The sequence below is a fragment of the Arvicanthis niloticus genome, chromosome 22 (genome assembly GCF_011762505.2).
Source record: "Arvicanthis niloticus isolate mArvNil1 chromosome 22, mArvNil1.pat.X, whole genome shotgun sequence".
In the NCBI taxonomy this organism is placed as follows: domain Eukaryota; kingdom Metazoa; phylum Chordata; class Mammalia; order Rodentia; family Muridae; genus Arvicanthis; species Arvicanthis niloticus.
Genome location: NC_133429.1, coordinates 2,119,038 through 2,176,644, shown reverse-complemented (window position 1 = coordinate 2,176,644; position 57,607 = coordinate 2,119,038). Strand labels below are relative to the sequence as shown.

The 57,607-nt window shown below is 55.6% G+C and overlaps 4 protein-coding genes across 20 annotated transcripts in view; 1 reads left to right on the top strand and 3 right to left on the bottom strand.

The window, feature by feature from the left end:
- Nucleotides 1-1,006: 1,006 nt before the first annotated feature.
- On the bottom strand, nucleotides 1,007-9,567 carry Adamtsl5 (ADAMTS like 5). Of its 9 annotated transcripts, none has more exons than XM_076919470.1 (14): nucleotides 9,450-9,567; nucleotides 8,107-8,175; nucleotides 7,869-7,947; nucleotides 6,590-6,783; nucleotides 6,399-6,490; nucleotides 6,131-6,191; nucleotides 5,915-6,053; nucleotides 4,687-4,814; nucleotides 4,073-4,228; nucleotides 3,539-3,881; nucleotides 3,291-3,454; nucleotides 2,973-3,171; nucleotides 2,820-2,891; nucleotides 1,007-2,675 (listed from the first exon to the last, which is right to left on the bottom strand). In XM_076919470.1, the coding sequence occupies exons 4-14, from the start codon at nucleotides 6,719-6,721 to the stop codon at nucleotides 2,374-2,376; spliced, it is 1,788 nt and encodes a 595-aa protein (XP_076775585.1). In that variant the 5' UTR covers nucleotides 6,722-6,783; nucleotides 7,869-7,947; nucleotides 8,107-8,175; nucleotides 9,450-9,567; the 3' UTR covers nucleotides 1,007-2,373. The 9 variants fall into 9 exon arrangements, with proteins under 9 accessions (XP_076775585.1, XP_076775584.1, XP_076775583.1 ...); XM_076919469.1 differs by lacking the exon at nucleotides 9,450-9,567 and adding an exon at nucleotides 8,757-9,437; XM_076919468.1 differs by lacking the exon at nucleotides 9,450-9,567 and adding an exon at nucleotides 8,863-9,437 and having other exon boundaries at nucleotides 8,107-8,391.
- An 8,348-nt stretch (nucleotides 9,568-17,915) lies between these two features.
- Plk5 (polo like kinase 5 (inactive)) lies at nucleotides 17,916-25,918 on the top strand. Of its 5 annotated transcripts, XM_076919452.1 has the most exons (15): nucleotides 17,917-18,108; nucleotides 19,448-19,555; nucleotides 19,678-19,794; nucleotides 20,214-20,343; nucleotides 20,673-20,760; nucleotides 20,841-20,936; nucleotides 21,576-21,774; nucleotides 21,860-21,986; nucleotides 22,151-22,224; nucleotides 22,570-22,642; nucleotides 22,884-23,028; nucleotides 23,126-23,275; nucleotides 24,042-24,171; nucleotides 24,250-24,360; nucleotides 25,522-25,918. In XM_076919452.1, the coding sequence occupies exons 1-15, from the start codon at nucleotides 18,004-18,006 to the stop codon at nucleotides 25,711-25,713; spliced, it is 1,845 nt and encodes a 614-aa protein (XP_076775567.1). In that variant the 5' UTR covers nucleotides 17,917-18,003; the 3' UTR covers nucleotides 25,714-25,918. The 5 variants fall into 5 exon arrangements, with proteins under 5 accessions (XP_076775564.1, XP_076775566.1, XP_076775567.1 ...); XM_076919449.1 differs by lacking the exon at nucleotides 24,042-24,171 and having other exon boundaries at nucleotides 17,916-18,108; nucleotides 22,884-22,982; nucleotides 23,118-23,275; XM_076919453.1 differs by lacking the exon at nucleotides 19,678-19,794.
- Nucleotides 25,919-40,307: 14,389 nt separating this feature from the next.
- On the bottom strand, nucleotides 40,308-47,875 carry Mex3d (mex-3 RNA binding family member D). Its single transcript, XM_076919448.1, has 2 exons — nucleotides 46,847-47,875; nucleotides 40,308-42,579 (listed from the first exon to the last, which is right to left on the bottom strand). Exons 1-2 carry the CDS (start codon nucleotides 47,604-47,606, stop codon nucleotides 41,180-41,182), a joined length of 2,160 nt encoding a protein of 719 aa, XP_076775563.1. The 5' UTR covers nucleotides 47,607-47,875; the 3' UTR covers nucleotides 40,308-41,179.
- A 5,174-nt stretch (nucleotides 47,876-53,049) lies between these two features.
- Nucleotides 53,050-57,607, bottom strand: part of Mbd3 (methyl-CpG binding domain protein 3) — a 6,841-nt gene continuing 2,283 nt past the window's right edge. For 2 of the 5 annotated variants that reach the window (XM_076919445.1, XM_076919443.1), the window contains exons 2-7: nucleotides 55,813-55,972; nucleotides 55,442-55,663; nucleotides 54,978-55,068; nucleotides 54,340-54,517; nucleotides 53,633-53,815; nucleotides 53,050-53,553 (exon numbers count right to left, since the gene is read on the bottom strand). In XM_076919445.1, coding sequence (XP_076775560.1) covers nucleotides 53,638-53,815; nucleotides 54,340-54,517; nucleotides 54,978-55,068; nucleotides 55,442-55,663; nucleotides 55,813-55,972 — 829 coding nt within the window. In that variant the 3' untranslated portion in view covers nucleotides 53,050-53,553; nucleotides 53,633-53,637. Of the gene's footprint in view, nucleotides 53,554-53,632; nucleotides 53,936-54,339; nucleotides 54,518-54,977; nucleotides 55,069-55,441; nucleotides 55,664-55,812; nucleotides 55,973-57,607 lie in introns of those variants that run through there. The other 3 variants (XM_076919446.1, XM_076919442.1, XM_076919444.1) reach the window with 2 other exon arrangements.

Here is a 57,607-nt window from a genome sequence, read left to right as displayed (position 1 = left end):
TGTGCTAAGCTCTGGGACAGGATGCAACCCAGCAAGTTGGAGGGGCACTTGAGCAAGCGTTGTACCTGCAGCAGGAGTCGGGGCTGGGGGAGGGACGCCTGAGGGCAGGGTGTCTGGCCTGGCTTTTAGAAGGACCTGGGGTAGTCATGGAGGACTCCCACCCCGTCCCAGGTCACGGTCTCCTTGGGCACTAGAGATAGGGTTTGTGACTGCTGCTTTGAAAATGTGGTCTGACAGGTGTGGCCAGGGCCATGGGGGGATAGGGTGGAGGGGAGTCCTGGATTGGGGGACTCCAGAAGAAACTGACAATAGCTCCTCCCCTCAGGCCAGCCGGCGGGGAGGCCTTGGGATTCCTGGAAGCCCTCCTGTCAAAGCCCAAACCAAATGTTCGGCTCCTCACACAGGTCTGGCTCTCAAACCACAGAGCTGTCTGCTGTGGGGTAGGATACGATCTAGTCTCCAAGGCTATCAGCTACATAGTGAGTTAGGGTCCAGCCTGGGCTATTCGAGGCCTTAATGGCTTTCCATCCTAATTTTGTTGTTTGTTTGTTTGTTTTTGAGACAGGGTTTCTCTGTGTAGCCTTGGCTGTCCTATAACTCACTCTGTAGACCAGGCTGGCCTGAACTCGGAGAGATCCTCTTGCCTCTGCCTCCCAAGTGCTGGGATTAAAGTTCTGTGCCACCACCGCCTGGCTTTCATCTTGTCTCTTGCTGAACCAGGAAATGGTGAATTTGTCGAGGCTGACCGTGCCCCAGTGATCCTTCATGTGGCCTTTTACACAGGTTCTGGGAATCTGATGCTAGGCTTCGTGTTAACGTAACACTCTGCAGTGTGGCCAGGACCTCAGGCCTTCCAATTATTTTGAAACAGGAAGCCTTAAGTTTCCCCGGCATCCCTGAACTTGTGATGATCCTCCTGCCTCCACTCCCAAGTGCTGGGATCACAGCACTTGCCTGGGAGAGCAAGCTACCTTCTTGTAGTTTTTTATTTTCCCTTACGATTGAATCTTTAAAAAAAAAAAATTTATTTTTATGTATGTGAGTACACTGTAGGTGTCTTCAGACACACCAGAAAAGGGCATCAGATCTCATTACAGATGGTTGTGAGCCACCATGTGGTTGCTGGGAATTGAACTCAGGACCTCTGGAAGAGCAGTCAGTGCTCTAAGCACTGAGCCATCTCTCCAGCCCCAAATTAAATCTTAATATGTCCGGGCCTCATGGGACAGCTCCTGGCTTGGGAGAGCCCAACACCTTCACCACAGTGGGACCAACCTCCTATGTCTTTCCTATGCTGTGCTTCTGCTACTACTCCCACCATGTGCGTCAGGCTCAGCACAGGGACCCCGTCAGGGATGACCCTGTCCTGGTCTCTAGTGTCACAGTGGCCAGCCATTGTAGGTGGCTGAGGTTCCCAAAGCCTGCTACAGCTGGCCCCTTGCAGATCATCTCCCAACCTGGGAATCCATGGCCAGCCACCAGGGGGCGCAAGGACTCCACAGATCCCTGTAGAATGGAGCTACACTGTGTGGGGTTTGGGGGAAGATTTTTGGTTCTCTCCACACCCCAGTGCCATAAAAGACAACCTTAGAAAGCCCTGTTAGACAAAGTGACCCCTGCTTATCCCGGCACAGCACTGCACCGCCCTGGGACTCGCTGAGTCGGTGCTCAACATTTACCCGAGGGCTAAGTCAGAGCTAGCAGATGTGAGAGCCTAGGCAGAAGGGGGAGACAGCTGGCTGGACCACGTGACGGATTCAGGACCCAGAGGATAGCCTGAAGGGACATCCACTGGGGGTGGTTTGCTGAGTGACTGTACGACAGACACATGGTATAGGGAGACCGAAATGAGCCCATAGCATAGAGGACTGAGCAGGGCACACATTGGTTCCTGCGTGTACCCCAACCTCTCAGGCTTCCTGTGCTGCTCTGCACTGGGTGTCGGGCCGACCAGGAAAGGACGGAGATGCTGTGTCTGTGCACAGTGCCTGCCACTCTGCTAGGGTGTCCTGGAGTCCCGAGAGTCAGTGAGAGGGGAGGGATTTTTTCTTTTCCCCCCGGTCTTGTAAAAATGAAATCGTAGTTTGAAAAGGGGCGAACATGCGTTGTTTAGATGAAAGGTAGCCCAGGGTCTTGAAGCTCCTTCAAGTTCTCAGATATGGAGTGCACCTTTAATCCTAGCGTTCACTGGAGAGACAGACAGATGGAGCTCTGTGACTTCAGGGCCAACCTGGTCTACACAGAGTTCCAGGCCAGCCAGGGTTGTATGCATAGGAAGACCCTGGTTAAAATATATGAACTTCCAGGTGGGAGATTTTCCTGAATCATGGGACCCCAGAACAGGAGCCTGGTGAGGCTCCAACCACCGAGGATTTAGACTGGACAGCGCCGGGCAGCCAGTCGGACCCGGCTGTCCTCGGCAGGACTCCAGAGTCGAGCATAGCCAGCGTGAGGCAGCAGTAGCCGGTCCTGTGTGCCATCAGGGCTGACGAGTCTCCTGACAGCCAACAGGTATTCTCGATGTGGAGCCAGTGGTGGACATGGACAGTGGCCCGGTGCCCACACATACTCTCGAGATCGCAGAGGCGTGCGGCTTTTGTAGACGAGCAGGGCCCGCACCTCGTAGCGGGTCTCCTGGGCCTGGCGGTGGCGGCCTAGCACACGGGCCTGGAACACTGTACGACGGGGACACAGAGGGTCATATGGGCCCTCAGGGCCTTTGGGTCAGCTGAGATCAAGGGTGAGGGTCAAAGCAGCTATCCAGATGGAGAGAAAGATCAGTGGGCTCAGTGGAAGGGGTCAAAGGTCAGGGGTCTCACCAAAGTCGCTGCCGCAGTAGTGAAGGAGCCGGTGTGCGCGACCACGGCTGTCAGGGCATGGCCCGCAGGGATCTACGGGGGTGGGGGGGTGTGAGTGAGACGGGACTTGTCCCTGCCTGGTATCCCGCCTCCAAACCGCTGTTCCTGCCTCACCTGGTGCCAGGGATGCAACCCGGGCAGGGATGGCCTCGGGGACCACAGGGGTCTCTTCAGGCTGCCGCTCCACTTCCCGAGGCTGAGGCTGTCGCAGGGGCCAGCCCAGGGCCTGCACCTGAGTCTGGAAGGGGCCATAGCGCTCCCGGGGCAGCCAGAACTCGAAGTGCACCCCTGGGTTGGGCTCCCGCAGCAGCACCTGGAGCAGGAAGGCGCACGGGAGCTGGTGGCCCAACCTCCCCTTAGCAGCGCACCCCCCATCTAACCGACCCCAGTGTCCCGCCTGTGCCCCGTCCCAAACTGTCCACACCGGCCCACCTGCAACAACAGCTCCTGGGAGGTGGGCCCGGTCGCCTGCAGAGTCTCCTCCAGGCCGGCACTGCGGGTGTAAACCACGCGGGTGCCCACGGCCTCATAGATGCCAGGCTGGCTGAGCACCCCGTCACCGTTAAGCACGTAGTGCCCATCACCGGTCATCAGCGCTGCAAAGAATCAGTCAGCCTGTGCTCGCGGGAACCGCCTGCCCCCAAGCCCAAGCCTCAGTTTCCCCAGAGGCCCCGAGGTACCCAGATGGTTGTGGCTGCGCTGTGCTACGCGGATGTGCCTGGCGCCCTCGGGGATCAAAGTCACGTTCCAGTAGCCGGCGAAGGCACCTGAGGCAGGCGGGAGGTTGGGGTGTAGCGCGGCAGGATTTTCTGGGATGCGCTGGTGTGTGCAGGGGTGCGTTGTGGTGGGATGCACTGGGACGCATTGGGGTACACAGGGCAAGTATGCTCTGGAGTACGCAGAGCAGAGATACTCTGGGGTACACAGGGCGGGGACGCTCTGGGGTGCGCAGGGGAAGGATGCTCTGGGGCTCGCAGCGGCGAGGTACACTTTGGGTGCGATAGTGTGCTCAGGGACCGATAGCTGCGGATAAATGAGATGATACTGAGGGGAGGCAGGGAAGGGGTTAAAAGCGCATCTGTTCCAGGGAGGGTGGGACGCTCTGTCAGAGACCAATCAGGGGAAGGGCTCGAGGAGCCAGGCCTTAGCCTGCCAATCAACAAGAGCCTTGGCTCCCAGGAACCAAAAGGTGTTAAAGGGACACCCCTCTCCACCGTGTTCCTCGAGCGCAGGCGGTGAGGCGGGATGGGGCAGTCACCGGCGTCGCGGAACACGCGCTGCACGAACAGGCAAGAGTCGTTGGCGCCACCACAGAGGCCGCAGCGGTCCTCGAGGGTGCCGGAGCCCAGTAGCCCGTCACAGCCTGCGCTCTGCGGGGGACACGAGGTCAGGATGGGAGGAGCCTGAGAGGGCGGGGCCTGGCGGGGCGGGGCTAAGGAACACGGTTTGGTAGGTTTGGTAGGTGGGCGGGACAGTGGGGATTACAGGACCAGGTGGTAGCAGGACCTGAAGGTTGAGGCGGGATTCGAAAGGAGAAAGGGTCTGGAGAGTGTGCTGGCCCTGGAGAAAAGAATGTGAGAGAAGCCACGAAAAGCGCGTGACTGGAAGGGTGGGTGGAGCCTGGAGCCATGTGGGCGGGGCCAGAGAGAAGCCCCAGTGGGGTTTGGGGTCAGAACCTGAACGGTAGGTGGGTGGAGTGTAGTTTTTAGGGACCGGTAGGGGTGGAAAAACTGATGTAATTGCCCTGAGACAGTTTGGAGTGGGGCGCACGTTAAGGCGGAGTCTGCAGGGACATGGGCGTGGTAAGGCAGGGTCGGTGGGTCCTCACCAGACAGCGGCCTGCCACGCAGAGACCCTGAGTCCCCAGGGTGCAAGGGGTGCCATCCAGCACGCGGCCAAAGCTGTGGTAGAAGGCGTGGCCTTCAGCCAGGCAGTTGAGGTCACACACGTTGGGCGCTGAGGGCGGGACGGGTGGTGAGTCCGGGGCTTCCATCCCCTCGCCAGTTCCTGCACCCAGCTCCTCCCAGCTCAAGCTCAGCCTAAACCCCTACGGGCGCCAACACTTCCCAGGTCCCACGTCTTGCTTTTTCCCTCTGGGCTTTGCCCTCTTCGTGGCCCACCGCCACCGGCCTCTCTCTAGGCCACGTGCTTGCTTGCTTGCTTGCCTTTTTGAGCCAGGGTCTCTCTACATTTCCCTGGCTGTCCGAGAACTATGTAGGCCAGGCTGACCACCTGCCTCTGCCTCTCCAGTGCTGGTATTAAAGGCATAAGCCACAACAGCAGCCCATCCTTTTCCTCCACCCGGGCCTTCTCTCCTCACTCCATCCCTCCACTCTCCGTCTCTTCCAGGTCGTACCTCTCTCACCGTCTCTCTAGGCCTTCCCTCTCAGGCCACACCCCATTCTCTTCCATCTAGGCCCCGCCCCTCCCAGCCCCACCCTTCTCCCTGCAAGCTCCGCCCTCCCATTCAGGCCCTTCCTGTATAGGTTCAGTAGCCCCGAGCCTGACTGTAACACTGGCCTGCAGTGTACCTCAGTTTCCCCTGCCTGTCAGTTGAGACCCGCAGGCGCACAGTCTTTATCTCAACCACTTAGAAGCAGGCTGGCTGGCAGATCCTGCTGGGGACAAGTCCAACCTAGTGGGACGCTGTGGAGGTGGGATGGGGTAAAAGAAAGGAGGCCCAGAACTGATGGAATGTTCTGCGTTCTGGGCCGGTCTTATCTATCTCCACCACGCTGGCGGCTGAAGCTGCCTGTCTCCCTTCAATCTGGAGGCGTGCTGCCCCGGGCACCCAGTTATATAAGCTGCTATTTTCAGCTCCGTGCGACAACATTTCCTGTTAGTGGGATCAGTTTGAAAACTGTTGGCCTCTGGATAAAGCTCTATGTCAATCCTCAGCCTGGAGTTTGACCCTATGCAAAAGAGACCGTGTGCTTCCTTCACCAACTCCTACATATGCTTTAAAACCCCATTCCAATGTCCGCCTCTGAGAGGACTTCTTAACTCCTCTCAAGAGTCTCTTTTTCCTTTTAACCCCAGGAGATCAGGCTACTCACCCCCGTGGAAGGGCACCCATTGGTAAGTTTTCTGGGTGCCCAGGACAGGGTAGCCATTGTAGAGAGAACACTGCAGGTCTCGGAATGGTATGGCCCCTGGCGGGCAGTCCTGGGAGAGGAAGAAGGTGAAGGGGTAAAACTAGGCAAACCAACAAGGGGTACTTGGGGTGGACATAAGCCAAACAAGAAGGATTCAGGGCAGATCCGAGGGCCTACCGGCAGCTGGCACACCCGGTATTCATGGCTGTCCCCCCAGCAAAGTTCCTCCCCGGGAAGTCTGCAAAAACCAGGGTGGTCTGTGTAGCAGGAACCCCCCACACGCCCTCTCAGAGACCCCTTCCCATCGCCCGCCAGGCCACCCTCCGCCCCCACCAACCCCACCCGCATTCCAACTAGCTCTGTAAGATTAAAGGGCACACTGCGTGTGTGGGCAGGCAGAGGGCGCGGCCGGGCGTGCGGCGGAGGGGAGGGGCTCCCGGTTTACCGGACGCAGTGGCGTCTGCGCACTGAGACGCCCCGACCACACGAGCTGGAACACCTGCTCCAAGACCCCCAGGGCGTCCACTCTCCGGGACCCTACTTAATGGCAGAGAGGAGGGTCAGCCAGGAGGAGAGCTGGGGTCCCCCACCTCATCCACACTCCCATGTGCTTCCTGGGCTCCTTCAGTCCCTTACCTGAGCAGCACCCCTGACATCACAGCTCAGGAGAGTCCACAGCAAAAACAGAAGCGGCGGGAAGAGGCAGGGTCTGAGGGAGCACAGGGTCCCCAAGAGGCGGCGACCAGCAGGATCAGGGCAAACTGCCATCTCAGCCCTGGCTGGCCCCGTGACATTCGATGGTAGCCAAACCTCTCTGGGTCCTCTTGTCTCTAAAAAGAAATGCGGTAACAGCAGCCTCGCCCCATCTCCGGAAGCCTTGAGTGGGTTATAGGCTCAGGTCAGACACATGGTGGGGGACTAGAAACTTTATGTGTTGTTATTTGGCTTAAAATTTAATGATATTTGTAGAAGGGCACACTCCTTGGAAGACAAAGAAAGGCAGATCTGAGTTTGAGGCCAGCCTGGTCTACAGAGTGGATTTCAGGACAGCCAGAAACCCAGAAACACAGAGAAACCCTGTCTTGAAAACAGCGCGCGCGCGCGCACACACACACACACACACACACACACACACACACATACACACACGCGCGCGCGCACACACGCACAGACACACGCACACGCACACACGTGTGCACATACTGCAGTGCTGGAAGACGCCCGCAGCACGGGCTCCCTTCGCTGAGCTGCCTTACAGCTGCTCACAACTTGACGTGGTGCTTGGAAGCAGTTGTGGGTTCTCTTAGAGAGCAAGTTAAGATCCTGAACCCTGAGCATCGCTCCAGCTCCTCCGCGTTTATTTGAGACACTGTCTCAATATGTAACCCAGGCTGTCCCAAAACTCCCTATGTAGCCCAGGCTGGTCGCTAACTCACAGAGACCCACCTGCCTCTGCGTCCCAGGTGCTGGGATTAAAGACATGCACCACGTGCCTGGGTTATTTCTCTCTCTTTTTTTTTTTTAGTTATTATTTTTTAGACAGGGTCTTGTAGCCTAGGCTTGTCTTAAACTTCCTAGGTAGCTAAAAATGGGTGAGCTTGAACTCAGGTCGTTCCTGCCTCCCCTCGGAGACAGTAGACACTGGGCATTGGCTCTAAGACAGGCTTCTTTTTTAATTTTGAGATGAGAGTCTTGAGCTCAGCTAGGCTTAAACTCTGAAAAATCCTCCTGCCTCAGCCTCCTGGGACAAGGCTCACAGACCTGGACTGCCACATTCCCATCTTAATCTGCTATTATTACAGATAGTATGTTCTTTTATAATGCGCACACAGTAGGTGCCTCACGCCAATGATTGAAGGAATTCTTTAAGAACAGTGATTAGGTGGCTGTAAGTTTATTCACCCCTTTCATTTACCTTCCTGGGTGGCCAGGCCTCAGTTTCCCCATCTGTACAGTGAAAACCCGTGGGACCCCGTCCGTGAGTCTCTGAGACCCTGTAGAGAGGCAACCAATGGAGGCTCATTAAGAAACTTGGGGTAGAATGGGTGTCCCCCTCCCAGCCTCAGTCTGTGGACCGCTGTGCTCCCAGATACCCCGTAGCCTAAGGGAAACGCCGCCCCTGCCCCATGATAGGCATGATAGGGGAGACTGACCTGGCCTCCTGCCAACATGTGTGTCATGGTCTCATCTGCCAGGGGTGCGGGCTGCGGTGCCCAGAGGGTCTGCAGAGAAGAAGGGCAGGGTGGGGCTGAATGGAGGCCTCAGTTTCCCCAAGCAGATGAAGTCATTTTCGGCCCACGCCTTCCTCGTGATCCCAGCCTTCCAAGATCATCCAGGAGGGAAGGGAACCAAGATGAAGTACGTCCCCTGGGCCGGGGCCAGGCTCTCTGAAGGGCACACGGGTTCTCAACGTTCCGCAGCCCACAGGGTCCAGGTACCTGAAGAAGGGGTAAGGACGGCCAAGATCCCCTAGCCTGGCTGGAACTAGGGTCTCCCCGGTTGTCAGCCAATCTGATGCCCTTTAGGGCACCTTGGGACCGAGATGGCTGTAAGTTGGGAATCCACCCGAGCTGCTTCAAGACGCCCGCTGGACCCCTCCCTCTCCTGGCCCGGAGACTGGGCTGTCTCGTGAAGGAAGAAGGAGGCTGAGCAAGGGCCATCGTGGAGTGGGGGCTTCTACCCATGTTTGTCAATACCCTCTCCCGAGCACTGCATCCCTCTCAGGCATTGGTGCACCAGTCACTGGGGTGCCAGTCTTCTGAGTTTCAGTCCCATCCCGGAGGAAGTGCGACCCCAAACTCACCACCATCCTAGGGATCACTGCTTTTGCTCCAAGGAGGGAAAGAGACCAATCTCATCGCCGCCGCCACACCAGGTGGAATAGTGGCAGGATGTGAAGAGGGACTTACCAGATGCTCAGCGCCCAAGGCAATGCGCCCAAGCTTCCCTGGGACGTCCCAGAGACTGGCGGAAGTGGCGGGGCCCCAAAGTGCGGGACTGCGAAGTCGGTCGATCCCTCCCACCCCGGCCTCCCAGGCGCGCCCAGGCTGGGGTCACCGAGGGCGCAAGCCAGGGGCGCCCTCGTGCGGCGGGAAAGAGCGCACGCGTTGGGCTTGAAGCTGCGGCCGGGGGCTGACCTACTGCGCCTGACAGCACAGCGACCCAGCGTTGGTCCTGATATCCTGGGTGCCAGTGACCTTGGGAAGTCCAGCTGCGGGGCGGTGCGCGGGGGTGACTGAACTGCTATTCCGGGCACCGCGCTCAGGGCCAGGGAATGTGCCTAGCGCTGGGGCTTGAGGTGGGATAGTACACACCAGGGCACCCGCCCACCCTCAATACCCTGTCCTGCTCCGCGTCACCTCGCAAACAGATTTCCTACCCCGGTCCCCATCACCCGCTCAGGCCAGACTCCTCGCTCCGTTCCTACAATCCCAGGGACCCCAACCCAGGTCTCCATCATCCCTGCAACCGGGACTTCTCATCCTGTCCCCATTACCTCCAATTAGACCTCTCCACTCTGGTCCACATCATCCCCCAGTTAGACCTCCCTGCCTTGGTTCGCATCTCCCCTCCACAACCAGACTCCTCATCCTAGTCCCCGGCTCCCCTCACGCGGCCCCGCGCGCCCGCTGGGGGCGGAGGGACCCTCCCTGCCGTACATTCCCAGGCGCTGCCGTCACCGAGGCTCCACCCGGCCCCGCCCTCTAGGCCTGGGCGCCAGTGTAGCTTCCCTCTCCTGGTTTTAGCCTCGAGCCCCCCGCCTCAGTTTCCCCATTCCCGGTACCCTACCAGCTTCTTGTGGACACACCGACCCCATCGCCTTCGTGGCGCCCCCTGGCAGCCGGGCAGAAGGCCGCGGCACTGAGATGATCAGTGCTGTGTGGACTATGCTGTTCCTGGGCGCTGATCTCGCCTCCTCTAGGAAGCCCACCTGGCTCACCCCTGGTCCGGAACGCTTTCCTCACAGAGCGCAGTGCCTGCTGTATGCACTCCCTGAAAAGCATACTGCTTGTAGTATTACTCCGTGCAGGGGACAATGTCTGGTGTATACATGCCTCAGGGTAGTCTGCAGGGCAAGGCTCAGCACGGAGCAGGGCTCAGCACGGGCAGCCATTGGAAACATCTCCGAGTATAACCACTCCGGGACTTTACGCAAGCCACTGTGTGCACAGAGCTATGGGCACAGCAGCCAACCCCAGTGCGGGGAGGTGGCCACTCTGAGCCACGACTCCAATTTCTTTCTTTCTTTCTTTCTTTCTTTCTTTCTTTCTTTCTTTCTTTCTCTCTCTCTCTCTCTCTCTCTCTCTCTCTCTCTCTCTCTCTCTCTCTCTTTCTTTCTTTCTCTTTCTTTCTTCTTTTTGTTTTTTTGTTTGTTTGTTTTTGGTTTTGTTTTGTTTTTCGAGACAGGGTTTCTCTGTGTAGCTCTGGCTGTCCTGGAACTCACTCTGTAGACCAGGCTGGCCTCGAACTCAGAAATCCGCCTGCCTCTGCCTCCCAAGTGCTGGGATTAAAGGCTTGCGCCACCACTGCCCAGCTACTCCAATTTCTGATACCCATCATCCTATTGAAGAAAAGACGCTAAGGCCAGTCCTGGGTGTCCGGAGAACCCCTACGGAAAAGTAACCACTGAAGGGGCCAGAGGGAAGGCTGGCCTAGCCAGGCTCAGCAGGAGAATGAGGGACACTGGCAGCATCCTGCTGTGAGAGGAAGGGCCTCAGCAAAGCAGAGATGGAGACTGTGTTGGAGAGAAAAGCACGTGTTCTGTTCTGGAATACAGAAGGCATGCACCCTGCATGGAGGATTACAGCAGACACGTACTTACAGGAGGAAACATGCAACAGACACTATACTCTCCAGGGAGTGCACATAGTAGGCACTGAAGGAGAGTATACATTAGGCACCCGGTCCTTCATGATTCCCGTATACAGGAGACACTATGTCTGGCAAAGTGAGCATACAACCAGCGCCGTGTCTGGCATGGTGCATATATACGACAGGCCATCTCCCTTGCAGGGATAGTATACAGTAGGCACTTGGCTGTGCAGCAACTGCCTGCAGTGGACACTATGCCCTGAAGACAAGGCTCTTTCCCCAGAGTCCCTACAGCAGTCTCTATCGCAGTGAAGCAGGAACTCAGCAAAAACTGAGGCCTGCAAGGCGGCCATAGAGCGGCCATACAGGAGCGTATACAGTAGGCGGTATGCTCTTCAGGGTGTGCACACAACAGGCACTGTTCTGAACCTCTCTCCAGTTCCAACTCGGTCCAGCAGAGGGCGCACCAGGGCTCCAGAGCTCTGTTAAGTATTTGTGTTAAATTGCTAGGACAGTGTAGCCTGCTGGGGACAACTCTGGTCCACGCCCACTCCCAGCCGGGTGCCCACCCTCGCAGCTCCTTCTAGGACCCACTCGCCTTGGCCAGGATGGTATTGGGGCAGGGGCAGGGCTTAGTGGGGTTCTTGGCTATCTGTAAGGCCAGGGCCCTGGGCTTACAAACCAAATGGCCAACAGCTTGGCTTATGCATTTTAATGTTTATCAAGAGGGTACAAGTGGGCGTGCCCACACACACTTGTCATCCCAGCACTGGACACGTGGAGGCAGGAGGATCAGGAGTTTGAGGTCATCCTCAGCTACATAGGATGCTTGAGCCAACCTAGGCTACATGAAACTGTGTTTCAGCAAAATGAGACAGGGGGCCACATCTCATTTGGCACAACCATCACTAAGCATGTACAGAGCCTGGGTGTCACTCCCAATACAGCAGCCAGGAGAGGTTATACACACCTGTCATCCCAGAATGCAGGAGGGTGGAGGCAGGAGGATCAGGAGTTCAAAGTCATGACTGGCTACAGGTTGAGTTCCAGGCCAGCTTGAACTCTAGAGTGAGTCTCCACAGTGAGGATGGGAGGCCATCAGGCCAGTTGACAAGTGAACCTCGTGGTGCCCCGTGCAGCCCTTGGAACTCTCCCCAGATCCCTGAGGCCACCTGGTCCCCTAAAATGCTCCCTTCTGCCTCCCAAGGACAGTGGGGTCCTACGATCGATCGCTATCCAGACTATAATCTCTCTGGGGTTCCCAGATGCCGCACAGGTGTGGCGGCAGAATCAGGACCTGCGCTGTCATCATCACCCTGTGTGTGGGTATTGGGAGGCTCTGGGCTCCTGTCTCTTCTCTTGGGAACACACTAATGGAGACAATTTTTGGTTTGGTTTGGGTAATCCTGGTGGCTGACACTGACTGAGCTCCCGGGACCCACTGCATCGTCAATCCCAAACCTACGGAGAGCGGGGAGAAAGAAGCAGGGTCTGAGACAGTTCTCACACCAAGCATGGCTTGAAGCAGGGTGCCCCACTGCTCTTTACTGAGGCAACATTGGGTTTGGTGTGTGTGTGTGTGCCCCTGTTGTGTGCACACTTGTGTGGACGCCAGAAGTGGACATCAGATGTCCTTGTCAGTTGCTCTCCCCTGTGTTTTTTTTCAGACAGGGTCTCTCTCTCACTGAAGTGTCAGGAACCTGGGATCCTCCCACCTCTCTCCACCCAGTGCTGGAGTTATGGCTGTGTATGTCACCCCTCTCCCCCTTTTTTTTTTTTTTTTGGTTTTTTTTTTTTTTTTTTTTTGGTTTTTCGAGACAGGGTTTCTCTGTGTAGAACTCACTCTGTAGACCAGGCTGGCCTCGAACTCAGAAATCCGCCTGCCTCTGCCTCCCAAGTGCTGGGATTAAAGGCGTGCGCCACCACCGCCCGGCTATGTCACCCCCTTTTAAAGACGGGGTTTCTCTGTGTAGCCATGGCTGTCCTGAAACTAGCTCTGTAGACCAGGCTGACCTCGAACTCATGGAAATCCTCCTGCCTCTGCCTCCCAAGTACTGGGATTAAAGGTCTGTACCACCATTGCCCACCCAACTCCCATGCATTTTTTTGAGACAGGGTCTCAACTTGCCCAGGCTGGATTTGAACTCTTTCTGTAGAGAAGGATGACCCTGTCCCTAAAGCCCGAATCAACCTGATTCTATCTACTGAGTTTTTGGATGACATGTGTGTGTCACTGTGCCTGGGTCACTCCTCCGCTCTCCCCACCCCCACGTCTGCGGACACTCAGCTCTTTTCCTGCCATTAGCAAAAAGACCCACGCAGACAAAAACAGATCACTCCTGCAGAAACCTGGCCAGTTCCGATGGCCACACAGCACCTTGCTCAGCAGGTCGAACATCAAACAACGTCCCTGCTCAAAGGTCGCTGCCATGTCCGCAGGAGAAAGATAAAGGGAGGGGCCTGTGCTGCAGAAGTCTCACCTGGTGGGCAGTGGCACTCAGGATGTAGGTCCCCTGAGGACATCAGCAGAAACATGGGTGACTCAGGGATAGCACGAGGACCACGCAAACCTGAGCCAGCAGGGAGAGCCAGCCCACTCTAGGGCCAAACAAGGAATGCAATAAGATCAGAATATAAGGGTGACTCCTGCCTCCACCTCCTGAGTGCCACCACCACCCAGCTAGGAATTATGTTCTTGATCCTTCAGCTGTGCCCACAGCAAGCCTGTCCCACCCCAGGACCTCGGCACACAGAGCTGCCTTTCCACAGAGGACTCTTTCTAGGTCGGCCAGAATCCACTGGACAGACAGATGGACAGATGGACATACAGTGTGCCAAGGCCTCTGCCCAGGATGTAAGCTGAGTCCATCTCAGAATGGCCAAGCAGCTTGAAGTTTCCATGCTGTAGTACCTCTAGGCTCCAGTGTAGGGAGGCCCCTGTGTCCCTCACACGCACAGGAAGAGAGAGGGAGAAAGGGACGGGTGTGTGAGGGGCACAGGGGCCTCCCTACACTGGAGCCTAGAGGTACTACAGCATGGAAACTTCAAGCTGCTTGGCCATTCTGAGATGGACTCAGCTTACATCCTGGGCAGAGGCCATGGCTGTGAAGCCCTCTGCCCAGTTCTCAGAGCCCCCCACTTGGGTTTGGGTGTCAATGGCCCAACCCACTGAGGGCCAACCAACTTCTGCCTGATTCTGCAGACAGGCTCTGCCCAGAGCCCTTCCCTCAGAGCAGAGATAGGGAAGGGTGTGAGTGGCCCCTGTCACACACACCCCCCACTGCTGCCACTAGAATCACCCACCATCCTGGGCAGTCAGCACAGTGGGGGTCCCTCACACACACACTCATGCTGGGTCACATCGCCCAGATCCTGGAGTGTTCAGGCGGTCACTTCCCTCCTACCTCCTTGTGCCTGGGACTCCAAGTCTCTGGGGACATTTTGTGAGTGGCTTCGGGCTCACGGGTGCAGCTGTGTGGAGCCCAGATAGGGACAAGAAACTGTTCCTCAGTCATGTGGCTGGGAGGCCTGGGCCACCTCTTAAGGACCCATACACAAGGCTGAGAGTCTCAGGGCCTCTGGGGAGGCTCAGCAGCAAAGAGCAGTCACCCCTCCACCTGCAGCAGGTATTTTGAGCAATGCTTCCCAAAACTTCTCCAGAGAAATCTGCTGAGTCTCAAGAGTTATCTCAGGTCAGTGAAAGAGCAGAGACGGAAGGAGCCAGGGCTAGGCATGGCGGGCACAGCAGTTTGGAGTACCAGGGGGCGGGCAGCCAGGCTGAAGGTCATGCTTAAGGCCATGGGCCATGTGACACAGGCTCAGTGACTGTGACTAACATGAAGCTGACCAGTGTTTACCAGCTGTGGTGGAGCACGCCTGCCGTTGGCACTCAGGAGGCAAAGACAGGAGGATCAGGAGTTCAAGGCCAGCCTGTGCTACGTGATCATTTCTCACTTTTCAGTGCATGGCTCAGCAGCTTGAGGCTCGTCCTCGTGCTTGTGCAACTGTCCCTACCGTTTGTCTCCAGAACTTTTCATCCCCCATCCTAAAGCTCTGCTGCCATTCAGTATGAACTCTCTCTCACCTACTCCCAACTTCCAGCACCCACAGACCCACTTCCAGTCTCTGGATTGGCCTGTTCTGGACATTTCCTGTTGTCATGGAGTCCCAAACTGTGTGGCCTTTTGCATCTGAGTCTCTCACTGAGCCCAGTGTCCTTAAGGGCCCTCAGTGATGTGGGTGTCAAAAATCTGGTTCCTGTTCATGGCTGCATAATATTCCAGTGTGTGGGTAGGGACTCACTGTGTGTCCGTCATCCATTCCTGGGCATGAATGTCTCCCTGCCAGCTCCCATGGACATCTTTCTGTCTCTGTCCATCTTTTCCCCACCCCTCTCTTTTCTTTTCTTTTCTTTCTTTCTTTCTTTCTTTCTCTCTTTCTTTTTTCTCCTTTGAGTTTTTGAGATGGGGTCTCAGTTAGCACAGAGTGAACTCACTATGTACCCAAAGCCATCTTGAAACTCACAACTCTCCTGACTCAACTTTTTTTTTTTTTTTTTTTTTTTCGAGACAGGGTTTCTCTGTGTAGCCCTGGCTGTCTTGGAACTCACTCTGTAGACCAGGCTGGCCTAGAACTCAGAAATCTGCCTGCCTCTGTCTCCCAAGTGCTGAGATTAAAGGCGTGCGCCACCACCGCCCGGCCAGCCTCAACCACTTGAGCAGCTGGGATCGCAGCTCTCCTAACCTTGTACTGAGCCGTGGACCTCGTGCTCCATGCCATTCAGAGCTTGCATGCCCTCTGCTCAGTGACCCTGGGGTACATTCCACTCAGGCATTGCTCACCACCCCCAAAGGAGACCCCAGACCCTTTCTGCAATCCCAGCATCTCCTAATGTTGCCAAAGATCTTTCAGGAGAGTCAAGGTTGGTGTTAGGCTGGGTTGGAACGAGCAGGCAGGCTGGGGAGTAGGGTGACCCTCCTCAGCGGGCACAAGCTGGCAGGAGGCCACCTTACTCCCCGGTGCAGTCTCAGCCAGAAGCTCCAGGAGCAGCCAGGAGAGAGAGAGAGAGAGAGAGAGAGAGAGAGAGAGAGAGAGAGAGAGAGAGAGAGAGAGAGCTAGCCATCAGCTGATGTGCACGCTGCAGGGCTCCAGGCCAGGCACTCTGTCTCTTCTGTCCCAGGAAGTTGCTGTTATTCTGTGGACTCAGCCACCCACCCAAGTACCTGTCTCTGACTGCTCCTCCCTGGGGCAGGGAGCCAGGGGGCCACAATGCAGCCATGCTGGGAGACCCTGAGCTTGCAGGAACCCCAGGTACCTTGTCTACCACTTGGGGCATGAATGTCCCCTAACCTAGAGACTAGGTCCCAGAAAAGACCTTGAAAGAGTTATAGGCTTCTAAAGTTGTCGTTGTCACTGCTATGTGTCACTGCTGACACATGCACGCCACAACACTCCTGTGGGGTCAGAGGACACCTTTTGGGTGGGAGTCCGATCTCTTCTTTCAGTGTGGGCCCCAGGGATTGAGCTCAGGTTGTCCAGTTTCAAGGGCAGGTGTTTTAGCCTGCTGAGGCATCTCAGGGCCCCAAATGCTGTCTTCTTTCTCAATGTGCTTGAACCTGGAACCAACTCCTTGTAGCATCATTTTTATTTGATTTTTGGTTTTTATTAGACAGGGTTTCTCTGTGCAGCCCTGGCTGTCCTGGAACTCACTCTGCAGACTAGACTGGCCTAGAGCTCACAGAGGTCCTCCTGCCTCTGCCTCTGCCTCTCGAGTGCTGGGATTAAAGACCTGATCCACCACTGTCAGGCCCTTGAAGTGTCCCAAACACGTCCTGTCATAGGGGTGGCTGGGGCTATCTCGGGACACAAAGAGCCCTTCAGAGATTGCCACGACGTAGGCGTAGGCACTCAACCAACCCAAAGTTGTTTAGCCAACAGAATCGGTGTTCAGCCAACAATGAATGGAGCAACACAGGAAGACAGGTCTGCTATGGAGAAGGAGCTGAATGCCAGCCCTGGGAGTGGCTCTGTTTCACTTCCTGTTTCACCCCCACCTAGATTGACTTCCCTTTAGCAGGGGTCCTGGGCTGTCTTGCTGCAGCTCTGGTCTCTGGACAACTGGGGGCTCTCACCCAGCTCCGAAGGAGACACCAGTTAATTGAACCAGCCTTGTTCCCCATGAGACACTTAGCTCACCCCTAGGACTCCCTGGGGACCACTAAGACTTTGGAGCACTCAAGGGGTGCTTCTTGTCCCCCTCGGTGGCACGGGCCAGGCCAGATTCCAAATTCTGGCTCTGGAAAATTCCATAGCCTGAATCCAGCCACACGGAGTGAGGCTAATCCCTCCGCATTTACTGTGTTATGTAACAACGTTCGGGATTAATACTAGAGGCAGATGGCGGGGCTCACACCCTGCCCTGTGCCTGCCTGGCTTTGGGAGTGAGGGGACTCCCACCTGGCAAATGCAGGCGGGGGCCCAGGACCCCAGATCCTTGAGGTGAAGAAACGCTGCACTCAGCATGAAGTGGGGTTGGGGGAGGTGAGGTGTGGGCTCGGGCGAGGGGTTGCCTGAGGCTCTGAAGTCCCGCGGCTCCTTGCTCTCTTCTGTTAACCACTCCCAAACGTCCATCTTAAGGGTCAGTGCTTAGGCCGACAGAGCTAGCGCCCCTCACACACTCCCACATCTGCCCCTCATCCTGGTTGCGCCCCATGCCCCCTGACTCATTTGTGCCCATAGCCTCCCCCCAGCCCTGCTTCTTCTGTCCTTAAGTCCTCAGACATCCCTAGGTTGCCCTCTCTGAATCCACTGGGTCTTCCCGGTGCTCAAGTTGATGAAGCCCCACAGGTCGCTCCCGTTGGGAGGATACAGCCAGATGCGCATGGTCCTCTAGCCGCTGGCCTCCCGTGTACCAGAGAGAGAATCCTGGGGCGGGCCCCTCTGCAAAGGAACCAGCCGAGTTCTCTGGACCTCAGTTTCCCGGGTGGGTGAACCGGGTACTGTTATCAAGTCCCAAGAGGTAGAGGGCTGGGAGCGCGGCTGAACTGGCTGTCGGTTGGCTCCAGAGCACCTGCCACTGCTGGCGGGATCCCACGGGCGTCCAGGCCCCGCCCCACCCCACCCCCACTCTCCAATAAGACCCGCTCCGGTTGCTCGCGGGCCCAGATCGGCAGCGCTGCAGGCAGCACTGGCTTGCGCAGTCCCCGCGCGCGCTGCGCACCCAGGCCCACCCCACGCAAATGGAGCCCCGGTCGCGGCGGCGGCGGAGCCGCCAGCTTGTGGCCACCTTCCTGCGCGACCCAGGTTCAGGGCGTGTGTACCGGCGCGGGAAGCTGATCGGCAAGGTGGGAGTTCCCGCGCGCGTACACACACACATACACACGCGCGCGCGCACACACACGCATACACACACAGCAGTTTAAAGCGCGGGAACGGAGAAAGCGGAGGGGGCGGGGGTCTCGGGCAGGATGGAACCCCGCGCGCCATGGCTGGAGCCTCGGATCCCCTGAGTTTGGGGTCCGGGCTGCGTGGTGGATGGGGAGGCGGGAACCGCACTTGGTGCTCTGTCTGCGGGTTGTGCGGAGCTTGTGCGGGGCGTGTGTGGGGTGTGTGCGTTTCCCGCGTTAGCGCGGGCGCTGAGCATCCTCTGGGTGCATTGCTGACGCTCCGCACGCAGTGGCGGGCTGTCATCTCTCTCCACGGTGGCCCCGCAGGGCTGTGGGTGCTGAGCTGCGCGTGGGATCCGCGCCCTGCACCCAGCTCCCCTGTCTGGCTGCGGCTGGAGGTTGCTCCCTTAGTGACAGAGTGCGCGGCTTGGGCTCCAGAGGGTGTTGTGCGTTGTGTTCAGGTGTCTGAGTGATATGGATCTGGTGCTGTGTATCCGGGTGTACCTGGTTGCTGTGTTGTGTACCTGGGTGTTGTTTGAAGGAAGTCCTCTGTTAAATGTTTTATCGTGTCTGGCTGGTGTTTGTCTGAGTGAAGTTGTGTATCTAATTGTTATGCATCTGGGTATTGTTTTGCGTATCTGCGCTGGGTCGGGTATTGTCTTGAGTTTGTTTCTGGGTCTTGTGTTCTGGGTATTTTGAGGCTGTATGCTGTGTGTTTGGTGCTGTGTTGTGTGTCCAGATATTTTGTGTGGGTGTACGGTGTGTGTGCGTGAGTGCTGGCTGTGTAAATGTTGTCGGTCTAGTTGTTGTTGTGTGTAGTTGTGTGTGGAAGCACTGTGACAAATGTCTGAGTGCTGTATGTGTGGTGTGTGTATGTAGGTGTGTGGCAGTGCTGTGAGGGTATGTCTGGGTATTGTGTGTCTCGGTGTTGTGTGTCTGGGTGTTACGTGGGGATATTCCGTGCCTGGATACTACGTGTGTGTGTGTGTGTGTGTGTGTGTGTGTGTGTATGGTGTGGGGGTGCTGTGTTTGTAGGTGTTATGTGTGTACTTGGTCTATATGAACGTTGTGGATCTGGTTTCTGTGTGTGGAAGTTATGTGTGTGGGTTTTGTGTTTCTGGGTGTCGTGAGCCCTTCACTGTCCTGTGTAGGGAAATACATGCGTCTCCTGCTCAGGCAAAGTCCGTGGGTCTCTTCTCTTTGGTGTGGGGTGTGACCGCTGCAGTGTCTCGTCTTGGCTGAGGGTGTTGAAAGCCCGTGTCTCCAGGTGTGGTCTAAGCCTTGCCTATCGTCCCAGGGCGCCTTCAGCCGCTGCTACAAGCTCACGGACATGTCCACCAGCGCTGTGTTCGCTCTTAAGGTGGTGCCGAGGGGCGGAGCGGGGCGGCTGCGCCTGCGCGGGAAGGTGAGACACCCGTCCCTTATCCTCAGCCTGTCCCAGAGTTGCCCTGATTCCCTCCCTGCGAGCGAGCCAGGCCTAGGGCCTGTCTTCTGCTCTGCAGCTGAGGGTCCTTCATGGGGACATAGGTGGAGCGTGAGATCGCCCTGCACAGCCGCCTGCGCCACCGCAACATCGTGGCCTTCCACGCACACTTTGCTGACCGCGACCATGTGTACATGGTGCTGGAGTACTGTAGCCGCCAGGTGGCCGGAGTGGGAAGGGGCCTGGTCGGCGGGGTGGGGCTTGCGGCAACGGGGCGGGGCTTGGTGGAAGAGGGCGAGGCTTATGAGTGGGCGGGGCTTGGTATGCTGGCCCTGGGTCTGCGAAGCCAGGCAGTGTGGAGCAGTGTCAAGTACTCCCTGTTGCGTGAGGGGGTGTCTGGTGTGGAGCAGGGGGCAGGTAACTGAGAGCCAGGCAGGAGGCCTCTTCCCTGTCCCATCTGTGCCTTTGCCTCCCTGTGACTGACTGCTTGTGCCCACGCCATGTTCACTTGGAGCCCTCTGTCCAGTCACTAGTGTTCGCGCTTCCCACATAAGACCCCGTGCAACCCCCTGGGCCTACACACCCTCAGCCCTGCCGTCCCACCCAGAATCCCATCTAACAAGTGCCAGGTCCCCTACAGTCCTTGGCTCATGTGCTGAAGGTACGGCGGACCCTGACGGAGCCTGAAGTGCGCTACTACCTTCGGGGCCTGGTCAGTGGCCTGCGCTACCTGCACCAACAGCGCATCGTGCACAGGGACCTGAAACCCAGTGAGCAAGAGGAAGCGACTTTCTGGGGCTTGGGAGGATGGTGAGGGAGGGGCTGGGAGGACGGTGAGGGAGGGGCTGGGAGGACGGTGAGGGAGGGGTTGGAAGGATGGTGAGGGAGGGGCTGGGAGGACCGTGAGGGAGGGGCTGGGAGGACGGTGAGGGAGGGGTTGGAAGGATGGTGAGGGAGGGGCTGGGAGGACAGTTTGGGAGGGGCTGGGAGGACCGTGAGGGAGGGGCTGGGAGGACGGTGAGGGAGGGGTTGGAAGGATGGTGAGGGAGGGGCTGGGAGGACAGTAAGGGGCTCAGGCTCTGCTCCTCCTCACCTGCAGGTAATTTCTTCCTCAACAAGAACATGGAGGTTAAGATAGGTGACCTGGGCCTGGCTGCCCGTGTGGGGCCCACTGGTCGCTGCCACAGGTGATTGAGAGGCTCTGGGTGGTCCTGAGTTGGTCCAGGGAACCCTGGCCTTCCTGATCTTCCCATGATTCCTTCCCAAGGGTGCTCTGTGGAACCCCAAACTTCCAGGCTCCTGAAGTGGTGTCCCGAAATGGACACTCATGCAAATCTGACATCTGGGCTCTGGGGTGCATCATGTAAGTGACAGTCTGGAGGACCCAGGTCTGGGGAAGGTGGCAGGTGTAGGGTAGGCATGGAGGGGTGGTGGCAGGGTGGGCTGTCCAGGTGAGACCGGATATGGGCAGGAAGAGCAATCATGGGCAGATGTGCAGGCACACAGGAGATCAGGTGCAGGTTAGCTAGAGCTGGAACTCACTATGTAGACCAGGCTGGCCTTGAGTTCACAGAGATCCGCCTGCCTCTGGCTCCCTGGTGCTGAGATTAAAGGCATACAGCCCCACCCGAAGTGAGCACCCGGCCCTTATGTCCAGGTCTTGGTTTCTGCTCCTATCTTGGTGCCAACTGAGTTAAAGTGGAGCTGGGGCTTTGTTGGTCAGCCTGGCATGGAAGCCCTGGATGCCATCCACAGAGCCAAGGGGCAGGGCAGTACCACTGTCACCCTGGCACCGGGCACGGGGCACGGGGATTAGGAGTTGAAGCCTCAAAAACATTTTTAAAGATGTTCAGAGAAGTAGGGTACAGGTGGGTGTGTCTGAGCCAGGGAGCCACGGTGCAGGGTGGGCTGTGATTGCACAGGTGTATAAAGAAAAGTGTGCGAATTCCCTGAACATCCAGGAGTTCCTGGCTCATTCTTACCCCGGCCAACCTGGCTCCAGGTACACAGTGCTGACGGGCACACCACCCTTCGCTGTAGCACCCTTGTCAGAGATGTACCAAAACATCCGTGATGGCCACTACCTTGAGCCTACTCAGTTGTCACCCAGCGCCCGCAGCCTCATTGCGCGGCTCCTGGCCCCTGACCCTGCCGAGCGGCCCAGCCTGGACCAATTACTGCAAGATGATTTCTTTAGTCAGGTGAGGAGGGGCTCCCCAGGATGGGCCCCCAGGGACCTTGGTCTCATCCAGGTCCAGGGCTGACCCGAGCCCACCAACTCCACAGGGCTTCACCCCAGAGCGGCTTCCTCCACATTCCTGCCACACCCCGCCCGTGTTTGCCTTTCCCCCACCTCTGGGAAGGTTGTTTCGGAAGGTGGCCCAGCTCCTGCTGACCCAGTGCCGGCCACCTTGTGAGTAGCTGTCCCAGCCTCTTCTCTGCCTCAGACTTGCTGTCTGTCACCTGTCCCCTCCTCGTCTCCACTGGTCACTTCCCCATGGCCATGACAAGTGGATCGGGGAGGGGGTAGGCAGGAGATGTCAGCATCGCTGTCCCCAAAATCTGTGCCTCCCTCAGGTCCCTTTACCTCAAAAGAGGCCTCAGACCCTGAAGAGGGCACAGAGCTGGACCACATGGAGACTGGCAGTGAGGCGAGTACCTTAGTGAATGATCTGCGGAGCTCGGAAGGACCTCTGCAGCGTAGCCCTCCCTGTAGACTCAGAATGAATCTTCTGTCCATCCATCTAAGGGACCCCAGACCATGAACCCTGCCATTCCTGAGTCACAGACCCAGCCCCTCACTGGGGGATTCCAGACAGGCCTGTTACAGCTTCTGACCCTCCTGTCCCCAGCCCTGCTGTGGGTTTCTCTGCAGCTGGCAAGTTTTGTCCAAAAAGGAAACCTGTTCTTGGTGTAAGGGGTGGGGGGGGCTCCGGGGCTCCCTCGGATTGGGACCTGGGCCTCACCTCTGCTCTGTAAACACCTGTCTGACTCAGGAAGGGGGTGCTCTCTGCACCGAGGGCCAAATCCACCTTCTCACTCTTGGGACTCCTCCGACTGGCCTGACAGGTGAGCATAGAGAGCCTCGTGCCCAGCTAGTGTCATAGATGCCTGGGACTGGGACTCGCCTGTGTCCTGCTGGAGGCACAACCTACATTTGGCCTCAGTTTGTCCATCTGTAGAATGCCATCCCTGTGAGAATTGGGGTTTGGTGTGACTTCACTCATGAATGCAAGTGCAGGAAACCAGGCTGATGGGAGGGCACCCTTGTCAGGGCTGTCTGGGCACCTGCATGACTCTGTCTCAACAGACCCAAATGGGAGCTTGGCCCTGCAGCTGGAGGTGACAACCAGAAAACTGTTCCTCTGCTTGGACGCAGGACCTGTGGGTAGGACAGCAACCCCAAAATGCAAGTCTGAGGCAACCTGGAGGGGCCCTAAACCAGGCTTACCCCAGCTGCAGCCTTGCCGGGCACTGCCCAGTCCGGCCCAGCCCAGCCCACACTTGACCCTGGCTCATCTCCCTTCTTTCTCCTTACGCACAGCTGCGCAGGACCCCCCCAGGGGAGCAGCGGCCTGTTCTCTGGGCTCCCAAGTGGGTGGATTACTCCCTCAAGTATGGCTTTGGCTACCAGCTGTCGGATGGGGGCAGTGGCGTGCTGTTTCGGGATGGCTCCCACATGGCCCTGCACCCCCCAGGAGGGTAATTAGTGGGGCTCCACTCCCCAGGGAGCCAGGCTTTACCCCATCTCCTGATTAATTCCTCAGCTAGGCATCTGCCAGCTGAGGGCACAGTGAAACAAATGTTTTGTTTTTCAAGATAGTTTCTTCATGTACCCCCTGGCTGGCCCCAAACACACAGGGATCCTCCTGCCTCTGCCTCCAGGGTGCTGAAACTAAAAGCATGGCCAACAGGCTGGACTCCTTTTTATCTTTCTTTCTTTCTTTCTTTCTTTCTTTCTTTCTTTCTTTCTTAATTTAATGTATGTGAGTACACTGTCCCTGTTTTCAGACACCAGAAGAGGGCATCGGATCCCATTACAGATGGTTGTGAGCCACCATGTGGTTGCTGGGAACTGAACTCAGGACCTCTGGAATAGCAGCTAGTGCTCTAACCACTGAGCCATCTCTCCAGCCCATATTCTTTTTGTTGTTGTTGGGGAAGGAACCCAGGACCTAGTAAATCCTCCTACCACTGAGCCTCTATCCCAGGCCCTGATATTTTTACCATAGTGGTTTTGGTGTGCAGGGAGGAGGTTGGGCTGCCAGGAGAGCAGTGGCCATTTCCATGGAGACAGGAGGGAAGCTGGGATCTGATGTAGATGGATAGTGAGAGGTGGATCTGGGTGGCCAGCCCTGATGAGCCAGGGTTACACGAGGCACAGTGGTATTCAGAGCAGTTGTATGGGAACGTGTGCCCAGGCACAGGGTGCCCAGGACAGAGACTCATTCACGTCCCTGACCCTCAGCCATATCTCCTACCAACCTGACCAAGGGACTCTGTGGACCTTCACACTGAGGGATGTCCCCGGCCCACTTCGTGCCAAGCTGGCTGTCCTACGGCTCTTTGCCTGCTACATGCAGCGGCGAATGCGGGAGGTGAGGGCCTGGGGTGTGGGGAGGGCCAGGAGAAGGAGGTGGGGACCCAAGAGACCCTGATCCAGCATGTCCCCACAGGAGGGGACTGTGCCCATGTCTGCCACACCTGCCTCTCCTGACGTCTGTCTGCTGAGTGTCGTTGCTGACTCCCGAGCTATGGTCATGCTGTTTAGCAATGGGACAGTGCAGGTAAGTGACCAGAGCCAGTGTTCGAGAAGGCTGTGTGTGGCTGGGCAGTGGTGGCACACGCCTTTAATCCCAGCACTTGGGAGGCAGAGGCAGGCGGATTTCTGAGTTCAAGGCTAGCCTGGTCTACAGAGTGAGTCCAGGACAGCCAGGGCTACACAGAGAAACCCTGTATTGAAAAAACAAAAACAGGGCTGGAGAGATGGCTCAGCAGTTAAGAGCACTGACTGCTCTTCCAGAGGTCCTGAGTTCAATTCCCAGCAACCACAAGATGGCTCACAACCATCTGTAACGGGATCTGATGCCGTCTTCTGGTGTGTCTGAAGACAGCTACAGTACTCATATACATAAAATAAATAAATGTAAAAAAATTTAAAAAAAAGAAAAGAAAAAACAAAAAACAACAAAAAAAAAAAAAACAAAAAAAAAAAGAAGGGTGTGTGTGACCTCTGAGAGGTGTGAGACCCAGGGTTCCTATCCTGTCCTAAGCCCAAACTAATGATGCCCAGGCCTGGTCGGGGGCCAGACGGCAGATCCCACTGCCCTGGGGAATCCAGTGTCTCTGGTCACAGTGTGAAGTGGGAGGGGCTGAGACCCAGAGAAGAACTGTCCTGGCATGGAATGAGGGGCTTGAACTTCTGGCGGGGGCCTTGGCTGAAGTTGGAGCTGTGCTGGACTTACGAAAACATAAACACTAATCAAGACAGGAAATCCTTAAGATGGGCAGGCCGAGGAGCTCAGAGCCACCCTGAGTCATGTGAGACCGAGTCAAAGGAAAACAAACACAAAGAACAAACGGGAATAAAAGATGGGTTGGCACCATGGCACAGTGGTAAAGGTGCCATGACGACCCGAGTTCAATCCCCAGGACCCGCATGGTAGAAGGAGAGAGTCAGCTCTTGAATGCTGTGCTCTGATCTCTCTGTGTGCTCCATGACAAAACCATGTACAAATACACACACATTATAAAAATGCAAAAAACAGGAGAGAGAGAAAGGGGGGGGGAGATAAACAAATGGGGTGTGAATGTGACCTGGTTAATGTGGGCAGGGTGAGAGTCCCCAGTTGAGTCTGTTTCTCTGCCTGAGTCTGAACTCTTACAGGTGCCCCCTGAGTGTCAGCACTGGGGCTGACACTGACAGTCACCCTGACCTTCTCTCCCAGGTCAGCCTCAAAACCTCCCAAACCCAGCTGGTGCTGAGTGGGGAAGGCGGGGACTTTCTGCTCACCCTCCAGGAGCCGGGGGGACCCGGTATGGGCATCTCCTACACACTTGATGTCCTGAGGAGTCATGGCCTCACCCTTGAGGTCCGCCAGCACCTGCGCCATGCACTGCATCTGCTACAGAGTGTCTAAGGAGCTGGAGAGTCTGAGCGGACCTCTGTGTGTTGGTGCTGGAGACCTGGGATCTGTTTCTGTCTGTGCTGTGCCGCTGCTGCCAGTGTCCATGGAGGGTGGACACACTAGGACTACTGATGGGTGGGGCATCTTTGGTTATTTATAGAACTATTCAAGCTAGAATTTTGTTGGATTTTCATTAAAGAAAACAGAACCCTTTAAACTGGCATCTGCTTCCTTTTTGCTTGTTTTAGATTTCTTATTTTATGTGTGTGTAGAAAGAATATCTTGTGTCTGTATGGATGTAGCTACTGTCAATAATAAATCTAATGGCCAATGTCTCAGGCAGGAAATAAGAGGTGGGACATCCTGGTGTTGGGGGAGAGAATTCAGGGATAGAGATAGCTGGGAGATTTCCCCTGGAAAGATGTGGTGCACGGTTGACTAGCCATGTGGCCAAAATAATTGGGCTATTTAAGTCATGATCTAGTCAGAGGAGAGCCTAGCTATACAGCCAAGGTATTTGTATATATTTTGAGTCTGAGTCTTATTTCTGGGAACATGGGACTGGGAGGAAGAACCAGCCCTTACTTCAACATGAATAAGTCCTCCATGCATGTGTGTCTGGGCACCACATGTGTGCCTAGTGTCTGTGGAGATCAAAAGAGGGTGCCAGCACCCCCGCAGCTGGAATCACAGATAGTTGTGAGCTACCACATGGGTGCTGGGAATCGAATCTGCTTCCTCTGCAAGAGCGGCCAGTGCTCTCAGCGGAGCCATCTCTCCAGGTCTTGTTTGTTTGTTAGGAGACATCGTGTCCTTGTAGACCTGGCTGGCCTCAGCCTCAGCCTCTTCCAAGCACAGGATTGCAGATGTGCACCATCCTGCTTTGTGCATCAGCTTTGCACGAAGGCTGGGAGGACCTCCCGCAGGGGGCTGTCCCTGCGTGGTGGCAGCGAGATTCTCACCTTGTCATAATTAGTACCAGGAGTGAGGCCGCGTGACTGAAATCAACAATAACAGAGGTTTACTTGAATGAAAGACATCAGGAGAAGGACTGTAGAACATTGCAGGCTGAGGTCTGGGCTGGGTCTAGGGACATAATGGGTGTCACCAAGGGAGGTGCTTCTGTCCCAGAGTGGTTGAGATGGGAACACTGTTCAGGGCCCAGGATGCTTCACTGAGAACAACGTGGCACCGAGTCCTCAAGGCCTTGGGTGGCTGCAGCTTAGACTTACTCTTTATTATTTTATTTTATTTTGCAGAGCTGAGTACTGAACCTAGCTCTGGCTGTCCAGGAACTCACTCTGTACACCAGACTGGCCTCAAACTCAGAGAACCTTCTGCCTCTGCCTCTTGAGTGCTGGAGTGGTGTGCACCCACGGGTGGCACCACTCGCTGTGGACAAAACCCCCTTCCCTATCAATCATTAATAAGAAAATTATCTCTAGATTTGTCCACAGGGCAATTTGATGGTGGTGTTCTGTCAGTTGAGATTCCCCAGTTCTGCCTTGTGTCAGGTTGCTAAAAACAAAAACCAGGAACCTGGTGAGCACAGTCTCTACTGTGACTTCCACTGCTGTGAACACTTAACTGGGACAGACTTACAGTTCAGAGGTTAAGTCATCATGGAGGGAAGCCATGCGGGCAGACACGGTGCTGGAGACGGAGCTGAGAGGGTGACCTCTGGATCCACAGGCAGAGGGAAAAGAGAGAGACACTGCCTGGCTTACGCATCTGAGACTTCATAGCGCACCCCTCAGGGACACACCTCCTCCAACAAGGCCACACCTCCTCCAACAAGGCCACACCTCCTCCAACAAGGCCACACCTCCTCCAACAAGGCCACACCTCCTCCAACAAGGCCACACCCCCTAGTACTGCCAATCCCTAGGTAGGCCATTTTCATTCAGACCACCACAAGGACAGACACAGAGCCTGAACTGTGACCTGCAATAGAACATGAGTGGGGGGAGACCACGGTGTCGGGCTCAGTCGGCACACAAGCACGAGGCCCGAGTCCACATAGCTATCCACAGGAAAGCATGCCTGTCACCCAGGCACATGGGATCTAAGGCCACTTCCAGGAGCTGCCACTCCTGGCAAGGGACCTGGGTGGTGAGGTCACAGGGGAGGAGGCACTCAGCAGAGCGGGGGCTGGGGCTGAGGCTGGAAAGGCTGGGGCTGGAGAGGCTGAGGCTGGGTTGGGCTTGCTCCTCAGGGCCTTGCCTATCTAGATCCATCTTTGGCTTTAGTGGGAGATCAACTGTTTTGTGCAGATGTTGGGGAAGGAGAAAAAGCTGCACACACAGATGCAGTCGTGGTCACTTCAAGTGAAGGTGGAGGGCGCTCTAGACCTTAAGGTCATGGGGACCACATGTCTTTCATGTACAGACTGGAAGGCAGCAAGGGTCTGCCTGAGGCCCGGGTGGAGTTCAAGAGGCCCTGGAACCGCGGAGACAGGAAGTGTGGAGAGGACTGCAGAGCCCACGCGTCCAGCCCAAGAAGTTGTTTTGTGGTTGAGCTAAAATTCGCCCCTTACTTGACGTTCCGCCATGCACAGCTTCCTCATTGACTCTCACCTGCCTCCTCCCCAGGCCCCAGCACCCACAGTCCCCTTCCCCTGGCCAATCTGTCACCTGTTGTCCTCGTGTCCTGTCATGGAGTCTCATGGGGGCCCGTGCCCCTGCCCGCGCTCCTGCCCCTGCTCCTGCCCCTGCCCGTGCCCCTGCTCCTGCCCGCGCTCCTGCCCCTGCCCGCGCTCCTGCCCCTGCTCCTGCCCCTGCCCGTGCCCCTGCTCCTGCCCGCGCTCCTGCTCCTGCCCGCGCTCCTGCCCGTGCTCCTGCTCCTGCCCGTGCCCCTGCCCGCGCTCCTGCCCGTGCCCCTGCCCACGTGCTCCAGTGCATAGGTGTGCACTGGTGAACTCGTCCACTCATGTTGGTTCATTGTTGGAAATGACTAGGTCAGGTGTCTGACACTGGAAAGCGATGGCTGCAGGCACAGCTGGGTCTGGGCTCAGATGAAGATAAAGGATTCTCTATTTCTGTGTGTGTCTGTGCTGTGTGTATGTGTGTGTCTGCATGTGTGTGTGTGTGTGTGTGCGTATCTGTGTGTGTCTGTGTGAGTGTGTGTGTGTGTGTGTGTGTGTGTTGTTCCTCTCCCATCTTCTTCCAAGTAAGCACTTACAACTGCATGCAAACCATGACCCAGGCCTGCTCAGTGGTCACAGCACTGGGTGTTCCTGCAGAGGACCCTGGGTCAGTTCCCAGCATCTACATGGTGGCTTATAACCCACCATCTGTAACTCAGTTCTAGGGGATCCAACTTTGTGTCCTGGCCTTCACATACACAGGCACGCGTGGTGCACAGACACACATGCAGACGATACATTTCTGCCCATAAAATAAGGATAAACACACCTTTATAAGACACCGGGGTGGTGGTGGCGCACACCTTTAGTCTCAGCATGCAAGAGGCAGATGGATCTCTGAGTTTGCAGCCAGCCTGGTCTACTGGACAAGTTCCAGGACAGCCAGGGCTACACAGTAACACCCTGTCTGGAAAAAATGAAAAAAGGGAAAAAAGTTTAAAAGGAAAAGTAGTAGACCACTCTATAGCCCCAAGAAGGCCCCGAGCAAGAAGGCAGGACACGGACCAGTTGTGTGCACACCTGCCATCGCAGGGCTTGGAGGGACAGGCAGGACGGGTGGGAGTCCAAGATGAGGGACAGGGAGAAGGAGGGGGCACTGGGATGTGCTGGCATTCATATAGCCAAGTGAGTACAGAAGATTGCATCAACCAAGTCCCAGGTTTGGAGCTCACTGGCCAGGCCTGGGTCACATGACCTCACCCACTGCAGGAACTGAAGTGGACTAGCTGCTCTGAACTGGCATTACTAGAATCGACTTCCAACTCCCAATTAAAATGTCCTTCTTTAAGCCCGGCAGTGGTGGCGCATGCCTTTTCCCAGCACTTGGGAGGCAGAGGCAGGCGGATTTCTGAGTTCGAGGCCAGCCTGGTCTACAGAGTGAGTTCCAGGACAGCCAGGGCTACACAGAGAAACCCTGTCTCGGAAAAAAAAAAGTGTCTTTCTTTCTTTTTCGGACTATCCTGGAACTTACTCTGTAGACCAGGCTGGCCTTGAACGCAGAGATCCACCTGTCTCTGCCTCCCAAGTGCTGGGATTAAAAGCGTGTGCTACCTTTAAATAAATAAGAATCTATTTCTTGTTTGTGTGTGTGATGGCGTCTGCCCTAGGCATACGATGCCTGTAGAGGCCAGAAGGGGGCGTTTACTACCCTGGAGCTGCCACTGCACCAAGGTCCCCAGGACCAGAGGGAAGTGCCCCCCCACACCACTGCAGACCCCCATTCCTTTTGAAGAATGGTTTTCAGTGGGCAGCACAGTCTGACTTTAGAGTCAGGGCAATGCTCCTGCCTCAGCTTCCCGAGTGCTGGGATGAGACGTGTATGCGATCACAGCTGATGTTGTGACTGTAGGTCAACAAGCTTAAGGGTGACTTCATGACTACTGTGTCTACCCAAAATGCACATCTCTGGGGTAAGAACAGGACAGAGCGCGGGAGCCTACCCGAGTGACTGTATCCTGTAAGTGACCTACCTAACACACTTATTTCCATCTGCCCGTGGGCGTCCGAGCGGAGCAATCTGTGAGAATCTCCCACGCCCCAGCCCACAATGGGTGGCTTATTAAAAATAAACTAACTACAGAATACATTAATTCCTAACCTCTCAGGACGATTTATTTCAAGGCAGAAGAACTTCAACAAATGGAAGCTTGTCTGTTCAGCCACCCACTGAAACTTTCTGGAATTTTCTTCAGAGAGGTTAGCCAGGGAGCTTCAAGAAACAAAATTATTGACCCAGGTATGGTGACACTTGCCTGTCATCCCAGCATTGGGGAGGTGGAGGTGGGAGAATCAGAAGTTCAAGGTCCACCCTCAACCGCATATTGAGTTCCAGGCTAGCCTGGGCTACATGAGACTCTATCTCAGAAACCCAAACAAAACAAAACAATAAAATAAATCCTGGTCTGGCAAGACGGTTCTGTGGGTAAGGGAAGCCTGAGACCTTCAGTTTGATCCAAGACTCACACGGTAGAGAGAAACAGCTCTCACACGTGGTCCTCTGACCTACACACACACACACACACACACACACACACACACACCATGTACACACAGCAATAATAAATAAATAATAAACAATCAAATGAAAGAATGAGGCTGGCTGGACAGTGGTGGCGCACGCCTTTAATCCCAGCTCCTGGGAGGCAGAGGCAGGTGGATCTCTGAGTTCGAGGCCAGCCTGGTCTACAGAGTGAGTTCCAGGACAGCCAGGACTACACAGAGAAACTCTGTCTCGAAAAAAAAAAAGAAAGAAAGAAAAGAAAAGAAAGAAAGAAAGAATGAAGGCCGGGCGGTGGTGGCACACGCCTTTAATCCCAGCACTTGGGAGGCAGAGGCAGGTGGATTTCTGAGTTCAAGGCCAGCCTGGTCTACAGAGTGAGTTCCAGGACAGCCAGGGCTACACAGAGAAACCCTGTCTCAAAAGACAAAAAAAAAAAAAAAAAAAAAAAAAAAAAAAAAGAAAATAAAGAAAGAATGAGGCTGGATGGTGGTGGTGGTGCAGGTCTTTAATCCCAGCACTTGGGAGTCAGAGGCAGGAGGATCTCTGTGGGTTCGAGGCCAGCCTGGTTCTACAGGGCTACACAGCAAGACATTGTCACAAAAAACAACAAAAGAAAAACGAAAAGCCAGAAACCTCTCAATCTCGTTTAACACTGGCTATATTTTTGTGTGTAAGGAAAATCTTTAGTCTATTTCACACTAGGAACAAGAACATTGTGTGTGTGTGTGTGTGTGTGTGTGTGTGTGTGTGTGTGTGTGTGTGTGTGTAAAACTCAGTTCTCCCTTTTTCTAGTCTGGAAGCAACAGGTGACCCCGGACCACCTCATTGGTGGTTTCAAACACGTAACCGAGTCACACCTCCAATCAGGAGTAAGAAAAGTATGGCCATCCTCTGCTGCTCCAGGTGGACAGATGCCATAGCAACCGTGCCATAGCAACCGTGAGTGACAGTCACATGTAAAATCCCTGAACGCTGGCATTTCTCATCATGTAAACTGTAGAGAAAACAGGGGCGACAGTGGGACTATCGGCACAGCCCGGTCAACCTGCTACTTAGAAAGGTTGAGACAGGGGGCTGGCCTGGATAACAGAGACACCTCTCGCAAACAGAACTTTGGAGAGAGGGGTGGAACCCCACCTAGAATCCTCCAATGAGGGGCTGGGGGCGTGGTCAGGGGTGGAGGCCCGCTTAGAATCCACTAGGAAGGGGCTGGGGCGTGGTCATGGGTGGAACTCCACCTGGGATCCCCAATGTGATTTGGGGGCGTGGCCAAGGCTGAAGCTCCTCCTACTCTCCCTCTCCCGGCCTAGAATCCACCAGTGAGAGGCTAGGGTGGGGCTCCTGCTGTGCTCCAGTGGCATCAGAGGGCAGGCTGAGCAGTAACTTGCTGTGTTGGGTCCTTTTGTAGCTGATCTCTAAAAGAGTCAGCCAATTCTTTTTACTCTGACTCTTCGCTGTATCTCAGCGGGGACATAACTGTGTCTTGGGCTTCTTGGAATAAAAGGGAACTGAAATTTCTGTTTAGCAGTGCGGAAACCGGCGTGGGTGTGGGAGAGCACAGCGGGAGGAAGGAACATTTGACTCAGACTGGTTTGACCTGGTGTGGTTTACCTGTTCCAAACAAGCAGAAACATCCAGGACCCAGGCCTGGTCGCACATGCCTGTCGTCTTGCCTGCAAACGGGATGTGCAATGATGGCCGGGACTCCCAGGTCAAGCAGGTCTATACCCTGAGACCCGCTTCAGTGAGTCAAGGAAATCAAGCCAAATGTGTGGCAGTACACACCTCCCGACACTCCCTCGGCCAGCTGAGGCAGGAGGATCAAATGTTCCAGGCTTGAACTACAGAGCAAGACTCTGGCTCAGAAATTAAAAAGCAAAAGGGAAATGAGGCTGTAGCCGTCTCAGGTTCCATCCAGGGCCTGGAGAAATGGTGTGTGGTGGCAGAAGCCTGTCACTCGGGGAGTGGAGGCAGGGCAATCAGGACATCCTGGGCTATGCTGCAAGTCCAAGGCCAGCCTGGGGTCCACAAGATGCCTCCTCTGCCCAGGGACCCATTTATTCCTCCCTTTGGGTGCTCCTGACCAAGAGCTAAGACAAAGCATGTCTGCCGTGAGCTGTTTCCATCTGAGGGGCTGAGACAAGCCGGAATTCTGAGTGAGCCTGGGCACCTGGGTGAAGGGCACTCAATGTAGCTTCTGCTCTGCTCTGCGAAAGCCAAGATTGGGGCTGTGGGAATGAGCCCTTCCGGGACAAGGATGATGATGCGCTCGGATCTCCAACACCCACATAATCAGCCTGGATCTTCATCCCAGTGTGGGGAAGAAACAGGAGGATCTGGGGTTTGCTGCCTCCAGCCCAGCTATAGATTCATCTAGAGGCCCTGTCACAAGGCAAAGATGTACAGAGTGACAGGCAGGACCCTGATCTCCTCCTCTGGCCCCTCCTCAAACAGGCATACCCATAACATGGAAAAAGGAGAAGAAGCCTCCCAGGCGGGCTTGTGAACACTGAGGAAACATTAAGAGCGTGCTTTCCAGGGCTGGAGAGATGGCTCAGCGATTAAGAGCACTGACTGCTCTTCCAGAGGTCCTGAGTTCAATTCCCAGCAAACACATGGTGCTCACAACGGGATCCGATGCCCTCTTCTGGTAAATAAAAGAAATAAACAAAAGAAATAAATCTAAGAGACAGACAGAGAGACAGAGACAGACAGACAGAGAGAGAGAGAGCATAGCATGTCTTCCATTCCAGAGGATCCAGGTTCAATTCCCAGCACCCCTACGTGGAGGCTCCATCTGTAACTCCAGGGGATCCAACACCCCCTTCATGGCCCATAGCATACGCCTGGTGCACAGACATGCATGCAGGCAAAGCACATAAGATAAAATCTTTAAAACCAGGAGCTGGGCAGTGGTGGCGCATGCTTTTAATCTCAGGAGGCAGAGGCAGGGGGATCTCTGTGAGTTTAAAGTTCCAGGACAGCCAGGGCTAAAGAAACCCGGTCTCAAAAACAAACAGGAAAGGAAGGAACAGGATGAGGTGACAAAATTATTCTGTAAATCCAGGGGTCCAGCTGAGTGGCTCCGCCCTTCCAAGAACACTTTGGGGACATTGGGACTGTCAGGACTCAGGGACTCAGGGGGTTTCTGCACAGAGTGATTAGAGGGCCAAGGTCAGTGCTTAGCATCTGTAGAGTCCAGGATACCCAAAGACAACCAACCTGGAACAGTGTCCTCTAGCTCAGGGGGAAGAAACTCTGCATTATTTAAAAAGGAAAAAAGAAAAAAAAAAAGTAAAGGCCAGCAGAAGGGCTCAGAGGCTGAAGGAGCTTGCTGCCAAGCCCTGCCACAAGGTTGAAGAAGAGAAGGGAACCCCACAAGTTGCACTGGCTTGGTAGCTCACAACTGGCTGTAACTCCAGTTCCAGGGTCTCTGTTGCCCTCTTCTGGCTTTTGTAGGTACTGCATATATGAAGGTCATCCACAGACTGAAAAGCACGCATGTAAAATCAAATTACATTTTAAATTGTAACTGGCCAAGGCAAGCTGACTTTGTGGCTTGGGAAGAGATTTTTTTTTTAAATGGAAGTTTTGTGAATATCTGATGGTTAAGGGGAACAGAGGGTGGATTAGAACCCACAGTTTCCTCTGTACAGTGAAGTCAGTGATACCCAAAGTCTCTAAGTAATGGAGGATGGCCTTGAACTCCCAACCCTCTGACTTCCACCTCTCCAGTGCAGGGATGACAAGCTTGTGTCACCACACGGCGCTTCTGTGATGCTGGGGGTGGAGCCCAGGGTTTTGTGCTTGGTGAATGTTCTGCCGCTGAGCTGAGTGGCCTTGTTGGTGAACATCGGTGTGTCGACAGTGGCACCAGGACTACCGTGTAGGAGCCAGTTGGCTCCACCACATGGGTCCCGGGAACCTAACTTAGGTGCCCCCTGACCCGTTGTAATGGATCTTTTTTATTTGCTTGCTTTTGAGACCAAGTCTTTCTCTAGCCTTAATTCTAGGAGATCCTCCTGCCTCAGCTTCCCGAGAGCTAGGGTGACAGTGGTGGACCATCATGAAGGTGCAGACCTCTCAACCTGGGGTTCCACACACAAAGCCACAGGTGTTTCTACTGAAAACTATGAAATGGGACTTAGTGGCAGACATCTTTAATCCCAGCACTTGGGAGACAGAGACAGGGGAATGTCTGTGACTAGGCAGTCCAGTTAGTCTACATTAAGAATTCCAGAGCAGCCGGGTGGTGGTGGCGCACGCCTTTAATCCCAGCACTTGGGAGGCAGAGGCAGGCGGATTTCTGAGTTCGAGGCCAGCCTGGTCTACAGAGTGAGTTCCAGGACAGCCAGGGCTACATAATGAGATGCCATCTAAAGAGAAAAAATAATTGAAATAAAAAAAATCAGTAAGGACTGAAATCTGCTAACCAGTGCTCACGGAAGTTCACACAGACTGAAGTCAAAGCCTGCATGGGGCAGCACTCAGTCCTCTGTAATAAGTGATGATATTTCGGGGTGACTCTAAAAGTGGGAGTAGGGCTGTCTCTGACTCTCTTACCTGCTCTTGGGAAGCGTTTCCTTGTATTGGGTTGCTTTGTCTAGCCTTGATATGAGGTGCTTTTGCCTACCTAGTCTTAGTGTAACTTGCTATGTGGTATTTGGTTGATAACCCGCGGAGGTTTGCTCTTTTCTGAAGGGAAGTGGATCAACTGTGGATCTGGAGCATCTGGGAGGAGCAAGGAGGAGGGGATGCTGCAGTTGGGATGTAGTACATAAGTGAAAAATAAATATATCTTTTAATTTAAAAAACCCCCAACACATTCCAGTTGCTACTGTCAGAATCTGTGGAAAGACAACCCCTGGGGTCCTGGGACACTTCAGGGAAGGGCCCTGGTAGCAGCCAGAGGCTCAGCTCATTGTGGGCTACTTGATAGAACAGGGCCCAGGACGGCACATCGCCACCTCTTGGCGAGTATTAGAAGTGCAAGCAATGATTGTTGACGAAGTGTTATGTGAAGCTTTGGCCACACGGGAGCGACAGAAGGCTGAGGAGAGAGAGAGGGAGAGGAGAGAGAGGAGAGAGAGAGAGAGAGAGAGAGAGAGAGAGAGAGAGAGAGAGAGAGAGAGAGAGAGAGAGAGAGAGAGAGAGAGAGAGAGAGAGAGAGAGAGAGAGAGAGAGAGAGAGAGAGAGAGAGAGAGAGAGAGAGAGAGAGAGAGAGAGAGAGAGAGAAGAGGAGGGGGAGGGGGAGGGGCAGGGGGGAGGGGGAGGAGGAGGAGGAGGAAGAGGAAGAGGAAGAAGAAGAAGAAGGAAGAAGAAAGAAGAAAGAAGAGGAGGAGGAGGAGGAGAGGAGAGGAGAGAGAGAGAGAGTGAGTGAGTGTATGTGTGAGCCAGGGTCTCTGTATAATCTGACTATCCTGGATCTAGATCTATAGACCAGGCTGGCCTCAAGGTGGGTGAACTTTTAAACATAGAATTCTTAAATAAAATTTAAAACGTAAAGCCTTATTTATTGTGTGTGTGAGCACAGGGAGTTCAGAGAACAAGTTGGAGTCACTATTTCCTTCCATCATGTGGGTCCTGAGGATTGAACTCAGGTTGGTGGCTTGGCAGCAAGCTCCTGCACTGCTGAGCCATCTCACAGGCCCAAGTGCGGTCACTTATCGTGAAATTCTTTTTTTTGTCTTTTTTGGTTTTTCAAGACAGGGTTTCTCTGTGTAGCCCTGGCTGTCCTGGAACTCACTCTGTAGACCAGGCTGGCCTCGAACTCAGAAATCCACCTGCCTCTGCCTCCCAAGTGCTGGGATTAAAGGCGTGAGCTACCACTGCCTGTCTATCGTGAAATTCTTATAGTTAATAGGTAAAAGCCTTCTCCCATCTCATTTGAATTTCTAGTGAACCTTAGCAGGTCTAAAGATACTGCATACGGCATTTGAGTACTACAGCAAGAAATGATTTTACCAAATACAAACTATGAAAACTAAGAAATGTAATCCCAGCACTTGGGAGGCAGAGGCAGGCGGATTTCTGAGTTCGAGGCCAGCCTGGTCTACAGAGTGAGTTCCAGGACAGCTGGGGCTACACAGAGAAACCCTGTCTCGAAAAACCAAAAACCAAAAACCAAAACCAAAAAACAAACAAACAAGGAAAGAAACATATTTGTTGTTCACTGGGTAGAGATTTAACTATCCTCATCCCTCCCGCCCATCTCATGAGATGGTGCATCATGAAGCCCAAAGCGACTTTAAAACTGGACAACTAGTTGTGTAGCCCAGGTAGGACTTGAACTCCATCCTCCCCCACCTCCAGAGTGTCTGGGTGACCGGGCTAGCCGTGATTGCCCAGGTGGCTGACTGGCTTTATTATAACTTCAGTCACTGCACACAATTCTATGTGGGGACTGTGTCCGTCATGTCTCCTTGTGGTGCAGGACGCTCCTGTTCGTGTCCTAGACTCTGTTTGAGGTGACACGTACTCAGGTCCCCAGGACGGGAGCACCTTTGAAGCTGTTAATCTTCTGTAATTTGTTGTGATGTTACATTTTTTTTTTTCACAGTCCTCGGAGGCCTTTTATTTAGGTTTTACATCTCTAGAAGAATACTCCCGGGATTTCCTCCTGCATCTCTGTCTTGCTTCCTCGTGGGCTATTTCTCTAGGTTCACAGCAAATCTCGTGAACGCTCCACACTTGCTCAACCTACCTGTGAGGTTCACAACGATTTCCCAGCTCTGTGATCACCAGTGACATCAAATCTACCAATGCATCCATCACAGGTGGGATCCAACTGCAGAAAGTAGGCGACTGATGAGGACCTGGCGTTTGCACGCTTCTCGCCTTGTTGACTCTCTTGAGAACATCTGCCAGGACATCGGTGCACACCAGGAAGATGGTGGAAAGGCACTGGGAGGGCCGATTTACATTTTTTATTTGTGTGTGTGTATGTGTGTGGGTACCATGACACAGGGGATGCAGAGGACACTTTTGTAGATGGTTTCCCCCACCTGGGATCCCAGTGTTTTGTTTTTCTAGGTTGATCCTGTTACCCTGGATCAACACCTGGATGTTAACTGGAAGTGGGGGAGGTGTATAGGCCTGTGGTCCCAGCGCTCAGGGTCTGGGGACACCTCAGGGAGAGCTCAAGGCTGAAAGTCACAAGAGGACCAAGAAGATGGTGGGTAGGAAAAGAGAGAGAACTAAGAAAGAGGGTGGGATGGGTGGCTCAGTGGTTATAGCACCGGCTGCTCTCACAGAGGATCTGGTCAGTTCCCAGCATCCACATGGGGTTCACAGCTTTCTGTGACTCCAGTTCAGGGACCAATGCTCCCATCCGGCTGCTGCTGGCACTGCACATACGTGCACAGGGACGTGCAGGCAAAATGACATAGATATTAAATAAGAAGACAGTTTTTAAAAAGATGTCTCAGCAGGTTCTCTCTAAACCTGAAGACCAAGTTTGCTGCCCAGACACAGAGTGGAAGGATAGAACCAGGACCTGCAGATTGACCTCTGACCTCCCTGCACTGCTGCTCTGCCCGCCCCCATCTATGCCTGAGGCCACACACCCATAAGTGTCAGCATCACAATAAGTCTTTAACATTATTTAAGCCAAAAGAAGGCGGGCTTAGTGGTGACCCATCCAGCAGGCAAAGTCCTTACCAAGGGGTGCCATTTGGAACTCAATACTGGCCCCCGGGTCCCACCTGCTTCTGAAGGCCCTCTCCACCCTGCCCATGTGCTCTGCCTGTCCTAGACCCTCTGTGGTGGCTCGCAGGTCCAGCCGTCCTGTGCCCAGGTCGCCCTGCGGCCCCAGCCACGCGCTTGCCCTCGTGCCTTCGAAATTTTAGTTTCTTCAGTTAGGGCTGTGGGGACAAAGAGTCTCAGTGGAGTCATTGAAACATCAGGGCACGACTGGCTGACTCCATTATCTTGAAGGCTGAGTGTCCTTGGCCTGAGTCCCTGTCACTTCAGACTTACCCTGTGTCTATGTGACTGCTTCACTGTTTACTCCTAATCCTCCTGCCTCAGCGTCCAGCATGCAGGGATGACAGGCCTGTACCTGCTCGCCTGACTTATACAGTGCTGGGTCTGAAACCCAGGGCCCCATGCTGGGTAAGCACTCTATCCAGCCACAGCCCCCCCACAACCGCCCCCCCTCCAGTCTTTTGTTTCTTTCCTTAGACAGGTTTTCAAGTAGTCCAGACTGGCCTAGAACTCACCATCCTCCAGCCTCAGCCTACCTAGTACTCAGATCCGGGTAGGTGGCAACATCTCGCTCCAGCGTCTCTTCCCTCAGACCACCTGTCACAAGACCTGGCACCCTAAGCCAGTGTGGCCTCCACCGTGCCGCCCTTTTATTTTTTGGTTTTCAAGATGAGACTTCTGTGTAGCCCTGGCTGTCCTGGAACTCACTCTGTAGACCAGGCTGGCCTCAAACTCAGAGATCCTCCTGCCTCTGCCTCCCCAGTGCTGGGACTATAGGCGTGCCTGCACTGGCACACCTCTTGACCTCCAGGACCTTAATCACTCCTAGAAAGACCCCTCCTGACAATAAGGTCCTAGCGAGAGGTTCTTGGGATTTTGTGTGTGGTGGTGAGCATGCCCTCAAACACCTCAGCTCTCAGAGTAGGATGTAGGTCTTAGGAGTGACCCCTCTCTTATAGATGGGGTATACTACATGTGGTGTCCTGCCTCTTCCTTCTCTAGCTGATAGCCTGTCACCTCCTCCAAAAAGCCCTTCATGCCTGGCTTTCCCGTGTTCTGCTACCTGCTGTGTATTCCTCCCTAGGGGTTGAACTATGGCCAGGAAGGAGGCAGAAGTTTGTGACCCTCTAGGATCCCCTGTCCCCTCCCTAGGTTAGGGAAACTGAAAACCACCAGGGGGCGCACCTACCAGGCAGAGGTTGACTCTGGACTTGAGCTGCCTGCAGGCTGGGCAGTGTGCTCCAGGTTCCCAGGTTTGGGAGCTGTCACGCATGCTGGGGAGGGTCTGTGAGATGCAGGTGTCTTTGTCTCATTTCTGTCCCTGTAACCCCAATAAGACACATCGGCTTTTTATCCTGCAGTAGGCTCTGTATCTGGGGTAAGCAGACATGTACCATGTCTCCCCCACTTTTCCCCACAGCCCCTCCCTGGCCCTCACCTGTCATCAGAACAGCATGACTCTCATTCCAGGTCAGGTCAAGCATGCTAGATTCCCTCTCAACTAGGGGTGTCCACTGTCCAGCAACCATTGCTCCACATCTCAGCTGGGCCGCCTTGGTGGCTGGGGTCTGTCCCTGGGGTGAGAGGGGCTTACACATCATATGCAGACTACAGTACTGAATGGTGGGTCCCTCAATGCTCACAGGCCGGATGCCCCCTAGGAGTGGTTCGCCCTCCTATGGGTCACAGCTCTTAGAATGAAGGGACCGTTATTATCCTCAGGGACTCCGTCCTACCACAGCACGCGAACGCCAGTGCTTACATATAGGAAAACAACTTTATTAAGAAGGCTTTCGAGTCCAAAAATAAAACTCTGGATACAATGTTTTTAAACCCTTAAATCAGTTCAGCAAATATATAATCAGTGATTTAGCTGTCAAAGATTAAAGGTCCGTTGCTTTATTTAAAATAAAATATATTTTAGTTCTTAAAATTTATTCCGTAAAGTACATATATCTAATATAAATTCCCTACATATACACAGGAAGTATGAAGTAAAAATAACAATAAAAAAAACTTTAAAAACCTTTTTAAAAAACAACAAAAAAAGAACCGCAACACTGAGTCTTAATTTAAAAACAAAACAACCACAATAAAACAAGTTATAAATCTGTCGATGGGACCCCCCTGGATACCCCCCATTACCCTCCTCTTGGCCACCCCATGGCTGATGTACAAAATGGTATATGTTTGCCCCAAAAAAAGGGAGTGTATGTGTGTGGGGAAGCCACCTGCCTTTTGAAGTTTCTACAAGAATCCACACTGTTAAATCCAGTGAGAGTTGTAAATATCGTGTTATTTTTTGTTTTAAGATCACCCCGGAAACGGGGAGGGGCGTCTTAATAAAAAGTGCAAACAGAGAATTTTCCGGTTTATTGTCACCGGCTCACTCAATACTGTCACTTGTCAAGAACGGAGGCGCTGCCGCTGGGCCGCAAGCTGACGGGCTCCACGCCTGCTGCAGGAGTTAAAGCTGTTACACACGTGTGGGCCCCTCTGCCTCCCACTGCCCTGCAGCCCAGACCCCACGACCTCTCCCCCCAAGTCCTGCCCCGTCCCTCCTCTTCCACCCCAGGCCTGAGGACCTCCTGCTTGGGGAAGCCAGGGCCACCCCGTCAAGTAGGGGTATACTAGGAAAAGATATGAATGGCTTGGGTAGCCGGCGTGCGGCAGGCGGGACACTCTGGTTCACTCTTCCCGCAGATGCGGACAGCGCAATCCATGCAGAAGAGGTTGTGGCCACAGGGGACCAACGCAGCCATGGCCTCGCCTTCAGAGCACACCACGCACTCTCGGGCCAAGGCTGCCGCGGGTGGGCCAGGGGCGGCAGCAGACGCAGAGGAGTTCGCTGCTGTGGTAGATGGCTTGTGGTTGCCCTCCGAGGGGACAGTGTCCAGTGTGGAGGACGCCGGGGTTGTATTGGGCAGAGAGGGGGTAGTGGAGAAGGTGGTGCTGCCAGAGAAGGGAGGCAGTGCACTCTGCGGGGGTCGCCAAGGCACCGCACCCACTGGATCTGGGACACTTCGACGTGCCAGTGGCAGCTCCAGGCTCAGTCCTCCTGGCTCGGGCAGCGTGGGTGAGTGGCGTGGCGTGGTGGCGGCCCCGCCGCCGCCGCTGCTGCGCCGTGTGCCTGTGTTGGGTTGTGTGGGTGCTCCATTAACTGCGGGGCAGCCGCTGAAGGCTGGCAGGGGTGCAGCTCTCTCGAAGGGCGCCCAAATGGTAGCCGTGGCAGGCACGGTCAGGTCTAGCGCCAGGAAGTCAAAACCAAAGTCACAGTCCTCTGGGGTGGCTGTCCCCGTTGGAGCACCGGGACCGTCCCCACCAAATGTGAAGCCCCCGTTGCCCGAGCCCCCATAGGGGCTGCTGGGGCTTGGGTCCGGCAATGGTGGCCCTCCACGGCTGCCCACATAGAAGGGTTCAGGGGTGCTGGCTGCGCCCAGGGCATTATCCCCTCGAAGCCCGCCGGTGGCTGCGGGGGGCCTCCGTCCTGGGTGGGGGGCCTTGGCCCAGAGGCTGGCTGCAGCTCCCAGCAGGTCTAGACACACGTCGGTACCATTGGCGTGGAAGTCACTGTCCGGGCCCGCATCAGTGAAAGCCCCGGTGCGTAGTGTGATGTGGGCCTCAATCTCCTCCCGCGCACGGTCCACGTTCTCTGGCATCCCGGTCACAGCGAACACTGGCTCCTTGTCACGCCCGGGAGTCACGATGTACGTGTGCGTCCTTTGCTGGATCCGTTTGATGGTGGCGCCCTTGGGCCCCACCACAAGCCCCACCACACGGTAGGGCACACGCACCTGGATGGTGGTCTGGCCCGGCAGGTTGGGGGGGCCTGGAGTGGCCCCCGACAGCCCGCCCGCCTTGCTACGTGTGGCTCGGATTAGCGAGAAGTGCTCAGCAGCCGACAGGATCTCCCGCTTGGCCATCTCCACATCTTCCTTGCGCCCGGTCACGATGAAGACCGGCTCCTCCCCGCGCACCGGAGTCTTGATGTAGGTATTGGTCTTGGCACGCAGGGCCTTGATCTTGCACCCTAGGAAGACAGGAGACACATGACCCCTAGGTCACCCAAACTTGATACCCATATTCCATGGTCTATGCCTAGACAGACTGACTCCCCACTCCGAACCCCATATTTCCATCTCCTGATGCAAAGCAGCCAGGCAGGGAAGGCAAGTTGGCTCGTGGGTTAAAGGGACTTGTTGCCAAGCCTGATGACTGAAATCTGAGTCACCAGGATCAATGTGGTACAAGGAAAGACCCAGCTCCCACAAGTCCTCGGACTGCCACATGTGTCTTGAATCTGTTCCCCCAGAAATGAATGAGTAAGTAAAAAAATTGTCAATGAAGGGAAGCTGGCACAGCCAGCAGCAGCGATCCACTCATCCCCAGTCTTAGCTCCAGTGTAACAATCAGGACTCAAGGTAATCCAGGTATGGCAGGAGTCTGCCACCATCCACAAGGGTTTACTGACCCTTAATGGTAGCTAAGCACACTTCGGCTGTTCCAGAACTTGGGAGGCTGAGGCAGGAGGATTACCACAAGTTCAAGGCCAGCTCAGGCAACCCAGTGACACTCTAGCTTACCTCCAGCACTGGCCATAGGGAGGTAAGGGGACAGGAATTTAAAGTCAGGCTCAGCTACAGTGGGTTTGATCAAGGCTAGCCTGAGCTACATGAGACTGCACCAGGTCCTCAACCCTCTAACAGCATTGTGTGAGGCGGAGGCCTGAGGCCCAGAGGGTGGCAACACCTGTTATGCCTGCATTTTCGGTTTTTATTTTTTGCCAAAGGAATCCTCTCAGGCCACTAGGCTGCAGTCTTGGTTTGATGGGGACTCCTGGACTATAACTCTGGGGCATCCTCAAAAGTCCCAGAGAGGCTCTGAAGTCTATGACCCCACGGAGACCCAGGCGTGTCCCTGTGGGATGTAGACATCTCCCCGCTCCATCCTTCCATCTGGGAGACCCTCCAGCCCTTAGGGGCTCCCCTGGTATCTGGAGCCCTGGGAGGCGGAGCAGGGAACACACTGTAAGTACCACCCAGGGTCACAGACAGCATCAGACAGCAACAGTGTTGCTCCTGTGTCCAGCAAAACAGAGAAGCTGCTGGGTCCGCAGGTCTCATGGAGCGGCGTGAAGACCGCTGCTCTGCAATGACCAGTCTGGAGCTCAACAGCACCCAGACTCTGAACAAATCAGCCAGTAATTGCAGTCACACCCCTCTGGCAACTCCAAGTTTGGCCAGAGTTTCTGCCATCTCCTGGGCCGGGGTTTGAGGGACTACTCCCCTACTTGGCTACATGTCTTCTTCCAGGGAACCCCAATAACAAGAGGGTATCCAAAGTCTCTGCATTAACACCCCAAAGTGTACCAGGCTTGCCCCTGATCTGGCTGCCCAGATGTCTACTCTTACGAACTGGAAGCCAGGAAGGGACTGGGTGGGGTGGTGGAGCCCAGTACATAGGGCATTGTGTGCCCACCTCAGATGCTGCTCCACAGGGGCACAATTGTGTGTGTGTGAGGGCCCTACAGTGCAGTGGCCTGGTCTATGGATGGTGTTTCACTGAGACCTGGGACTTAGCTGGGGACAGAGATGTGAAGCAAGAAGAGATGGAGTCAGTAAATGAGGCCCCTCCCACTCTAGTCAGCGGCTTCTCCCTAACTGTGACCTAGCCTTGGCCCAGAGGTAGCACTGGCTAGGTCCCTAAGGACCAAGAGGGTACCAAGAGCACAGGGCATCTGGCAAGCATGGCCACCTCTGCACTCCAGAGGTTAAGGAAGGGCCATCCCCAGATGGAGGCCAGCCTGGGCTACAGACAGAGCTGGCCTGGGGGCGTGGCTCAGGGATGGAGCTCCTGCCTAGAATCCCCCAGTGAAGGGCTAGTAGTGTGGCTCAAAATACCCGCCAGTGTCTTCTACAACTGCAAAAGACTGAGGCCCACGAACAGCACGGTGTGTGTGGGGGGGATGATAAGCCGGCCTTGGTTCCCTGCGGCTCTTGTCAGGTACGGAAGCCCCGTAAGATACATCTCCTGTATCCTACGTGCACACACCCTGGCCTTTGAAAGGCAACCATGAGTTCAGGGAACCAACCCTGGGGAAGCATGGGGGACCAAACCCAGAGACATGCATGGCCCAGGGTCAAGGGAAGACATCACAGGACTTGACAGATGGTTTGTCAACTCGACACAAACCTAGGATCACTGGGAAAGAGGGAATCTCAACTGACTGTGTCCATTAGGCCGGCCCGTGGGTGGGCATGACTGTGGGGACAGCCCAGCGTATTGGGGTGGTGCCATCCCTGGGCAAGGTGGTCCTGGTTGTATAAGAAGCAGGCGGGCGGAACAGGCCATGAGGACAGCCAGTAGGTAGCACCTCAATGGCCTGTGCATCAGCTCCAGCCATGAGTTTCCCTCAGTGAACGTCTATAGCTGGAAGATTAAAATAAACCTTTTTCTCCCAAGCTGCTTTTGGTTACTGTTTTATTGCGGCAACAAATGGCCAACTGGGCTAAATGCGTTTGTGTGGGAGAGGCTGGGACCACAGATGTCAGAGGGAAGGGCTGTGAGGCTGACATCCTGCCCCTATACCCAGGGTACCCCCCACATGGCTCTGAGTCCATTTACTCAGCTGAGACCTGTGGACCACAACGCTCCAGGGACATCTGGTTAGTGTGTCAGGGGCCACCCCAGCACAGGGGGAACTCAAGGCCAAGCTTGCTGTTGGCAACCCATGACATCCCAAATCCCAATAACACATCAGACTGGGACTGAGCCTGAAGCTCCCGGATTTGATTCTCCAAAGAGTGCTAAGCTACACATTCACACCAAACTGTGGTGGGCCATGCCTCCAAAAAGAGGCAGCAGGCAGGTGACTTTGGGACAAAAGATTACAGGCCTTGACTTCTCCACTTGGCCACACAGACTCTGAACAAGTCTGGAAAACGGATCTTGGTACAGTTACAGGGGATGGCATCGGGCGGGAAGCCAACCCAGGGTGGCATTGACAACCTACACAAAAGGACAGCTGGCTCACCTGACTGTCCCCACCCTCGCTTTGGTATTCCTCGTGAGCCCCTAGGCCCAGCACCGCCCATTCTCAGTAGGCATGGAACAGGTAAGTGGTAAGGGTGGGGGACACCGGCTCTGCCCTACACTCCTGGAACTAGGGAAATGGCCATGGATGGTGCCTGCTAGCTGGAGGATGGCAGTCACCTTTGCAACGCAAACCACCCTCATCCTTCTCCTTCTCCAGAGGTTCCTGAGGGTCTAGGAATGCCTAAGCCCCACCCTAAAGTTCTTAGAACTAGCTTGATCCCCGATCTTAGTCGGGGTAGGAGTGGGCTGCTGTAGGTGGGGATGGAAGGAGAAAGTTGGGGGCCACCACTATCCAGGCTTGTGGGTGTGTGAAGGGCTGAATACTGCCCACCACACTCCTGCCCGCCCCGGCGGCTCAGGGGCCAATGAGCAGTGGCTGGCCTGATGTCACCGTGCGAATCTCAGCCTGGCTCTCGAACAAAGAGAACAATGGGGCTGCCAACAGAGACACTCCCCAGCTCCACAGTGCTGCGGCAGGGACCCCCATGCCTGGGTAGCTTAGCTCCCTACACCCTGGGCCTGCTGGGGGTCAGTCTGTCAAAATGGGCGGGGTGAACCCCATGGAGAGCTTCTATAGCCAGGAGACCCGCCTATAAATCCCAGATTCTCAAGCTCAGGGTTAGCGTGGGGCTATAGTTCTTTTCTCGGAGGCCAGCATCTAGTCTGGACCCCCAAGCTAGAGAGCAGAGGAAGGCACCTTCTATCTAAACTATACTGTACTTCAATCCTGCCCTCCGGGCACCCTCCCTGGGCTAGCAAGTCTGAGCTGGCCCCGCCCCATGCCTCTGTGTGTGTGTGTGTGTGTGTGTGTGTGTGTGTGTGTGTGTGTGTGTGTGTGTGTATGTGTATGGGGGTGGGTGGGGTAGCCCTAGCAGCTTCTAAGGGGCCTATGTCTTAGGGTGTCCCCAGCTATGGCACATGTGGTTGTCCCTAGGAACTCAGACAAAGGCAACGGCTGTGGCCACAGCTTGGGCTGTGCCCAACTTCTGCAGCAGCCGGCAGCTTTGAACAAAGGCGCCAAGAAATCCACCGAGGCCTAGATTCCACACGGGGCGTGTCCCTGGGGTCTCCTGGTCGCATTCACACTGGGTTAGAATGGGCCACAGCTTGCCCCTTCCTCCCACCAAAGCATACGTCTCTCCCCATGATATTTATCCACGAGAATAAGGGCGCCCCCGCACCCCCCGACGGCAGCCACTCACCCTGACGACCCACGATCTCCGCGACATGCTCCGAGCTGGGCACCGGCACACACTCGGTCATGTTCACGCTTTTTTTGCGACTGCCGATCACGTTCAACTGCTCAGCCAGCAGCGTCGAGGGACCCAGGGCAGCCGGGTGTGGCGCGAAGCTGGCGAAAACGTCTGGGGGAGATGGCCGGGGACTCACGTCGGGGTCCAGAAGAGGCAGCCCGCCGGGGGCCACCGAGGAAGCCACGGCCATCGTGGGTGCCAGGGTCACCGAGGGTGTCAGTGTCATCGAGGGTGCCACGGTCACCGAGGGTGCCACAGCCATGCAGGGTGCACAAGTCACCGAGGGTGCCAGGGCCATCGAGGGTGCACTGGTCACCGAGGGTGCCAGGGCCATCGAGGGTGCACAAGTCACCGAGGGTGCCACGGCCATCGAGGGTCCCACGCCCATCGAAGGCGCACCAGTCACCGGGGGCGCCACGGCCGCCTCGAGCTCGTCGGGGGGCGCGGGCTCATCCTCTCCGCGTTCCGTCGCCCCGTCCGCGCTGCGTGTCGCCATCCCCTCATCTCCGGGGTGCGCGCCCCCCAGCCCGAGCGCGGACAGCTGGTCCAGCGCCAGGCGCAGCGCAGCGGCGGCGTCGTCGGGCTCGGGTGGCGGCCGGGGCGCGGCATCCTCGGCTCCCGCGAGTGCAGGGTGCGGGTGCCCGGGGTCGCCGGCGGTGGTCCCGGTACCCGCGCCGCCCGCGTCGGGCTGCCCGGTGGAGCCCGGCATGGCTTTAGCGCTCGGGCCCGCGCCGCCGCCGCCGCCCGCGCCGCCCTCCGCGTCTGCGAGCTCGGCCGCCGGCCGCCGGCATCCAGCGGCGGGGCGGGGACGGCGGCGCGGGGATGCTGCGGGGACGCGGGGCTGCGGGGCGGTGGCGCTGTGGCGGGGCTGGCGGCGGCTCCTGGGCGGCCGAGGCGTCAGCGGCGGCGGCGGCGGCGGCGGTGGCACGGGACGCTCGTGCCCTCCCTCCCTCCGCCCTCCCGCCGCCCCGCCCCGGCCCCGCCCCGCGACGTCACCGCGGCCAACAATGGGCAACGCCGCTGCGCACGCGCGGGCCGGGCCGACAGTCACGTGTTTGCCCCGCCCCCGCCCAGGGTGCAGACCCTCCCCCTCCCCCTGGCCCGTCCGCACGTGCGGGAGGCGCCACAGGTGGGACGGCGGAGCCGGCGGTTCTCAGAGCCACCTTGGTGCGTCCCGGGGATCTGGGGAGGATCCAGGAGCCCTCTCCATCACCCCTGGCTTCCCCGGCCTCCTCCGAGTGCGCGCCAGGGGACCTTTGGGACCTCTGTCAGGGATCACTTCATGGTCACACTGTGATTCCCCTTCCCCGATCCTGCAGAATCTCCTCTGTGCGCAAAAATGTGGCATCCCCTCCTGTGTCTGTCTTCCCAAGTCAGTTCTTGCTCTTCCTCCCGGTGTGCCTTGGGGACCCTCTGGTAGGGATCATCCTGCAGCCACACGGTGTTTTCTTTCACATCAGACCCAAGACTGTGCCTCATCGCAAAGGCCCTGCTATGGTCCCTCTTCTGTGTCTGACTTACCCTAGGATGTCCTTGCCCTCTAGAAGCCGGGGACTTCTACCTATGTGCACCTGGGGACTCTCTCCTTTAGGGTACCACAGTGACTGGTCCGCCATCTCACCCTCAAAGTCATGGAACCCCTCTCTGAGTAATAGGGTGGCACCCCTTCCTGTGCTTGTGTTCTTCCAGCTGGTTCCGTCCTCCTCTAGAAGGTGCCTCTATCCCAAGTACATCTAATGACTTGGGGACCCATTACCCTAGTCATGTACTTCCTGGCTTGGTGTCCGGGCAGCCCGAGGTCCCTTTCCCCAAGTCAAGCCTCCTTTCCCAACACCTCATCCCTGGGGATGAAGGGGGTTGTGTAAGCCCCCAAACTTAGACAACCACTTGGGCTTCTGGGGGGAGTGGCTTGCCACTGCCCATATCATTGAGAGGGACCCTCACTGGAGACACCTGGGCTCTGAGGAAGGCAGCCTCTCCCACAAGCTCTGCCCACCTCCAGGCCACACTGTCCCTAGGTGTTGCATGCACCTCAGTGTTCCTGTTGAGATTTCTCATGAACAACGGAACACGATGGACTTGTCTTGGTCCCAGCCTACGGCTGACTGCAACCTCAGGTCAGTTGTCTGGGGTCTGGGCCAGAGGCTGTCCCATTCTGCACCTCTCTTAGACTCAACCATGCCCCCTCCCCCAATCCATTCCTTCTAATCACTTTAACAATCACCATGGACACAAGTGCAGGTTGGAACACAGAGTGTCCTCACACGCCCAGTGTGTCCGTTCTTTTGCTGAGAAGCCACCTTGACCCTAATTAAAAGGCCAAGAGCTGGCTGGGTACAGAGGCTCTAAGTTCCAAGCCGGCCTAGTTTACTTGGGGAGTCCCAGGCCAGCCAGGGTTATGCAGTGAGAGAAGTTTAATAATTACTATTATTATTGTATTTATATTATTATTAAATCAAAGCTGGCTGCTGGTGGTGGCACAGACAGGCAGTTTCTCTGGGAGTTCGAGGCCAGCCTGGTCTACACAGAGTGCAGACAAGACTATGCAGAGATATCTTGCCTCAGGAGGGCAGGGGACATCTAATGTCTAGCCAGCCCCCGGGCCCAGCTACAGGCCTCGTCCTCGACTTGGCAAACTTCAGCAGCCTTGTCAGGTATTCAAAGCCAGAGACTGCACTGAGGTACACCCAGGCAAGCAGGCCACTTCTGCCCTGCCAGGCAGCTCTAAACTGCTGGCTGTGAGTTGATGGAAGGCAGAAAGACTCAGAAGTTCAGTTCTGGACCAGGAGGGTGATTGTAGGAGGGAGAGGAGAGACCAGGGAGACGGGAAGGCAGGTCATGGCCTACTTTCCTCTGAGGATGTAAACCTGGGCACCAGAGGTACCTCAAGTGGTTTCCCAGAGATTAGGAAGGAGACAGCATCAAAAAGGCGAGGGTCCAAACTTAAGTTACAGCAGTTTGTAACCCCAACTCCTGGGAGGTAGAGACAGGGCCCCTGTGGATCAACGGTCAGTGGTTCAAGCCTAATTCCTGAACTCTAGGTTCAGCAAGAGACCCTGTCTCAAAAACCAAGGCTGTGGGGGAGACAGAGAGCTCTTGTAGGGACCTGAGTTCAGTTACCAGCACCCACAGAGCAGCTCACAACTGCTTTTAAGTCCATTCCCAGGGGATCCAGCTCCCTCTTTGGACCTTTGTGGGATCCTGTATGTATGTAGTACCCAGACATAAACTCAGGCATAAACAATTTTACAGGGTTTCTCTGTGTAGCCCTGGCTGTCCTGGAACTCACTCTGTAGACCAGGTTGGCCTCGAACTCAGAGATCCCCCTGCCTCTGACCGAGAGGTAAACTGAGTATGGTATCTTATGCCTTCAATCCCAGTACACAGGAGGCAGAGGCAGGTGGGTCTCTGAGTTCCAGGCCAGCCTGGGCTACAGAGAGATCTTGCACACAAACATCAACAGCATAAGGGTACTGCTCTCACCCAGCGTGCAGGGAGCTCAGGGTTCCAGCCACACATCACATACACAGGCTGGGCTGGTCCGAGCCTGTCACCCCAGCATGGAGGAGGAGGAAGAGGAAGAGGAGGAAGAAGAGGGAGAAGAGGGGGAAGAGGGGGAGGAGGAGGAAGAAGAGGAAGAGGAGGAAGAAGAGGGAGAAGAGGGGGAAGAGGGGGAGGAGGAGGAAGAGGAGGAAGAGGGAGAAGAGGGAAGAGGAGGAGGAGGAAGAGGAAGAAGAGGAGGAAGAAGAGGGAGAAGAGGAGGAAGAGGAAGAAGAGGAAGAAAAGAAGGAGGAGGGGAGGAGGAGGAAGAGGAGGGAGAAGAGGGAGAAGAGGGGGAAAAGGGGGAGGAGGAGGGGGAAGAGAAGGCAGAATGGAGGAGCCTTTGGGGTGTGGAACTGACCCCAGGAACCAACACTGGGCGAAGCACTTGCCCTGCCAGTGTGAGGGGCTTGAGTCACATCCTTAAGACCTAGGTGTGTAAAATCCTGGTACGCTAGGCCCTGACTCAGCCAGTGACCTGCTGGAAGGTACCTGAGGATGACATCAACCGTGGTCCTCTGACCACTACATGCATGCATGTGTGTACTTACTCATGAACATACACAGACACGAACAACATACAAACCAATAAAGTAAAATACCATGAAAAACTGTACACTTTGAGGAATGTAGTCTGTCTCAGCAGTGTAGTACCACCCAGCATGCACCTGGGCCTAAGTTCATCCTAATCTCTCAACAACTTAAGAAATAAATATAGGGAAGGCATGATTCAGTGCTTACAGTTCTGGCTGCTCTCCCAAGAGTTCGCTTCCTAGCACCCACATGGTGGCTCACAACCCTCTGTAACCCCAGTCCTAGGGTTCTGACCCCTTCTGGTTTGTGTGTGTTGCTCACACATGGTCCACAGATTCAGGCAATACACCTGTCTACCTAAAATACACGACCGCCTGTGAAGGCACTAGCTCCCAAGTCTAATCCCGCCCCCTGGCCCTGCGGACCCCCCCCCCCACCGCCCCAACCCCTGCCCTGCCGCCCCGGGCGCCCAGGCCGCCCCCGCCCTCGAACCTTTACTCCAATGCTATGGAATTAAAGGTCTGCAGCTACACACAGGAGGCCAGCTGCAGCCACTTTATGGAAGGGAAGGTGGCTGTGGTCACCTTGCCAAGCACTGGCACGAGGCTAGGTGAGCATAGGTGGCACAAGCCTCCCTTGATAACAATAAAGCGAACTCTGAAGAGTCCTTGGATTCATTGGACCGCAGGAATCCGTGTGGAGGGCCACCTCTTGGCAGGCAGCATAGTGGTCAGGGTCCCATCCACAGCACCAAACCCACAAGCCTCCTCTTCCGTATAGTCCCGGAACATCTATCCTCCCAGTCCACCTCACGGTTCCTGGTTTCTCCAGGTCTGGAATTTCCTGTTACTGAGGTCCACTGTGAGCTTCTGTGTCTGGGACGCTCGCTCTGTGGCATGCTATCCTGGCTGTGGCAGACCAGACCCTTGTTTTCCTCCTCCCAGCCTAGTAAGATTCTGGCAGTGGCGACCCCATGCAGGTAAGCTTTACCTCTACTACCACAGTCCTTTGTCACAGTGGCTGGACAGAAACATGGCCCAGAGGGTTGGGGGTTGGTCTGGGCACAACAGACAGCAGAGAGGCTGAGGGGTTGCTGGCTGACCTGGATGACAAACGTGACAGGAGACTTTAGAAAGATGAAAGGGTTGTGGGTGATTGTCCCCAGATTCAGGTATCCTCAACTGGCATGTTGCAGATTAGAGTGAGGCCCAGAAGCAGGCAGCTATCATTGCCCGTGTGAACCTGAGGACCCCCACCCACTGCAGGGTGCCCCACCAGAAGCTGCACTGTCACTAGGCCTGCTGGGGCCCCTATGACGGAAGAGCATGGTCATGGGCTGCTTATGTTGGACAGGGTATGTAGGTCCTGCTGGGGAGGACCTGGTCCTATCTGAAGGCTAACCTCAGTGGGTTAGGGACAGAGAATGGGGATGGGAGTTCCTTCTCTGGTGGTGGCATCTCAGACCTGTGTGCCTGACATGGGTTGGTAGCCTGTAACAGGAGGAGACTCCTGGATAACAACCTTTATCTCCCAGCCCACAGATATGGGGTCCTTGGTCCCTATGCCAGAGGAAACACACAAACTCTGGGTCACTATGGTTGGCCTCTAATGGGAACCCAGAGCCACCAGGTGCCTGCATCACAGACAGGACTCGCATCTTCACTGCAGGAGGCTGCCCCCCCCCCCCCATACCCGTATAAGTCCATGTGACAGGGAGGGTAGGTGGTCCTTGTGGGATGAGGACAAGAGGTGTGGCTCCAGTCTTGGGTACTGTCCAGGATGGGGAACAAGACCCTGATCTGAGGTAGGGGGGCAGGCTCGCTCAATGAAGGCTCCGCTGCACTACTGGGGCTAGTTTAAGGGATACCCCAGTTCACCTGTCAGCTTCTTGGAAGCCAGAACTGCAGGGACCCAGTTCAGGTGCCCAAGATCTAGGGCACCAAGCACAGAGAGGCTGCCAACTGCTCTCCCAAAGTTGGAGCCTGTGTCCCTGCCACACAGGGACACTGAGGCCCAGAGCGGGCAGTCCCTGGGCAGCAGGCTCTTGTAGCTGTGGCACACAGTGACAAGTCAGAGGCTCACAAGTTCCTACCATCAGTTTATTGAAGGAAAGTGACTTCCTGGTTGGCTGCTGGCCCTCAGTGTGGGAAGGCTGGGCAGCCCTGTGGGCAGGATCAGTCCAGACCCTGGCCTGTAACAGCCTTAGGGACACTGCAAGGTAGGCATAGCCAGGTGTGTTTCTGGAAACTTCCTCCAGCGCCCTACAAGGCTCACAGCTCCTTGGTGCCAAGCAGGGCCTTGTCCTATGATAAGGAGGCAGGGAGGTGACCGTGGTGAGGTGGCCTCTCAGTTGGGCCACTGCTCTTCAGCTTTTCAGTATGGGGCTTCCTGCCAGGCCCGCAGGGACAAGTGAGTTCAAGGTCCACAGGGGCTCCCTGCACTGAGACCTGGGAGTAGGAGGCCATGGAAGAAGACGGACGCCTGCCTCCTGCTGGCCTGGCCCCCACCTCGTCCAGGCACGGCTGAAGGAAGTCTGCAGTGGCCCTGGGAGGCAGTCTGCAGCCCAGACTTGGGCAGGACACCTGCGAGAGGCAGGAAGGGAAGCGGTTAGCAGAGCCTGACTGGCACAGGCCGACACCCCACCATCCTGGCCTGCAGCACCTGTGCTACACACGCTCTGACTCCGGCTCCTCCTCCTCCTCCTCCTCTTCTTCCTCCTCAGTGCAGGCCTTGTCCAGCGGTGCCTCCCCGTCCCGGGCAAGCTCCTCCACGTGTGCCAGCATGTCGGCCATCAGCGCGTCCTCCAGGCGCTTGCGCACCTGCTGCACCAGCTCCTCCTGCTTCCTGGAACCCAGGGGTCAGTCCACAGGCACACCACCACAGCCCTCTCAGAACCTCCACACAGCTCCTCCATCTCCTCGGGTGACCACTGGTCTCCTTACATTTTGACTTTTTACATGCAAGCTATGGGGAAGCCAGGGGTAAAACCAGCTATGGGCCCATGTCCACACACAGCAAGGAGATCCTCCACTGAGAACCTAGTTCTGGGTCCTGCTCTTGTCCCCATCTGAGGGTCCAGACAGCAGCTCAGAGCTAGTCTAAGTTGCCTTCCTCCCCATCTACAGTGGCCTCCTGAGGGCTGTCACTCAGTTCAGCCCCGCCCAGCTTCTGCTCTGAGTCCAGCTCTCCCAGGCCTGTGGTAGCCATGCTTTTTCACTTATCCCCCACCCCAGGCGTTTCTAAGAATGTGTGTCCTGCCTTCATTTACAGAACATTCCGGAGGAGCCAGGTAACTGCGCGCATGCCCTGCATTCTTGTGCTGACTGACTGTGGAGATACTGGGGTGGGGGCACAGAGCTACCAGTTACCTGATATCGTCATCTGTCACCATGAAGGCTTTGCACAGTGGCTGTGCAGTGTTCAGCCACACACCAGGGTTCTTCTCCACGGCCGCAGAGAGCTGGCCTGTAATGGGCAGGGTGCTGGTGTGCAGAGCACTGGCAATGGCTGACAGCAGCGTCTCATCTGTACAGCCGGGGCCCACCCCTGTGGAAAAACGAGTGTGGGCAGGGTCAGAGGAACCCTTGGGCCTAGAGCTCCACCTGGAAGTTATGACCCCATCCCAGGCAAGTCTTGTCAGCCAGAAGATAAGGAGCCAATGCAGAGGCCCCGCCTGGCCTGGCATGGTGACACCAGTCTGTAACTGTGGGAGTGCTCACTAGTGCCGTTACATCTTACTACAGGACCTGGGAGTGCTTCCCAGCACCAGACCAGAGGGTTCACAACTCCCTCCAACTACACTTGCAGGGTACCCATTACCCCTGGCCTCCACTGGCACCTGCATACACAGGGTAAAAATAAACCCACACTGGTGCACTGCAGCGAGTGACACACACACACACTTTTTAAAAAAAAGAGAGGCCCCAATCAGGGCATCCATCTACCTTGTTAAACCCAGAGGGTAGCCACCACCTAACCCTCCCTGTTTCCCACCCTTGCCACTCACCCTGCAGGCCCTTGGGCAAGTCCATGGTTCTGACCAGTTCCTCTGCGATGTCAAAGGCACTCAATCCACTCAGCTTCTTCTCCCAGAAAAGCTTTAGGGGTGGAAGTGCAAGGTCACAGGAAGGTAGGTGGGCGGGGCGGGCCTACCCTGTGACTCCTCCCACTCAGCAACAGCTCCCAGGGGTCTTGAGGTTGTTTACAAATAGGTCAGAAAAACACAAAAAAGCTTGGCTTTGTTATGCTGATTAAAAAACCCCAAGGTTAAAATCTGCAATTCCTGACCCTGTGCCTGTTTTCTAAGAGTAAATCCTTCACAAAATATAAACAGATAGATAGCCTATGGGGACGTTGCTTCGGGACAGCGCGGGCCTATATCCTGCAAGGGACTGATTTCTTCCACCCTTAAAAGGTGAGCTTTAGTATGAAGAGGTCTCTTTGACACCTGGAAACTGCCCGGGGGCTCACCTGCCTCGGCTGGTCCACTGCCTTCTGCGGGTCGCTTTTGACCTTGTTGCTGGGGTGGTTGGTGATCTTGGTCACCGGTTGCTTGAAGATGGATGCAGTCTGCCGTACAGGCAGCGCAGTGTTCAGGTCAGGCTTGCCCTGGGGGGAGAAGACTCTGCAGCGGGCCGCTCCGACCGGGGTCCATGGAGGGTTGGAGGGGCCAGGGAGGTGCTTAGCCAGAGCCTGAATGGTGGCGGGTGGGCGATCAGGCAGGGACATCTCCCATCCACCAAACCAAATGCGCGCCATGCTTCCGCCAGCAGAGGCACTGACTCGATGGCGATAGAAGCTAACCCAGAGGGCCCGCCCCTACCCTGACGTCACCCCCTCACCTTGACCTGATTGGATGAATCATAGCGCACGCGCTGGCGGCTCTTATTCATCTTGTTCATCAGCATCTTTCCCGTGCGAAAATCGAAGGTGCTGAGGTCCATGGAGCCGCCCAGGTAACGTGCCAACTGTGGCTTGCTGCGAAACTTCTTCCCGCTGGGGCTGCGGACGGGAGGTTGGTCAGCCCGGGCAGGACCCACCCCCTACCCAGCACCCTTGCGAGGGAGTGTTCTCCACGCCTGTTTTCACCAGGTCATTAGGAAGGCCAGTGGGAAGAACAGCCCTAAGAAGCCAAGCTTAGGCTATGGGTGACCACAGTTCATCTAGGAAGCCTAAAGGAAGCCCTATGAGGGACTGGGCCTGTACCCCGTGGCTGCCTGGGCCAGAAACCAGTCCTTGCTTTCTAGGGATCACCTATCTGTAGGGCTACAGGGCTGCATCTATTTATTTTGGGGGACACAGCTCATGTTATCCCAGACTGGTCCCTAGCTAAGAGTTCCTAATCTTCAAGCTCCTGCGTGGCCGCTGCCTCGTCAGGTAAGCTAAAGGTAGGACTCAAGGTTTCAGGGTACCCTACACGAGTGCCCCAGCCTTTTGTGATTTAAGACAGAGTCTCGTGTACTCATAGTCAATGCTGCTGTAGAGTCCCAAGTGTGGGAAGGCGTGTGTAAACACGTGTTCTGCTTCTGGGCTTCAGTGAGTCTCATGAGCCCATACGTGTGAGATGCACAGGTCTGATAACACCCACCCCCACCCCCCAGCAGCTCCAGTCAGATTCTAGGCCATCTGGAAACTGGATCACACATGAGCCTATGCTGAACGTTCAGACCCAAAGAATGGGGGCAGCCTGTGTGGTCCCAGATGGAATGTAAGGAGTTCTGCCTGTGACGGAGTATTACTCAACCAGGAAAAGGAGCAAGTCTCTGACATATTAAAACATGATGCCTTTCGGACATCATGCTCAGAGAGGCATAAAAGACCACAGTATGTGGGTGACTCCACGGATAGGGAATGTCCCACAAGTAGTAGGTTTGTGGGGGCAGGGGTGAGATGCATTAGTGGTTATAGTTGCACAATCTTTTTGGCCAGTACAGTCAGAAATGGCTGCAGCCTGGGTGTGGCCGGCGGTGTCCCAGCTAGGTCTCAGGGCAGGCTCACAGGTGAGCCTCTGCCAGGATCCACACTTAACAGTTACTACTTACAGTGACACTGGTGCTCCCTGCTGGGAACCTCTGGGATGGGACTGTCCTGCCCAGACCAGATAATGCCCCAGGCACACGTGGGATCCCAGAGTACCCTCAGATTCCCTAATGTGAGGACCACATAGAAAACAGCTGGCCAAAGGTTTGGGGTGTTGCTGGTCTGCAACCCAGAAGGCTGCTCCTTGCTCTCCTGAACAACTGAGACAGGGCACTAGGATAAAGCAGTGCAGCCCACACTGCCTGCCAGAACCCCAACCGACTGGCAGTTGCTTATGGAGTGGGGAGAGAGCCTGGGGCAATGCAAGGCAAAGGACCTCTTTACCCCCATCCAGACAGCCTCCTTAACCAGGCTGGTCTCAAGCTCTAGCTGAGGATGACTGAATGTTGTGGCGCAGGCACAGTGAGGCTTGGTTCCCTGGGCTGGGGCTGGGACTGGCCGAGCCCCAGCCTCAGCCCTGAGGCCTCCTTTTAAATGATAACTATTCTAAAATCCAATCTGACAGAGACCCCACCGTCTGAAACAAGTACACTTCCTCCACCTCCTAAGGAGTGAACCTGGCATGCAGGCCCTATTAATTTAAAAATAACACAAGGA

Coding starts and splice junctions, on each gene's coding strand:
- Adamtsl5 (XM_076919470.1), bottom strand. CDS start 6,721: ATGGCAGTTTGCCCTGATCCTGCTGGTCGCCGCCTCTTGGGGACCCTG. Junction 6,491..6,589: donor ATGTCAGGGGTGCTGCTCAG/GTAAGGGACTGA, acceptor GCCATTAAGTAG/GGTCCCGGAGAGTGGACGCC. Junction 6,192..6,398: donor CGCAGACGCCACTGCGTCCG/GTAAACCGGGAG, acceptor TGGTTTTTGCAG/ACTTCCCGGGGAGGAACTTT.
- Plk5 (XM_076919452.1), top strand. CDS start 18,004: ATGGAGCCCCGGTCGCGGCGGCGGCGGAGCCGCCAGCTTGTGGCCACC. Junction 21,987..22,150: donor GACCCAGTGCCGGCCACCTT/GTGAGTAGCTGT, acceptor TGCCTCCCTCAG/GTCCCTTTACCTCAAAAGAG. Junction 22,643..22,883: donor TCCTCCGACTGGCCTGACAG/GTGAGCATAGAG, acceptor CTGTCTCAACAG/ACCCAAATGGGAGCTTGGCC.
- Mex3d (XM_076919448.1), bottom strand. CDS start 47,606: ATGCCGGGCTCCACCGGGCAGCCCGACGCGGGCGGCGCGGGTACCGGG. Junction 42,580..46,846: donor GGAGATCGTGGGTCGTCAGG/GTGAGTGGCTGC, acceptor CTGTCTTCCTAG/GGTGCAAGATCAAGGCCCTG.